Here is a 71,415-nt window from a genome sequence, read left to right as displayed (position 1 = left end):
CCGGTTTGTGAGTTGACATGGGGCTCTGAGTTGACAGTATGGAGCCTGCTTGGGATTCTCTGTCTCTCCCTCTCTCTCCCCCTCCCCTGCTTGCGCATGCACTCTCTCTCTCTCAAAATAAATAAATAAACTTAAAAAATAATAATAATAAAAATAAGAAATGGGATGGGATTAGACCCTTGCGTTTGTGACCTTGTAAATATAAATATACGCATAGGTGACCAACGCGTGTTTAGAAAATGCTAATCGTTCCGTACTTTTTTTTTTTTTTTTTTACCGTTTTGTAGCCGTGTTTTCTTTCATTTAACAGTATATCGTGAACCCCTCTGTACCAGTGTTTGTTTGGTGTTTTGTCACTCTGTGATGCATGGTCTTGAAACGCATTTCATTAATTTTCTATCGTGGGACATTTGTTCCAAATTGTCGCTATGGGCTGAACATCTGTCTTCTGCCACTGACCCGCGACGTGGTTGCGACCACATACTAACATTCCCATAGATACAAGGGTTTATTGTACATTCTGTTCTGTTGTCTCCATCTCTTAAGCTATCTGTACATCAATCCCGTATTGTTTTACTTATTATAACTTTGTTATCCATGATTCTTATTTTATTTTTTTAAGTTTATTTATTTATTTTGAGAGTGAGAGAGAGAGAATGAGCAGGGGAGGGGCAGAGAGAGAGAGAGAGAGAGAGAGAGAGAAGCCCAAGCAGGCTCCACGCTGTCAGCTCAGAGCCCGATGTGGGGCTCAGACTCACGAACGGGGAGATCGTGACCTGAGCCCATTATCAAGAGGTGGATGCTCAACTGACTGAGCCGCCTGGGTGCCACCCTTTGATTGTTATTGTAAAATTTCTGGGCTGATCTTGTGCAATTTCTATTCCAGATGGACTTTTTCCCCCTCAGTTTAAAAGATCCTGTGAGTTCATATTGAAACCACTCTGTATTTATAGATTAATTTGTGTCGAATCAACCTATTAACGGTATGAGATTTCCCACCAGGAACACAATGAGCCTTTACAATATGCCTCTGTATATACACGTCTTCCTTTTTGTCCTTCTAGACAACTATAGAACTTTTCTTCATATCGAAAGTCTGACATTTTCTAATCAGCCACTCCTAGTATATAACAGCACTTTTGAATTTTTGAATGCTGCTCTTTGGTCCTGTTTTTTGTTTGTTTGTTTTTTGGTTTTTTTACTGGAGGGTTTGTCCTTTTTTTATTGGTTCAATTATTAATTAAGCTTTCTCAGGTTTCAAAGAGATAGTCACCGTTGGCGATGAGGTAAGTAGGTTGGAAACACAGGAACAGCCAAAGAGTTAGATCGTAGGGGACGGAAAGAAATTGACCCAGAATTCTAACTTCAAGGTCACTCAAATGACTTTGCGTCATTTCAACACTCCAAGTGTCCTTCCCCCAGCCGTAGGTTCTGATCATTGCAGTCCCACACACCGCTATTGTGATCGAGTCTCTCTCTGATGTGACCAGCTTTTCTCTGCCTCGGGCATTTGCTAACGCAGAGCTAGCTCTGCCCTGTGTTTTTTTCTTCTGCCCTCACTATCAACCACTAAGTTTTTCTATGTGTTTTGGATCCATACTCTCAGAGAGAGAGAGAGAGAGAGAGGGAGAGCTAAGTGCTTTTGTTTAATCAGAAGTGTCCCTGTCGATGGGGTCCCTGGGTGGCTCAGTCAGTTAAGCATCTGACCCTTGATTCTGGCTCAGGTCATGATCTCACAGTTCGTTGGATGGAGCCTGGCTTCGGGCTCTGCACTGACAGAGAGGAACCTGCTTTGGATTTTCTCTCTCTCCCTCTCTCTCTCTGCCTCTCTCTCTCTCTCTCTCTCTCTCTCACACACACACACACACACACACACACTAAATAAATAAATAAACAGCAACAAAAAAGGGTATTTCCTTCCAAAGGCAAGAATAAAACCTTTATTTAATAAGGTTACTTTCTACCTACGGAACGATCAGCTATTTGGGAATGAGAAGTAGACCAGTGACCTCTAACAGGAAGAGACAAATTCTTGCTATTGTCTTTATTCAGATTCCTGAGAACTACATCCCCTGCGGTAGCCCGATTACACAACTATTTCAGGAAAATGTGATACATACTTTAAATCACACGATGTGATGGCCACCTGCTTCCCCGACACAGGTGAACATCTGGCCTGCTGTTTCATTGTCCATAAAATGGTATATTTCTCTATTCCTCTCTCAGAGGGGTTTCGAAGATCAAACAAGCAAATACTGCCTTAACCTCATTTGCCAGTGAGGTGGCCACGTGTGTCCAGTGGCTCTTTAAATACAAATTAATTAAAATTAAACAAAATTGAAAGAGTTAGTTCTTTGGTCCCGTTAGTCAAACGACTCATGACCACACGCTGCCGGTGGCCGTTGCACTGGCCAGCACATACAGAGGACATCTCGTCCTCACTGTCGAAAGTTTTATAACAGCTCCGTTCTCGGTGATAAAGCCTGGTGCGAATAATAACAAGTTATATTAAGATCACCATTACTGGATGGTGGAATTTTCATACTGGTGTGCATAATAACAAGTTATATTAAGATCACCATTACTGGATGGTGGAATTTTCATACACACATGAGGGAGGCACTCATTCCCCCAGCCACACGCCGCCAAGCATCTGGGGTATGGGACCGCCTCGGCGCTCGTATTCCGCCACCGCATCGAAGGCAGTCACGAGAGCGACAAACACAGAATTTGCAAAAATAGGACCAAGGGTCAAATAATCATAGGTGCCCTGCCTTCAGCAAACGTCACTGTCTGGACCACAGATAGGTAGCTTCCTGAACCTTCTAATTACAGTGGTCAAAAGAAAAACAAAAAAAAGAGAGAGAGAGTATTGTTTTCCCATAGAATTATGAGTCGAGATCAGCCATTTTATAAAAAAAAGGCGTGTTATCTTCTGGATTCTAATATCCTTTGCTCGTGTTCTGAGAGACTAGGACTCAAAAGTATGAGCAGCGGAGAGTGGGGATCTGCCACAGGACATCTGCTACGGCTGGAACCCCGCTCGGGGGTGCCTGGCAGACTCTGGTGCAATACAAGACAAGGTCGGTCATGAATAACACTCAGCCCCCAAGGACTTAAAGCAGCAGCTGAAAATAACAACACCAAGGCTCATACTAAATGCTTTATATACCTTCCTCTTGCCCAAAATACCAACGCAATGCATATTCGGCTCATTCCGATTTTACAGAGGTGAGACTAGGCTCAGAGAGGTTAAATCATTTGCCTGAGGTCACTTAATAAACAAGTATCAGAGTCAAAGGTAGAACTTAAGTATGCCTGACCCCAGAGCCCGTGCTCCTAAGTGCCCGTGTTCCCTGTCCCCGATCAGGATGGCCCCAGACGGAGGGAGGAATTTCTTTTGTTCCTTTGTGGAGAGAATGTTTGAGCTCTGGTCCGACCCCCCACCCCCATGTTTCCCACACTTGGCCCCGTCCTAAACTGCACGGGCCTCACCCGCTGTGTGGATACCCCCACCTCCAACTGCCTCTCCTATTCCCCATAAAAGACTCCACAGAAGCTCTAGAAGCCAGCTCAAGGCTGCTTGGATAGGGAATTGGGATGCCAAGTACCAAGAGTATGATCTAGGAGCAGGGGGCATGGACCCTTGACCCCACAGATGTCTTCCTCTTTGGGGAGGGGCATGACTGGAAGAGTCAGGGGAGGGTCCTCCAAAGAATCATTACTCAAAGTGGGGTCTCAGGATCAGCATCACCAACATCCCCGGGAAGCTGTTAGAAATGCAAATTCTGGGCCCCGCTACAGACCCGCATCAGAATCGACGAGGACAGGACCCAGTAATATAGCTTGACATCTTCTGTGCATTTCACAGATGCACACACATGCACATGTATGCACATGCAGATGTGTGCATGTATAAATACAAACATTATATGTGTGTATATATATCTGTGCATCTAAATATACATATAAAATGCCGTGCAGATTTATATAGCACTATATGAAGCATGTTACTTACCACCTCGTAGATTCCTAATTAGGGTGTGTGAATATATATTTGGTCTTTGTTCACTGTTTCTGGCACACAGCTCCTAAAGCTCTTAAAAAGTCTGGTGTGGTAAGAGTGACTTTTGTTTGCCAGTGGGGCGGACGATGCTTAAGAGCCCCCAGGAAGCTTCAGGATGGAAGAGGGCCTGGCGGGTGAGTTCAATCACTGATGCCTGATGATTTAACCAATCATACCCACGTAATGGAACCTCCTAGAATCCCTGACACAAAGAGGTTCAAAGAGCTTCTGGGTTGGTGAACGCACTGAGGTTTGGGGAGAGGAGTGCACCCGGAGAGGGCGTGGAAGTTCTGTGCGCCCCCGACCCACATGCCCACATCCCGTCCTGTGTATCTCTTCCATCCAGCTCTCCCTAAATTGCATCCTTTTTTATTTTTTTAGTGTTTATTTATTTTTGAGAGAGAGAGAGAGAGACAGACAGAGTGTGAGTAGGGGAGAGGCGGAGAGAGAGGGTGACACAGAAGCCGAAGCAGGCTCCAGGCTCTGAGCTGTCAGCACAGAGGCTGACGCGGGGCTCGAACCCATGAACTGCGAGATCATGACTTGAGCTGAGGTCAGACGCTTAACCGACTGAGCTTCCCAGGCACCCCAACTGCATCCTTTATAATAAACTGGTAAATGAAAGTAAAGTGTTTCTGTGAGCTCTGTGACCTGTTCTAACAAATTTTGAACCCAAGGAGGGTGCCATGAGAACCCACCATTTATAACTGGTTGGGCAGAGGTATGAGAGGCTCAGATGCCTACGACTGGCATCTAAAGTGGGGACCGTCTAGTGGGACCCAACTCTTAAATCTATGGAATCTGACACTAACTTCAGGTTAGTCCTCAGGGTCAGGATTGAAATGAATTGCTAGACACCCAGTTGGGTAGATTGGTTATTGGTGTTGGAAATCAGCTCAGGGGGTAGCTCAAAAGTTAAGTTTAATCTGCACGATCCCAGGGGTAATTTATACACTTGCCCTGAATCCCACGGTTAATTCAGAAGTATTTTGAGCTAAGTTACCAGGCGCTATAGTGATAGCTAAGGAACTTGCTAGCATGGGCTGAAGTTGTCGGCAGTGTTGTTATGTAATATCTTTCTTCTGCTTCTCTAAGGTTATTCTTTAGGTGGGGGAATTTGTGGAAACTGACGGGTGAGCTGAATTTCACAGCCGAGTTGGTACAGGGAGGATAAGACAAAGCACCTACAAGCCGATCACTAAGCTGCATTAATTCTGCTGAAGCATCTCCTGGAGCCTGGGGCAGGTGGGGCAGGGGAGGGGCGGGGAGGGGGGGAGCTTTGAGAGTTTGGACCACGAGATTATAAACCACACCTACAGCAGAAACACAGCTAATAGCAGAAATCGTAAGGAGGGCTTTGAATTTCCACAGCATTCTAGAATAAGCTTACCTGGATTTCAAGAAGCAAGGAGACCCAAGGACATGTTAGGACTTTGAAAGGCACTAGCCATCTTGATGTTTGGACACTTCTGATCTTACATCGTATTAAACTATGCCCATATGGAACATAATTCATATATAATGATGTGAGTGTCGAGTTGTGTTTTAGTACACTCAATGATTTAATGCTACCTTGGCAAAGACTTAATTAATCTTTTCTTTCTATGTTTGGGAGACGCTGTTTTAAACCCCAACAATTTCTGTGAACCTCGCGGGGTCCTGACACGGGGTCGGGGCGGGGGGTGGGGGGGAGGCCCCGGACATGCGTCTAAAATGCTGAATCCACCCGTCCACCTGGATGGGAAGAGACAGTGTGCAAAAAAGTTGACAGCTTGGTAAATGCAGGGGTCAGACGCCAAGGTTGCATCCTCTGTAATGTTAGGGTCGGGGAAAATAGCACATCATAGCTGTGTGATTTCATCCTTATTCTTAGGACAGGGGTCCGGGATGCTACAAACACTGGCTGAAACTGTGTCATCCGTTTTGAGAATCTCACCAGGGAGGACAGCTTGAGTCCAACAGGCCCACCGAGAAATTAGTGCAAAAGGACACCTGAATGTCAATGAAAGCCAGCAACTGGCTTTTGCAGGACAGGATGGGGGCTTTATGGACTAAACAGGAAACGTCCATCCTTTGGGGGCGTAATCCATTGCAACAGTCCCCTCAAAGACCTTGGTGAGAGGATTCTCAGCAAAACAAATGACCTCATTAATTAAATGGGTTAATACTCTCCCCATGCTTTCCTTAATTGCTATTCTGACTTTCAGGAGAAGCATTTTCAAGGCAAATTGAGCACCCACAGTCCCCTGGAGCCAATGTCATCACAATAAGCCCTGTATGCTTTGCAAGCCATTACCAAGGTAACTGTAGGATGCGCGTGCCCCCACCTCCTAAGGGTCCGTGTGGGAACCCAATTCCTAAGGGCCCCACCCAACTGGCTTTGTCTTCCAGCCCAGCCAGAAAGCCAAGAAATCCCTTCATCATCATCTTCTCCCTACAGAAGACATTTTCTTCTAACTTGAAGACATGCTCTGTTTCCATTTTATTCATGGAGCACATATTATTTCTATACCTTTGATTCTGTTGAAAGCACAAGAGATGAAGCAGTAAACAGAACAGTCCAAGATCATGGCCCCGCGGGGCTTATATTGCATTTGGTGAGTTTCTTCTACAATCTTGATTGAGTGTTGTTTGTTTGTATGAGAAAGGGGTCCCTTTTCTGTCATATGCTGCCCAGTGAGCCTGAGGACAGGGACCTTTTTCTCATTCAAATTTATTTTTCCGATGCCCAGGACAATAACTGGTGCATAGAAGTTGCATCAGTTAGGAAGTGAAGCGGAGTATAAGTAACAAGGACCTCTCCCCTCCACTCCCCAACACCCTGGTTTAGATCAGATGATGATTCCTTTTTTTCCCATGATTTAGTCCACAAGTAGGAAGTGCCAGGCTGTCGTAGAGATTCCACAATGACATCAATGTCTAAGCTCCTTTTGTACCTGTTCCAATCCCTTCGCTGCTCCAAGAGCTTTCTTGCCATCCTCAAGACTTCCTTGCTGCCCCCAGATGGCCACTGCAGCAATGACAGTCTCGCTCATGGTCCAGACAGTCAGAAAGAGGAAGGTGAAGGGCAGAGGAACCAAGCGTGCCCATCCTTGAAGAAGATCTCCTGGAAGGCCTGTGCTGTGTCTTTACCACATCTCATTACCCCGAACTATGTCTCAGGGAGACCCCTTGCTTTAAGCGTGTGGTAATTTTAAAATATGTCCATGACTTCTTGAATAAACCACCTTTTGAGAAGCGAAGCCTAGTTTCTCTCTCTTTGCACGTGTGCTATACTTAAGGACTTGTTTCTAATAAATAGAAAGTGGCAGAAATGATGGTGTGCGATTTGTGAGAGTAGGTCATAAGTGGTATCATGGCTTCTCTCTGGGATCACTCATTCTTGGGTGTTGTGTCGGGTCTTGCCATGTTGTGAGGACAGGCAGGGGGCCCTAAGGAGAGGCTCACGTGGAGAGGAACTGAGGCTCCCTGCCAACCACCAGCATTCACCCCCACTGGTCCTTTGGAACTAGGAGTGGAGCCACTTTGGAAGCATACCCTCTAGCCTCAGGCAAGCCTGCACATGACTTGTGGACACCTTGCCACAACTTAACTTTGCCCTGACCAACCTGTTGACCACAACTTCAGGAGTAGCCCTGAGCCAGAAATGCCCAGCGAAGCTATTCCCAAATTCTCGACTCACAGAAACCTCGGGTGATAATAACTTTTTATTGTGCTACTCTGCTAAGTTTGGGGATGCTTTGTTACACAGCAATAGATAACTAATACAGAGGGAGCCTATGAAACATAGACTTTGGTCAGCCCTGGCAGAGGCTATTTTTCCACCAAAGTCTACTTACCACCTCTTTGAACACATGGCTAGACTACGTGTCTCATTCTTTCTTGCACTTAAATGTGGCCACGTGATAAGTGCCATCCAATGGAATATAAAAGGAGGTGATATATACCACTTCTTGGGTTGGCCAACAAACCTACATTTGCTCTTCCTACATTTTCTTCTTCCAAACTAACTATTTTCCTTCTAACGGCTCATTGCAGACAATAATGACACAGCCCTGAGAGACAGCACAGCCACAAGATGGGAGGAGCCTGGGGCCCCGAGTACCCATGTAGAAAAAAACTGCCACGACAAGCTAAGTACCTGCCAATTATTATTTCCAGAGCATGAAATAAACTTCTATTATGCTTAGCCACTGAAATTTTAAAATCTTGTTTTTTTCCAAGTCGAGACTGTATTCTACCAAATACAGAAATATTTCTGCCCAAACGCAACTGCAATTGTTACAAAAGAAGAGGGGCTAGTGGGTAGACCCTAGAAGTCTTTGGCACAGGAATAGTCTATAAACAGCTCCCCTAATGGATGAATATATGCAATGTCCACTGGCCTGTGTGCTGAAGGAGGTCTGTCTCTGAGGCCGTTTAAGCTACACAGAGGTGGGGGAGGGGGGCGGCATGATTGCCTGATCCCAGAGTCCCTACACCCTCGCCCCCATTATTAGGAACTCCTTGATGGAAACAGAGGGCATCCTGTGTCCTTCAACAAGCCATCTGGAACCAGACATGTCAAAAATATTGTGGGGCAACTCTTGGCCTCACTGGACTTGGAGTCCCCTCTCACCAGTTTGAGAGTTTCCACTGGGTTGGAACCCTGGCTTTGAGGTCAATGTCCCAGAAAAGGAAAGAGGGGGGACTGGAGCTTTAGGGGACCACACTTACCTCATTACCACTCCCAGACGCACCAAACACTGTAGTTAACTCAGCCTATCTCTACCCCGGCGTGTCCCCGGCCTTCCAAGAATCCTACGATCTGCCTTTGCCTGAACTTACCTCTTCCTCAAGCGTACCTAGGAATATATCCTACCTTTCCCTCACTAGAACATTGCCACCACTGTATTGTTATCCTGAAACCCACACAGGGCTGCCTAAGGAAGGCCATCTTTTTGATAGTTCCTTCATTCATACATGGAAGCTAGCATTTGTTAAGACTCTGTTATGGCTTTATCCCAGCTTACAAGGTCCAGCCAGGTCTGACCCTGCTTGCAATTGCAGTCTCATCATGAGTCACTCTTGAGTCACACACCCCCCCACCCTCTGCTCTCCTACTACCTACCCCTCAAAGGAGTCAGGCTCCTCCAGGCTCTGGATTTTGGCATATGGTGTCCTCTCAGCCTGCAGGTCTGTACTGAAATGTTTCATTATTAGGAGAGCTTCCTTGATCCCCCCTAATATGTCAGCCTCCTCCATGGCATAGCCTCATGGCTCTTGTACTTCTCCTTTCTAGTCTTTATTACAATGAAGTAACCTACTCAATGCCATTCTTCTAAATGCTTGCAGGGAGCAGGGGCTACACATGTTTCTGGTCTACCATGGAACAGAGCATCTTGGAGCCTGGAGAAGAGCAGGTAGTGAGGAAGCACTCTTTGAATGAATTCATGTGCTACAGGTAGGGGAAGTGGGGGTGGAATCTTTCACCACCTGTGCCCTTGAGGAGTTAAACCGACTAGGGGAAAAAGACCACTTGTGGACAAATTAGTGCAATAAAGTGTGACATTGGATGAACTTTTCATCCCTAGACTGGGCTTAAAAAGAAAATTGTATTATAACTAAAGTAATTCAACAATGCCGTCTTCAGGAAGCCTTTCTCATATGCCACTAAAAGGGAAGAGAAATGCCCTTGTTCATTATAATTATACATTTCCCCCTTCCCCACCCCAAAATATACTTAGAGATAATCGCAGGGGTCTAATGAAGGTGCTTTATTAATTTCTAGTGATAGACCCTGCTTGTACAATTTACCAGCCCTGTTTGTTCCTGGTGGTGGAATCCGTAAGAAATCATGGTGCAGATCCTTATTTGGGGAATCAGCAAAGAGAGACCTCTACACGGTATTTAGAAAGAACATCATTTTCCTGAGGGAATGAGTTAATAGAATGTTTTGGTTGTGTCGTCTGGTGGCTTGGTGAAGCCTGTCCCTGCCACTGCACTGCAGGACTCCGGAACTCATTTCTTTCCACTGCAAATTACAGAAATGCCCTTTTCAGTGGATTAAACAAGGACATAGATAATCTCACACAAGAAGTCCAGAGGTAAGTTGGCTTCAGGCCAATTTCAGTGGAGGATCTGGCCTCCACTCCACTTCTCTGCAAGTCTCTGGGCTCTGCCCAACACCAGGTGTCACTTCTTCCTTGGCCAAACTCCTTCTGTGGTCCCTGCCAGAGCCTTACCCCCATGGCACTTCGGAGACTCACCAAGGTCTAAGATCTTTCCGTGGCTAAGGTCCCAGTCCACAGCTTTTTTTTGAAAGAGCTTAACACTGTTCCTTTTGCAAATATAATGCTGTGTTAATCTCAGAGTAGCAGGAATCGAGAGTCACTGTAATATTCCCCTCTATTGATGTGGCCCACTCTCCATGTGATGTGTTCGCTGTCGTTCTTGGCTAGAACCCATCTTGGCTGAGGTTCTTGGGCCCTGCCTATGGAAAAGCCAGGCCGGACTGGTGCACAGATGAGAAGAAAAGGGCATGCCACACGAATGACACAGTCAAGAAAACAAGCCTTAAGAAGAGAGAAGCTTCTCCCACCAACAACAGCATTATCCCACCGTCCCACACCCAACAGTGGAAGAGGATTTTTCTGAGTTGAGAGGAAGGAAGAGAAGCAGAAAGTGTATTCGTCTGCTCAGGCTACTGTAACAAAGTACCATGACTGGGGGGCTCGAACAACAGAAATTTACTTTCTCACAGTTCTGGAGCCTGGAAGTCTAAGGTTAAGGTGTCGGCAGGAATGGTTTCTTCTGGAAGCGTCTCTCCCTGCCTTGCATATGACTGCCTTCTGTCTGTGTCCTCACATGGTCTTTCGTCTGTGTGCACGTGTTCCTGGTGTCTCCTCCTCTTCTTCTACTGGGTTAGGGCCCCACGCTTATGACTGCATTTATCCCTATCTCCAATACAATCACATCGGAGGTTAGGGCTTCAACATAAGAACTTGGGGTTTGGCGGTGGGGTTGGGCGGGGGGGGGGGGGGGGAGAGACGCAATTTAGTCCGTAACATGGGACAAGGGAAGAAAACATAGACACGATTTCCAGAGACAGGGAGCCTGCACCCCACTGCCTGGCCTGAGAACCATACTGATGAAAACCTCAGCTATATTTGGGAGGAAATACAGCAGGCGAGACTGAAGTCCTTTCTCCACATGGAGCTCCAGAAAAGGGGTAGGAGGTGACCAGATGGTGACGAGAGGTGGCTGTTTGTATATCCAGAGAAATATCACCTTGTATGGCTGCTGGGCAATTTTTTTGCCCCCACCCCTGGGTAATGAGGAAGCAAGAGGGTTTCTGAGGATCCAAGAGTGACACAGAAGTAGAAGGCCATGAAGGTAAAACCAGTAGACGCTTAGCAGTGACCTGCTTAGAAGAAGCATCTGTGGATGGCTTGAAGATCAGATGCTCCTTCTCCAAGCTCCGGCATCCCCCAAACTCAGAACAACCCTCCCCCAAAAGTGGAGAGGAAAACCAGATCGACTGATATTAAGTTTCTGTCACTCAAGCACACTGGTGGCTCAAGAGAGAAGTCAAATTGTTATTAAAAAAAAATAAATGAAAGCATGATGACAGTTCTGGCTTCCGTGAGTGGACTGAGATCTAAGCCCACACCAGTGGGTCAGGTGCAGGGCACAGACAGCCCTCCATACCCTGCCAGGGAAGGTGCACGTTAGCCAGGGGGGCAGTGGAAAATCACGGGGGACCGTTGTCCATCACTTAAGAGCACACACTTCCTCAAAAGAAGGAGAAGACCCGCTACACACTGGAAGAAAAATCTTAGCAAGTCACATATCCAACCAAAGACTTGTATCCAGAACGTATAAAGAAATCTCCAAACTCGACAATGAGAAGCCACACTATCCAATGTAAAACTGGGCAAAGACAGCCACAGCCGACTTCACCCAAGAGGGCGTAAGGATGTCAAGTAAACCCGTGAAAAGACATTCAACATCGTGAGGTAGGAGGGGGTGTGAAACAGGGAAGAGATAAGACTACACCCCTGTTTGGCCAAAATAAAAGAAAAAAAAAACAACACCTGCTAATACCAAGGCCAATGAGCACGCAATGGAGCTCTCATACACTGGGAATCCAAATGGAAACAGCTTAACATTTATAATGTTAATTTTACATGTACCGTATGACCCAGAAGGCTGGCCCCTGGAGAAAGGAAAACGTATGTGAACCCCCAAATCCTAGAAGCTAACGTTTCTAGAAGCTCTACCAGAAACTGTCACACACTGGACACAACTCAAATGCCCTTCAACAGGTGAATGGGTGAAGACACTGATGTCTCTATCGAAAGTGACACTACTCAGCACTAAAAGGGACAAAGTACTGTTACCTACAACAACTCAGATGAATCCTGAGGTCATCGTGCTGGGTGAAAGACGCCGGTCTCAGAAGTTTCCCTACCGTGCGATGCCACTTATATGACACTCTTGAAAAGACAGAACTACAGAGACGAGAAACATTTCAGGGATGGCCAGAGGACAGAGAGGTGCTATAAAGGGATGGCTTGAGGGAACACCGTGGGGTGAAGGGATCGTTCTTTATCCTGATTACGTAGTGGTTACACAAATCTATACGTCCGTTAAAAGTCATAAAACTACATCAGAAGGAAAGAAATTCAGTTTCATCGTATAATCCGTCTTTAATGCAGGTATCCTGGGAAGGGTTTAACCTTCTACGTCAGCCCAGCTGTGTTCAGTAAAAGCGTTCGAAATCAGAAAAAAAAAACAATTAAGTGGTTCCTGCCTAGAAATCCTGTGCTCTCTCTCGAATGTGGGGTAGGTATCAGTAACACGCATGTGCCCTGTCGGGGTGGAGCTTTGGGGGCGGCTGGCAGCACCCGGAGGCCTGAGATGGACGGGGACAAAGGTAGGTGGAGCCAGACAGCAGCCAAGGGGGAAGGTACACAGAGGACTGGCCAGCTCAGGAGACCCTCTCTCCAAATATCCTAGAGCGGGGTGACTCCCAAAAGAGGAGGGCACGGAACAGATCCTTCTGTAGCCTCGGTAGAGTGACCTGTTGATGGTTGTTGGCACCTATTTACCTGTCTGTCTCCTCCCCTGAGGGCAGGGCTGGAATGTTATGTATCTTTGAATCACCAAAATGTCCAGTGTGAGGAAGGAAGGAAGGAAGGAAGGAAGGAAAGAAGGAAGGGGGAAGAAAAGAAGGAAGGAAGGGAGGGGAGGCAGGGAGGGGAGGGAGGAAGGGAGGAAGGAAGGAGGGAAGAGTGGGAGGAGGGAAGGAGGGAGGGAGAGACAAAAGGGAGGAAGGAAGAAAGGAAAAGAACAAACACATCCGATTCTTCCTGTGAGGAGGTCAGAAGAGGGTCCAGCTCAGGCAGGGAGAGCCTTGAGCAGCATGTACACGCACCCCTCACGGACTTGATCGCGGCCCCATCCCAATCACCCAAGGCACAGGAAGGTGCTGCTATTTTAGCGAGACACTGGGACGCAGTATAAATATTAACAGAAGAATTGCTTAAACATATTAAATAGAATTTCTTTGGGATCACTGCTAGCTCCCAAATTCCATAATACTAGTATTATTAATAGAAGACTTGGTTAAATAACATACTACAATATTTCTGTCGGATTCCTTATATTCACAACTGAGTGCTTCATAAAGGAGGAAGGGAAGGGTTTATGCTTTCCTACGTCTTTTCCTTCCGTCTCCTGATCAAGGCCACCATGGCAGACTTTGCCTCTTGAACCAGGATCCCCTCCAGCCTCCCCCACCGCCCCCACTCCCACCCCACCTCCCCCTCCAGCCCCTCCACCTCTTTGCCAAAACCTACCTCCCCTCCATCATTCTTTTTCCTGATTCCTACGTGTCCTTCAAGACTCATCCTGGCCATCGCCTCCTTCGAGAAGCCTCTCCCTCCCATCTCAGTTGCCAGTCTAGGCCAATCTGTGTTTAAGACGATTGTCCTTTGAATTCTCGAAGAGTTTTTCCTTCTGGATTGCTAGTGTTAGTTTACTTGCTTTTCTTTTGCCACAAAAATTGTACAGTTCGTTGAGGTCATCTCTTTATTTATAGTGCCTCGCCTAAAATATGCCCGGCGTGCAACAGGCACACAATAAATATTTGATGAAGCGATGAATGCATGAATCTTTTTAATCATTCAAAAACTAACAAGTCTTAATCCTTTGACATTTTGCAACTGTGGTGACTATTTTTTGTGACATTGCATTTATCAGCAAACCTCGTGAAGTCGACTTCTCCACCTGCAGATCCAGTGTAATTTACACACCACCCGAAGATTGCTGCCGGCCAAGGAGGGCCACGGAACAATGGAAGTGAACTTCAAATGGTAACACTACCTCACATGCGCCACGAGATGGCAGCCGCAGCCCAGGAGCAGGCGGCTTCTGGCCTCTGACCGTGCCCTCACCCAGGAGGTCGGGTCTTTGGCCGGTGGCGGCCGTGGTCCCCCTCCCAGCACCTGCACAGCTCCTCCCCAGGGACTCAGGCTTCCTGGAGGGTCCGATGTCCCTGAGTCACCCCCCAGAAGATGTCCCTTCCTCCTGGCTCCTGTAAACTCTACAAGCCCCTTCAGGGGGCTCTTCAGGCCCCCACCCCTCCAGCCCCCACCCCACATTATAAAATTCCCTTTGCAGCAGGCGCTCCTGAATCCCCCCCTCACAGGACCTGGCCTGGCTGCTCCATTAATTTGTAAGGGACCAAGAAAGGGGGTGTAATAGCTCCTTGGCTGCCCCCCCTCCGCCGCCACCCAAGGAAAGGAGGACATCTTGAGAAGTGTCACAGACAAGAAGAAAGACGGATAGGTATAGACAAGGAAAAAGAGGGCCGGAAGAGACAAGAAGAAAGAGAGGAGCTGAGATGACGGTGGCTGGAGGAGAAGGCCTTAGTCACAGCCCTAGGCTCTGTGCAGATGCCTGAGCCAGCCGGAGGGACCGGGAGGGAGACGCCTTCAAGAGGACCAAGGCGCCGGACCGGGAGAGATGTGGGGCCATGGAACCCCATCTCGTTGGCTATGGTGCCCCCATGGAGCACAGGGGGTTCCTCTCTCCCACACCCACGGAACTGCCTTCCCTTTTACGTCCTCTACGTCCGTATCTGTCTTCTTTGCTCTTCCCTCGGGTACAGTCTGGGTCAGAAGCAACACTGGGGTGCTAATATCCTACTAGCATATTCTCCAAAAGCGATGGTGTTTGGGTTTTTTTTCTTTCTTTTTTTTTTTTTTAAGATAGCGAGCTGCCATGATGGTTATGAAATCATAATAAAAAGACATGGAAGCGGGGCGCCTTGGTGGCTTAGTCGGTTAAGCATCCGACTTCGCTCAGGTCATGATCTCACGGTTCACGGGTTCGAGCCCCGCGTCGGGCTCTGTGTTGACCGCTCAGAGCCTGGATCCTGCTTCGGATTCTGTGACTCCCTCTCTCCCTGCCCCTCCCCCGCTCACACTCTGTCTCTCTCTCTCTCAAAAAATAAATAAACATTAAAAAATTAAAAAAAAAAAGACATGGAAGCAAATAGTGTAAAAGACAGGGTATCAACACAGACACCCCCTCATTAGTCTTGCAGCCCCGCAGCCAATGATACGCCCCTCCCTGCTTCCCTCCCCACATGAGGATCCAGCTCCCCATCTGGAGGGGCCCTGGCAGGAGCCACTCAGGGCCCCACGGCAGCTCCTAAGGGCTCAGAGGCCTGCGGCCCGCCTGAGAGTCCCTTTTAGGGAATCCCCGTGACACAATGGGGGACGCAGGGAGCGGAGGATGGAAATGATCGCTGCACCCGGGGTCGCCAGTCGCAGTGACCCATCCTATCGGCACGACCGAGGACTGAGAAGCACATACCCAACGCGGACCTGCCTGTGTCACGGGGCTGCCATGAGGACCCCGTGGCACGTAGGCAAAAGGCCTCCATACGTTGTCAGTGTTCCCTCAGCCATCTGTCCCACACTGACCGGGTGCCTCTTCCAGGCCAAGGCACCGTCCTGAGACCCCAGGCCACAGTGAACTGGAGATAAAGCCCTTGCAGAATGCAGGGAAATGTGTCGCGGCATCACGGAGGAGGCAGCCAGCCGAATCCAGAAGGCGGGGAGTTGGCTAAGTCAGACAGCCTGGCATCTTCGGGAACCGAACGGCGTGGGCAAGAACAGGGAGTGGCTGCCACAGAGGAAACGAAACTCGGGAGCATCGCCAGAAGGGCTGGCGCTGGCCAGGATCCCGCTTTCTGGACACCTGACCATCAAAAGGTGGTTTGGAGACAACCAGGGGCGTGTGAATGTGGATTGAGTGTTACCATTAAGTAGAGTGCTTACGTTTCACACGTGATTATGATGGCAGCTGTCAGCTGTAAAAAGAGCAAGGAAGGGAGGAAGGAAGTCCTCATCTGTTAAGAGATACACATCTCTCCTTGCAGGGATTAACTACAGGACAAAGGTCTGGATTTGCTTATAACACTAAAAAAAATGTAGGAGGGAGTTAAGCGGAACAGAAAAAGCATTGATAATGGAGGCTGGACAGTGCATATATGAGGGCTCGTTAGAGAACTGTTTTCTCCATTTTGGGGTATGCTAAACTTCCTTATTTTTAAAATCTTTATTTATTTATTTTGAGACAGAGAGAGAGAGAGCAGGGGAGGGACAGAGAGACAGGGAGACAGAGAATCTCAAGCAGGCTCCTCACCATCCGTCCAGAGCCCGACACAGGGCTTGAATGTACGAACCATGAGATCATGACCTGAGCTGAAGCCAAGAGTCAGACACTCAACCGACTGAGCCACCCGGGCGTCCCTCCACAGTTTTGTTTTGTTTTTTTTTTAACGTTTATTTATTTTTGAGACAGAGAGAGACAGAGCATGAACAGGGGAGGAGCAGAGAGAGAGGGAGACACAGAATCTGAAACAGGTTCCAGGCTCTGAGCCGTCAGCACAGAGCCCGATGCGGGGCTCGAACTCACGGACCGTGAGATCATGACCTGAGCCGAAGTCAGACGCTTAACCGACCAAGCCACCCAGGCGCCCCCCTCCACAGTTTTTTTATTTAAAAACGTGCGCCAACAAGTTTTGGAGGACTGTGGCAGGACAGATGATCATCAAGAACAGAAGAAAGGCTGTGGATGCCCAGAGGAGGAGATGTGGACCCAAGGAGGGGGGCTTGGGGAAGTTAGAGAAGAGGTGAGACCAGATCGGGTCCAAGTGGGCAGAAGGGACATTCCAGGCAAGGAGAGCCCATGTGTATGGGCACAGAGGCTCTGGATGCTTCTATTAAGGTAACTGGATGATCCTGCTTTGCTTGGAACTGGCCTGGTTTAGCACTGGAAGTCCCCGTGCTGTGTCCCAGAGACCTGGGTGGCTGGTTGCCCCACCAACCCCACCCTGGAGCATTGGGCTAGCCGGGCAAGAGAGAGCAGAGCTGAGCCGGAGTGGCTGGGAGCTTCGAGATGCAGGATAAGAGGGCTGAGGGCCATCACCCAGGCAACGCCAGGCCAGCTTTCTGCCCCTTGCGTAGCACAAAGTTACAGCATCCCTTTCTGCGGGGATGGCTGGAGTCCACTGCCCAGGGACCAAGCCGGCTTCTCACGCCTCCTCGTCTGTCCCTCCGGCGATGAGGCTGCAGACAGCACGACTTCAACCCTGGACACTGTCTCCTGGACCCCAACCCCCCTTAATCTGCATACGTACTTATATGTGCACATACATACACACGAGCGCACAGACCTACGTGTATGTTGTATACGTGCACAGACGACATTACATAGCTTTGTTCATTAAGCACTTGCTATGTGCATTTGCTTATTCAATCCTCACATAAACCCCCTGGGGTAGTCATGAGCACATCTACTCAATGAGTGAAGGAATCAAGGCTCAGAGAAGTTGAGTGACTCATCCAAAGTCAAATATAAGGACAGCAACATACCTCATATGCCTACGTCAGAGGGCTCTGTGGGGCAAGCGGTGAATTATTACACATACAAAGCATGTATCCTGGCATCTGACGTAGACAAAAGTGCTCAGTAAGGGCCGATCTCGCCCATGACCATGTGACACCACATTCCCACACCCTGTGGACAGTGGAGGAAGCATAGGAGTCTGGACTCGGGGGAAGAAAATGAATGATTATTTGCGTTGCGGAATAATTCACCCCCGTGTGTCTTCATAGGAGAAACGGATCTTACATAGATTTGAGCGTAGAGGCGAGAGGCAGCGACAGAAGGGCATCCCCCAAAGCCTTCCGGTCAAGTTCCCATGGACACTCACCCCCTGAGAAGACCCCACGCGGCTCTCACGGTCTCTTGCCGTGTATTACACGGCCCACCCGGCCATCTGTCTGGGGTCTTTCCAGTCTGGAAATTTCCTGTTCATGTCAGGTGTACAGAAATCAACATGGCAGTCATGGAAGATTCCCACGCCTGCCTCGGTCTTGCGTTTGCCAGCTCACTCCTGGGGGAGCCTCTACGGGGGAGCATGGGGGAAGCCCCCCAGTGTACTGGGGCCAGTGGCAAGGACCCTCCCCTACCCTGAGCCGCACAACCAGTGCGGAGCAATGGCTGCTCCCATCCTCCAGTTAGTGGAGAAGGGCAGGGCCAGTCTGGCACTCAGGGTCTCGGGCAATTTTGTCAACTTCTGGGTGCCCTTCAGCACCCTGAGGGTGGCCAAGCCAACCCTTCGTAAGCAGCTTCTATAAGCCCACCTGCAAAGGTAGGAACACCGCCCCACCATTGCAAAGGCTGCCATCATCTTCTTTCCATCACTAACACGAAAAGCCACAGGGGCATAACCAGTTCAGAGATGCCTGGGCCTGGGGTGGGTCCCATATGTCGTCAACATATGGCACCCACCCACAGGCACTGGGCGGGGGGGTGGGTTGGTTCCCAGAGGCGTCCCTGCCACCTTGGAACCGAGGACGTTAAATAAGCATACACCTGCCCTCTCTGACTTCCAGAACAAACAGAGCTCCCAGATCTCATTGTCACGGCCTGCCCCGTAGAACGCGTGCAGAGCCTCTGAGCCCACCCTCTGGTAGCCCCATTGCCATCTCCTCCACCACCATCACGCAGTCCACCGACCCAGAAACTCCAGCTCTCCCGATTCCCGAGAAGCAGCCCTGCCCAGAGACCAACCGAAGGCACATCTCCTCCAAAACTTGAAGACAGACCGCACAGAAGCTTCATTAATTTTGCACAAGATTCGTCTAATAGTGGCTGAGCAGAGAGGAGACAAAGCCACCGGACGTTGCCTCTGCCAGCAGCCCGCCAAGGGTTAACCCATTAGCCCATATCCTGGTGAGCTCATCCCCACTGGAGCCTGCTCAGTGGCTGGGATTCACTGCTCACCAGCTCCTGGAGGGGGCCGGGGAGGCTTTCTCCAGGGCTGGGATGAACAACTTGAACAGAAACTCATTGCCGGGTGCCTCCCCCACCGTGCAAGCTGCCTCTGATTCCCAGGTTCACCGTCCCCTCCTGGGACCCTGAGGACGGTAAGTAAGGAGGGGACTGGTCCCCTCTGCCCTTCCGTTTCCCCGGAGAAACGAGATGATTTTTCACTGTGCTTTAGAGCGTGTTCAGTCTTGGAACTGGAATTGGGAAGGCCGATGTGAATGAGGGGTAAAGGAGATGGGGGCCGTGCCTGGGGACGGGGGTGGGGGGGAAGCGGCCACCGGCAGGCTGGGGGGACCGCCCAGGGAGAGTGGTGGCAGGAGAGGAGGGGGCGCCCTGCTATGCACCTGGGAGAGCAGAAGCTGTGTGCAGACAGCTAGATGTACAGCATCCAGCCTTTACCCCTGGCAGCTGGGAGGGGCGGGGAGGGCCAGGCAGGGACCTCAGTCTCAAACCTGGGCAGAGGCGGGAACAAAATCGCCAGACGGCCAAGCGCCAGGCTGCCCTCAGCTCCCAGAGTGCACGGGCGGGACCTCACGCCCAGAATGTCCTCCTGTGCATCCCAGATATCAGACCTCGGCGTCTGCCCGTCCCTCCCAGCCGCAGGTGCGGCAGGCGCGGAGGGCGGGTGCCAGGGAGACAAGGTGCAGCAAGCTGGCCGGGGCGGGCTTCGTCTCAAAAGGCGAAACCCGGACAGGAACGTGCAGGGTGAACGTGTGCCACGGGGACCAATCCTCCCCGTGAAAGGAGACGTTATCACCTGAGCTATTTTTTTCCACCTCGTTACTGGGCAGGGTCTGGACGCTGGCCCGGCGACATGAAGAGGGAGGTGAATGGCACTGTCTGGGTGGAGTATGGCCTTTGGGGAACTTCCCTTCCCAGAAGTGCTGTGAGCAGGTGACAGATGGGTGGCCGAGCCGTGGGGACAGCGGCAGTGCGTTCAGAAACGTTTGCTGTAGCCTCTACGTTATCAGCCCAGGAGCCGGGCCCCACTCATCTCATCAGAAGGGGGTCACTGGTGGGGACTCCGGCGGAGAGAGAGAGCACGACCCTCCGTGTCTCAGGAATGTCACAGACAGACCCACGCTTGGGTCTTTCTCAGGAATAACCAATCGTGTTATTTCTGCCACTTGTATTTTGTGGCCTGCCCTCCCCCTCTTCTCCCACCGGGTGACCCTGCTCTCTGGCCCCAGCGTCCATCAAGGTGGGGGGGGGGGGCCCTCTCTCCGAGCTCTGCTTTCCGTCCTTACGCTTCCCAGAATAGCCCCAGCTCCTACCAGGGGAGGGACAGACAACTCCAGGCCCAAGCACAGCGGGGTCCCTTAGGAGGGTTCCGAGACCGCTTAGCAGGATGCCCAGCCCAGATCCAATTTCTCATAAACAACAAAAGAAACTTTTGGTGTCTGTCTCATGTGGGATAGCGCACATTCTTATACCCCCCCAAAAAAAAGCACTTGTTTTTTTTATCTGAAATTCAGATTTACTGGCACCCTGTCATTTTATTGGCGAAATCTAGCAACGTGATACTATGGACCGAGTTCTGGCACATTCAGAGAAGGGCGCGGCCAGCGAAGGGCCGAGGCGAGGATGTGCGGGAAGGCGCTGGTGGGAAGCCAGGAATGGGGGCAGCGAAGACGGGAGACGGGGAAAGACAGGGCTCCCATCTCTGAGAAAGCATGGTCCAGGGTGTGGGGCCAGGCGGTTCTGGACCTTAGTTTCCCTATCTGTAAAATGGGAGGGATTGGGATAGTGCTGCCCCCCCCAAGAGCCAGGAGGCAAAGGGACCAGGCGTTTTAGCTCCATCTGAGTGACAGTGGTGGGGACTCTGTGTCCTCTCCGGCCGCTCCGGCCCCTGCTCAGGGGCCCCGGCTCCAGCCCCTGGCCTCCTCGATGGCGCTACCCAGCACCGCCAGGCCTTACCCGGCACCCAGTGCAGCCACCACTGGACTTCAGTGTGCTGCCTGGGCCCCATTCCCAGTGTCCTCCCCACTCACCGTTCCCTCGGTTTGGAAAGAACATTGAAACTGTCCCCAGGCGGAGCAGGATAGGCTTGAACTCAGGCTCTGGAGCCACCCAGACTCCCAAACTCCCCTTCTGACCCTGGCTCGCTACTCACCACTGAGTAACTTCGGGCAAGCCACTTAACCTCTCTGATGCTTAGCTTCCTCACCATTGACAGATGCCAGTCCATTAGAGGCCGGGGGTGGGGGCGTGGGCAGGATGCCCGCCTGGCCCCTCACAGCTGCCTCAGCGCCCCCCGCCCAGCTTTGCCAATCCCACCCTACCAGCCCCGCTCAGGTCAGGGGGTGTTGTTGACAACAATCGGTGGAAGAAACAGGACTGGGCACTTGATGCTGGCCAGTTCTCACTTTCCCCGCCCCCACGGTCCCAACCGGAGACGGGAAAGCAAGCAAATTCGCAGGGTGAGCTCCACTTGCCCGCAAAACCCTCTCCTCCTTCCCTGCCAAAGCTCCCCTGCTTTTTGAATCATTTAACTTAACAAGCGTCTGCTGTGTCCCCAGACTCAGCAAAGCACCGAGCACTGAGCGAACCTGCTAGAGAGCGTAGGGAGTTGAGAAAGCCCCAGCCCCAGCCCCTCAAGGGATCTGGGAGGGGACAGAACGCTCTCAGTCCCAAAGAAGGTACAGACACTGTCTGCTCACCTCCAGGGCACTAATTCACTCACTTCCCTTCCAACCTCCATTCCCTACATTTCAGACGCTCAGGAAATCTGCTGGAGGACAAGTATTTGGTCCTTATTATCCGGGACACTCGCTGCCGCTCACCAGCTCGCATAATCCACACACACACACACACACACACACACACACACACACACGGCACCAGACCATTTGCACGTTGGCGGATGAATAGGTGACCTCGTGAGAAAAAGCCCAAATCTTCCAGCCAGTTCTCTCCCCTCTCGCTGGAGACATCTCTTCACCTCATTTGTCAGAGACACCACTGAGCGAGCAACTATGTGCAGAAGAGTGAAGGAATGCGCACGTCCTGAGCTCCTTTGCAGGGAGGGAGACTGGCTTCCTAGTATCTAGCAGAGGATAGCACATGGGAGTTGTCGCAAAGCATTGTGGTGTTGGTGAGCACTGTTTGCGGAGCACTGCATAGCAACCTGGGGGATACGAGGTCAACAGCCCCACTCGGAAATGACACACGTAGACGGGATCTCCGAATAAGTGCACCATCACGAGCACGTGGTAGATGAGTAGACCAGCTCTAACAAGATTAAGGGATGGTCCTGTGGGTCCCTCCCTCCTGGAGAAGATCACTGAGGCCACTGGACCCAGTCTTTGCTCCATCCAGGGCCCCCTGGCTCACTGCAAGTCTGTGTTTCCCCTCAAGGGATGGTGTCTCTCCAGAAACAAGGTGGACAAGCTCTTAGCTCTCTCTCTCTCTCATCTGCATTTTCTGTCCCAGTTCCTAATTTCTCCAAGAAGCACCTTCTCTACCTTTCTGGATTTCCTCTTCATCAATATCAATTATACAGTCTTTCCCGTAAGAGCCAAGTGACTCCCTCACCTTTCAGATCTCCCTATAACATCTCCACCCTATTCTGGGGTCATTTTGCCTCTGCCCACACCTCTCATTTTCCTGGGTAACATGTTTCACCCTATCTATCTATCTCTCTATCCATCCATCCATCCATCCATCCACCTTATCTATCTATCTATCTATCTATCTATCTATCCATCCATCCATCTATCTATCCATCCATCCATCCATCCATTTTATCTATCTATCTATCTATCTATCTATCTATCTATCTATCTATCCATCCATCCATCTTATCTATCTATCCATCCATCCATCCATCTATCCATCCATCCACCTTATCTATCCATCCATCCATCCATCCATCCTTCCATCCATCTTATCTATCTATCCATCCATCCATCCATCTATCCATCCATCCACCTTATCTATCCATCCATCTATCCATCCATCCATCCATTTTATCTATCTATCCATCCATCCATCCATCTATCCATCCATCCACCTTATCTATCCATCCATCCATCCATCCATCCATCCTTCCATCCATCTTATCTATCTATCCATCCATCCATCCATCTATCCATCCATCCACCTTATCTATCCATCCATCCATCCATCCATCCATCCATCCATTTTATCTATCTATCTATCCATCCATCCATCCATCCATCTTATCTATCTATCCATCCATCCACCTTATCTATCCATCCATCCATCCATCCATCCATCCATTTTATCTATCTATCTATCTATCTATCTATCTATCTATCCATCCATCCATCTTATCTATCTATCCATCCATCCATCCATCTATCTATCCATCCATCCACCTTATCTATCCATCCATCCATCCATCCATCCTTCCATCCATCTTATCTATCTATCCATCCATCCATCCATCTATCCATCCATCCACCTTATCTATCCATCCATCCATCCATCCATCCATCCATTTTATCTATCTATCCATCCATCCATCCATCTATCCATCCATCCACCTTATCTATCCATCCATCCATCCATCCATCCATCCTTCCATCCATCTTATCTATCTATCCATCCATCCATCCATCTATCCATCCATCCACCTTATCTATCCATCCATCCATCCATCCATCCATCCATCCATTTTATCTATCTATCTATCCATCCATCCATCCATCCATCCATCCATCCATCTTATCTATCTATCCATCCATCCATCCATCCATCTATCTATCCATCCATCCACCTTATCTATCCATCCATCCATCCATCCATCCATCCATCTTATCTATCTATCCATCCATCCATCCATCCATCTATCTATCCATCCATCCACCTTATCTATCCATCCATCCATCCATCCATTTTATCTATCTATCTATCCATCCATCCATCCATCTATCTTTCTATTTAGAGAGCACACGAGTGGGGGTGGGGTAGAGAGACAGAGAAAGAGAGACAGAGAGAGAATCCCAAGTAGGCTCCACATCCAGCCCAGCACAGAGCCAGACACGGGGCTGCAAGTCACAACTCCGAGATCATGACCTGAGCCGAAATCAAGAGTCGGCCGCTCAACCAACGGAGCCAACCAGGCACCCGCTTCTTTCTTGCTCACCCCCATTTGCTGGATTCCCACATTCCATCATTCGGCCTCAACCCTTATCGACATTCTGCCATTCTCGGTTCAGCTGTGTTTCCACCTACTCCCTACCATGACCCATCAATTATTTTTAGGGTTTTAATGGTCCTTTTATCTGTGGGGTGCAATTTACACACACGGAAACGCACAGGTCTTAGCGTGCTACATGGGCAAATGGGCTCCCCCACCACGAAACTCACACCAATGCACAGAACATTTCCGTTCGCTCCAGGGAAATCTATTAGTTCCTTCCTGCAATTAATTCCTTTCCCTACAATGACTGTTTTGAGTTTGTCACCTTCAATTCGTTCTTAGAAGCTTCCAGAATGTCCTATAAATGGAAATATACAACATATGTCCTCTTTCATAAATCTGATTTCTTTCACCCGGCATGTCTATGAGACTCATCCATGCCGCATGTGTCTCAAAAGTTTTGTTCCTTTTCCTTGTTCGTTCCTTTTTATTGCCTGGCATTCCTCTGTATGGATCTGCACTTTGCTGTTGGGTTGTCTCTGGTTGGGGTGCTGTGGGCGAAGGTCCTGTATGAACATTCTTACACAAGTCATTTGTAGGCATAGGCTTTCGTGTCTTTTGGACAAATAATTAGCTGGGGGTGGAACTTCTAGGAGGAATAAGGTAGGTGTGCGTTTAACTTCATAAGAAACTCCCAAGCCTGTTTTCCAAAGTGCACCTGCCATGTTATGTCCCCGCCATCAGCATACGAGAGAGCTCTCATTGCTTCCCGGTTCAGTTTTAAATACTAACCATTCTAGTGAGCGTGTGGCTGTATCTCCTGGTGGTTTTAATTTGCATGCCCCTGTTGAGTATCAGCATCGAGCACTTTTTCATGGGGTTCTTGTCCATCTGTTTACCTCCCTTTGTAATGGTATGTCTAAATATTTTGCCCATTTTATTTATTTTTCAAAAATATTTTTTAATGTTTATTCATTTTTGAGAGAGAGACAGAGCTTGAGCGGGGGAGGGGCAGAGCGAGAGGGAGACACAGAATCGGAAGCAGGCTCCAGGCTCTGAGCTGTCAGCACAGAGCCGGACACGGGGATCGAACTCGAACCATGAGGTCAAGACCAGAGCTGAACTCGGACGCTTAACCGACTGAGCCACCCAGGGGCCCCTCTTCTCAGTGGCTTTTAATGAACAGGAGTTTTCAGTCACGATGAGGTCTTACTTGGTTCAGATTTCGTTCTTGGTTATGGCCTGCTCTGCCCTGAGGACGCTCGCCTGCCTCCACATCACAACGGTACTCTCCTCTGTTTCCTCCTAGAATCTTTACAGTTTTAGCTTTTATGTTCAGGTTCTGCCCGTGATCTGTCTCAGATTAATTTTTTTTGTTGATGCGGTGGGGTGGGGTCGAGTTTCATTTTTTTCCCTTTGGAACATCAGTTGGTCCACACTGTTTGTCCAAAGGACTTTCTTTTCCCAGTCGAATTGCTCCTGTTGTCAAAAGGCATTTGTCCTTGGTTATCGTCTAGCTTGCTGGGTCAGTTGCTAGAGACCGTGGCCTGACTTCCTAAAAGTCAGACTTACAGATACCAGGTTGGCTTCCTGGGCTGATTTTCTGCAGACTGTGGGTCAGAGTTCTGACTTTATATGTGGTCTGGTCATTGTCTATATGTATATTCAGACTCCCATTATCATAAGCTTTTGCAAACATACACAAAAGTAGAGAGGTAGTGTTATAATGAACTTCTAGATAGCCACCACCCAGATTTAATAATATTAAGCATTTTGTCATATTGCATCCAGAGTTTAATGTTTTTGTGTGAATTACAGCATCATAGCATTTCTCCCCTGTATGATGTTTCAAGACGCATCTCCGTATCTTTAAGACATTTGCTTTTGGGGGCGCCCTGGGTGGCTCAGTGGGTTGAGTGTCCAACTTTGGTTCAGGTCATGTTCTTGCAGTTCACAAGTTCGAGCCCCGTGTCAGGCTCTGTGAGGACAACTCGGAGCCTAGATACTGCTTTGGATTCTGTCTCTCTCTCTCTCTCTCTCTCTCTCTGCCCCTCACCCACTCATGCTGTCTCTCTCTCTTTTTCTCAGAAATAAACATTAAAAAAAAATTTAAGACATTTGCTTTTGTGTCCACAATAGCGTTACCAAATACAAATTTTTATTTTTTAATTGTTTTCATTTTTATGTTTATTATTTTTGCGACAGAGAGAGTGCAAGTGGGGGAGGGGCAGAGAGAGGGGGACGGAAGATACGAAGCGGGTTCTGTACTGACAGCAGCAAGCCCGATGCGGGGCTCGAACTCACGAACTGCAAGATCATGACCTGAACAGAAGTCAGATACTCAAGCAACTGAGCCACCCAGGCGCCCTGCAAATACGAATTTTTAATTCTTAGTGTCATCTAACCCAATCCAAATTCAAACTTCCTTAAAATTATCCCCAAATGTCTTTATATAATGGGTCTGTTCTAGTCAGAATCCAAAAAGGGGAACATGTTGCCCTTAGTTACGCCTTTTAATTATCTCTGTTTAAACATTTTATTGCTATTTAATGTGCACACAGAAAACTAGTCACATCATGAATATACAGCACAGACACACCCATGTAACCCGCGGTAGCCAGGCCAAGAATCAGAACATTACAGCACCCCAGAAGTTTCCATTGTGTCCCCCACCCGCTACCCCCACCAAAGGGAACCACTATCCCTAACTGCAAATAGCACAGATTTTGAATTTTATGTAAATGAAATCTCATGTTATGTAAATGGGGTTTTATGTAAACGGAGGTGTGTCTGGCTTCTCTCGGTCAGTGTTGTGTTTGGAGATAAGTGCATGTTCGTTCGTGCTTGGGCTTGTCAGCTCGTGATTCTTTCCTTCTCGCGGCTGTGTGGTCCCAATCCAGGGAGCCATCTTGGGCCAGCCTGCAGCCTGCCCAACCCCAATTGTGTGACTAAGTCTGCCTCCTGATGCTCCAAACATGGTCTCCAGGTTAGAGGGACCCATCCTCCCTTCTCAGATGGCTGCTCTGAGGGCTGAGCCCCACATTCAAATCTCTGGTGAATCCAGAAGCCCCGGCATCTCCGGCCTTCCTTCCACTGTCTCCTCTGCCAGCCCAACTTTGGGGCCTCAGTCCTTGTCCACCTCTGAGATGTCAAGGACATTAAAGGTGGGTGTGTTCGTTTTGGGTGGGGGGTTGCTGTACTAAATTACCACAGACTCAGTCACTTAAAACAACGAAAGTTTATTCTCTCATGGTTCGGGAGGTCAGAGTACAAAATCAAGGTGACGTCGCAGCTGGTTCCTTCCAGAGGTTCTGAGGGAGAAGCCATGCCATGCCTCTCTCCTCGCTTCTGGCCACTGTTGCAATCCTTGGCTGTCCTTGGCCTGTGGAAGCATCACTTCGACCTCTCCCTCCGTCTTCAGGAAGGCTTCCCTCTGTATGTCAAATTTTCCTCTCCTTCCTCTTAGAAGGACGTGGTCATTGGACTGGTCTCTTTGAGAATGATCTCCTCTGCAGACCCTTGCCTTAATTACACCTGCAAAGACCTTTTATCCAAATAAGGTCACATTCTGAGGTTCTGGGTGGACAATTCAACCCACTGCAGGGAGGGAGGGACCCCCAGCATCCAAAGGCAGCACCCTTTGGGCTAGATCTTCACCGCCAAGTGGTGGAAATGACTACCCAGAGAGAAAAATCCTACTGGGGACGTCAATACATCCACATAAGAAACCAGGCTGCACTAACCGGCACAAAGTCCCCTCGCTAGGACCTCATAACATGCTCTGTGATGCCCCTCCTTACCCCCAGCCCGTAGGGGAAAAGATCACTTTACAAACAGCTGCGTGGCTTATGCAAAGAGACCACAGGACCCAAGGGGAAGGGAACACCTGGGCGCCTTTACTTACAAAAGCACATCCGCCATATTCTTCAAAGTCGTTGGACACAGAGATCCAAATAGCCTCTCTCTAGATGAGCGTACATGAACGTGAATATCTATATTCTGAAGGCAAGGCAATTTTACAGCTCTTATTTCCTCCGTGGCAAAGGGGAGGGGTCTATGACCGCTTGTGGTAGGAAGGGGGAGCATTATGGTTCGGGGACGGGGACGTGGGGGACAACACCAGGTCCAGTGGTTCAGGCCCGAGCTGCTGCAGGGGGTGAGGGAGGATGGGAGGTGAGGGATTGAGTTTGAGATGAGCCCCGGGAGGGAAGCGTTGGAGGAGAAACCATTCACTCAGTGACGCTGCTGTTCGTGGAAGAGCCTTGATAAAGAGGAAGCAGAAGTTCCAGAGTGTTCCAAGCTCTGGACACCATCTCCTTTATCCCAAGTTGCCTTTTCTTTCTCTCTCTCTTTTTTTTTAAAGTTTATATTTATTTATTTTGAGAAAGAGATGGAGAGCAATCGGGGGGAAGGACAGAGAGACAGAGAGAGAGAGAGAGAGAGAGGGAGGGAGAATCCCAAGCAGGCTCTGCACTGCCAGCACAGAGTCCGATGCAGGACTTGAACCCATGAACCGTGAGATCGTGACCCGAACCAAAATCAAGAGTCGGATGCTTAACCAACCGACTGAGCCAACCAGGGGCCCCTATCCCAAGCTACCTTTCACCCAGGGGCCAATACCGTGATTTCCAGACACGCACCCCTCTCCGTATTTGGGTCTGACTCACCCTATTTGGTGGGGGGAGCCCACCGTGACTGGGATGAACTGCCCACCTTCCCCAACACACCTTTTGCTGTTGGAAATTGCTCTCTGGTGCCCCACTCACACAGAGTAAACCTGATTTGAGTGCGGCCTGATCCAACAGGACACAGAAGAAGAGGTCGGAGGAAGAGTCTCGGGCCACCTGGAGGAGGGAAAGGGCGGGAGCTGAGGACCAAAGACAGTGGATCCAAGGAGGGAGGAGAGCAGGGGCTGGAGAGAGCGCTGCTTGGAGAAAGTCACCCCAGGCGGGCAGGGGCCCTGCAGAGAACAGACGGAGAGTCTGTGGCTCTGGGGACCCGGGAGGACAGAGTGGCCAGCACGGTCCTAGAGCTCAGCTCTGCCTGGACTTCATGCGGGGAGGCTCCGGGCTCTGCCAGGAAGAACGGAGACGAGCAGTGTCGTAAAGAAACGCGGATTTAGGGGCGCCTGGGTGGCTCAGTCGGTTAAGCATCTGACTCTTGGTTTTGGCTCAGGTCATGATCTCACGGGTCATGAGATCCAGCCCCACCCCTGCACTGACAGGGCAGAGCCTGCTTGGGATTCTCTCTCTCTCTCCCTCTCTCTCTCTCTCAAAATAAATAAACATTACAAAAAAGTGGTGGGTTTATGCTCAGGATCATCGGGAGGGAGGGAGGAAGCAGAAAGGAAGTTGTCCTCTGACTTGCTCGCTCCCCGATGGGGATGTCGCATCTCTAGGGCACGAACCCTGCACCAGACCCTCTGGAGGCAAGTCAAGGACAGGAATCCGGGCGGTGACGGTGACTCGGTGAAGACCTCCCCTCCCCGCCCCCCGGTTCTCCCAGCCTCCCCTTCCTCCCACACACAAAAAGTACCTAAAATACCAGGAAAAGCATCTAAATCCAGCCATTCATATCTTAGTGCCTTATTGCAAATACATAGGCATTGGCACTCGAACTTGATAAAGGCTTTTTTTTTTTTTTTTTTTTTTTTGAACGAAAGGTTTTAATGCTGCGTTCAAGGCCCCTGAGCTAGCACACCTCTGGCTTTCCTCCAGCTTTAGCTTTAGCCAGCTTTGGCTTTCCAGGTAAGTGGTGCCTCTCGGAAGCTCCAGAACTGCTCTGCACAGGTGACCAGCCAGGGGAGGAGAGGGCTCTGGTGACCGAGAGGTACACACACGGGTTCTGGATGCGAAATCCAAACAGGTGGTGGGATCGACTCCACTCCTTTACCCGCTAAAGAATGGGAAGGTAGGAATCTGATTTGATGTCACTCATGAGGAGGGTGGGGAAAGGGGGCATTTAGATATCAAAAAGGTCACACTCTGAGCCCGGGGCATGACTGTCCAGTGCTGAAAAAGCACATAAAATCCTGGGCTGTGCTGTTCTCCAGTCCATACACAGTCTGGTGTTTTAAGAGCAAGAGAGGGGTGCCTGCGAGGCTCAGTCGGTTAAGCGTCCGACTTCGGCTCAGGTCACGATCTCGCAGTTCGTGGGTTCGAGCCCCGCGTCAGGCTCTGTGCTGACAGCTAAGAGCCTGGAGCCTGCTTCGGATTCTGTGTCTCCCTCTCTCTGCCCCACCCACCATTTGTGCTTTGTCTCTCTCTCTCTCTCAAAAACCGATAAACATTAAAAAATTCTTTAAAAAAAAAAAAGGGAAAAAAAAGAGTAAGACAAAAAGCACGCCAGGGAGTGGTTTCTTATTTATGTGGATCTCGTCTGACTTTCTTTTTGGCTTTAGCACAAAGCCAGGCATCGCCCTCCGCTGAGAGCCAGGCTGCAGACGGATGCTGAGAACAGGAAGGGCGTGTGAGGACCGCTTTGGCTTCACCCCTGCTTCTAACTGTTGCGGGTACCGGGTGCCCAGTCCCGAGGAGCCGTGACAATGGAGGCTCTCCCCAGGGCCCTGGAGGTCGAGGAGAAGTCTCCGGAATCCAAGGACCTGCTGCCCAGCCAGACCGCCAGCTCCCTGTGCATCAGCTCCAGAAGTGAGTCTGTCTGGACCGCCACCCCCAGGAGTAACTGGGAAATCTACCGTAAACCCATCGTCATCATGTCGGTGGGGGGCGCCATCCTGCTCTTCGGCGTGGTCATCACCTGCCTGGCCTACACCCTGCACCTGGGCAACAACAGCCTTAAGGTCCTTAAGATGATAGGGCCCGCCTTCCTGTCGCTGGGACTCATGATGCTGGTGTGCGGGCTGGTGTGGGTGCCCATCATCAAAAAGAAACAGAAGCAGAGGCAGAAGTCCGTTTTCTTCCAGAGCCTCAAGTCCTTCTTCCTGAATCGCTGATGGCGGCCAACAGCTCTGTTCTCCCTGTCGCCCCGCCCCCTCCACCGGGAGGAGATCTGACAAGGACATCAACATCCCCATCTTCTTGGGGGTGGGGCTAGCCATAAAGCAGACCAGCGAAGCCTCTTCCTGGCCCTGCGGGGAAGAGCTCAGGGCTCCGGGTGCAGCTGGAGGGGGCTGCTGGCTATTCTCATTTAGGCTCTCTGTTTAGGCTCTCTGTAACTGCCCTGCCTCCCTTAGACGCTGGCCGCAGGCATCCCCTTTCAAGGCTCACTCCCTGCTCCTGCATCCAGGTACCAGCCATCTAACTCTCTCCGCAGAGCGCTATGCATGTTGGGAAATTCCTCCGGCCAGGCCGTGCCCCAAAGAGAGCCTCCTGTTTCTGCATCTGAGTGCCTGAGCTGGATTCGCCCATTTGCACCCTTCTGGGACCCAAACTGACCGGTGGAGGTCCCTCTGAGTGCCTGAGCTGGATTCGCCCATTTGCACCCGAACTGACTGGTAGAGGTCCCTCACAGAAGAGCCAGAAGACTGGTCTGGCTCCCTGTGTTCACCGGCCCCAGCTCTCTCTGTGGGCAAGATACTGATTGGCATTTCAAGAGACGAGACGAGTCACATGTATAAAACACGGCAGAGTGAACAGTAAGGGTGGCCAGGGAGAAACACTTTGGAAGAAGGCGCGTCCCCCCTCCCCCGACCCCAGAAAAGGCGCTGGGAGTCAGCCAGCTGAGGAAATTTAACTCCGGGTTATAGAGTTTTTACATCAGAGGCCGTGTGGGCTGGACTGGGGGTGCCACAGTTTGACCTTCTAGCTCCCCTGTGAACTTGACAATTGGCCAAGCACAAGTGCATGTTGCCCTGACTCCCCCTTTCCCCCTGTCTGTCTACCCGGCCCCACCCCCAATTCTAGAACAGCAAGACAGAGACCGCAGAGGGATTCTGTAAGATTGTTCTGTCCTTCAGCTCCATCAAGGACCAAAGACCATGCACCGCACCTGAAGGGTCTGTGGGTTTCCAGAGAGAGAGGATTTGCTTTAGAAAAATCCCAATGTCTGGTCTCCCTGCCTATAGCCACCGAAGGAGCTAACATTTACTGGGCGCCCTTCTCCGGGGCCAGGCCCTGGGATGGGAACCGGCCAGACAACTTCGTTCCAAAGCGAGACATATGGCCAGGCCGAGGTGCGGCCGCAACACCCGTGCTGGGCGCGCTATGGGGGAAACTTGGCAGGTGCAGGAACACAGAGGGGGCATCTCACCCAGACAGGGGAGAGGACGGAGGGATTGCGGGACTGTGCCATTGGAATGGAGGACAACAGGAAAGATAAGAGCTAGCAAAGGGGGCAGGGGGTGGAGGGGAGGCAATTTGGGGGGCAAAAGTCCAGGTGGGGGAAGGGGGAGGGGAGGGAGATTAACGAAATTAGGCAACTGCACGGCAACTTCCTGCCTCTTGGCCTGCTTCCCACCTGCTTCCCATCTGCCTTAGTGCAGCCTCTCCAGGGGCCACGATGAGGCCACAGACTGGAAGGGGGTTTCCAGGGGGCCCGCCAAGCAGAGAGCACCGTGAGGTAAGCGCTCCCTAAATCTGGGGCTTAGGGCGAGCAGAGGCTCTTAGGTGACAGACCAGGAGGCTGCCCTGGGCCGGGCCAGAGGTCCAGTGGAGAGCACAGATAACGAGGTGTGAAGGGAGGGCAGCCTCTCTGGGGTTTCTGGGCCCTGCTCCCCTGTCACCGTGGCAACCCCCCCCCCCCCCCCGCAACAAGCCTCCAGTATTTCCATCCTCTGTGGTAGTTCCAGATGCAGAGTCAGAACCTCACCTAGTTCCTTCTGCATCATGGGAAACTCCATGGAGGCAGGTACCCGTCCCAGGGGGCCACCCCTGCCTCACCCACCTGAGAAGCCAGAACTTGGGGGGGCCTGTGGCCTTTGGGGCTTCACCCAAAACGACCATGTGTCTCATTCGGACAGCGTAGCCAGGTCCTCTAGCTGAACTGTCCCCTGCATAAGGCGGTCAAGTCCCGTCTGGGGTGCATTGCAAGTGCTTTGTCCTTAACTGTCGTTCTAGTGCCTCGAGTGACAGGGCTTACAGACCATCTCCCCGCCTTTCTCTGGCATGAATGCAGATTCTGCAGCGGCCCTATACTATCACTCTCGCCTCCCCTGATGCTTTCTTACGTGAGAGTAAACAGGACGGGCTCTCAGCTCGCTCACTGGGAATCCACACTCCCTGTGTCTCCCTACGTCCGCCCCAAAGCTCGTGGTCTGGGCGCAGCTGTGGCAGAGAGGCCCATGCGGAGGCTACTGTTGTGTACGTCTTGCTGGGAGTCTGGGGGCAGCCATGACTCCAGGAAGTATCCAAGGTCTGGACTCACCTGGAAGTTTCCAGCAATGCTTGCCCACGCGCCCTGCCCCTTAAGCTAGCATCTCAGCAAGAATAATGAGGAAACATCCCCGGAGCATCACTCATCACCACTGGGATCCCCGCACATGGGCGTGGACCAGGGAACATGCCAGCATCACGCTGAGGGGCTTTTGCCAAAGGCCATCGCCGCATGGGATGCTGGGGCGTCTGTGCACCTGGTCTGGAATGTGGCCCAGGCCAGGCGCCGCATTTCTGGGGGAAAGCATCTCCACCGAGACTCTTCCGGTGCCCGTGGATCGGAGGACGAGACCGGCAGCCACGTGTCTCTGCTCTGCGGACTGTACCCTTCCACCCACAGCTGTTCTGTTCGGGAGATTTTGTTTTAATCTGAGTCCTTAAAGGAACTGACGTAATGTTGAATCGTGCGCTCTTTCTCGGTGTCCCCTGCGTTTTCATTCTGTCCCACCCGGAGTCCCAAGACTGTCCCCACGGGTCCTCGCCGCCCCCCCCCCCCCCCGCCAGGAGCTGATAGCCCCTCTCTGAGATGCTGAGGTCACAGACAGAGCGAACGCCCCTGACTCTTTCTTTCCCCACAAGCCCAGCACTGAGACCAAAAAGAGATATGGGAAAAGAACCTTCCGGGATGAATCAGAGGGGCCAGGGTGAGGCAGGCGGCGACCTGGGGGTCAGCCTGTCGACGTCGCCGTGAACTCAGGACAGCGAGCACAGGAAGGGGGCACGTGGCCTCCCTCTGCCTCCTAAGTCCTTCTTCCTCCCTCCTGGCCCAGCCTCTTCTGCTTCTCTGGGTCTTACAACCTGGCCCTCTGCTACTTGGCCCCCGCACCAGATTCACCGTGTCCTTGATGTCCTGCCTGCCTTGTCCTTAATGGGAGAAGAAAGGCCGGCTCTGGGTCTGGATGAACACGCAGTGATGGATTCCTCTCTCGGTTCCTGCAGCATCGCCAGACTCACGACACCTCGTCCCCGCCTGTCCCTGCTCCCCCCCCACGCCCATCACTTTGTCACTATCTCCAGAGGTGACTGGAAAACTACACCCCACAACCCCTGAACGTGTCTGATATGAGGTGTGCATGAGGGGACTGGCCAGACACATGCCTGGTGAAGTTTCCAGGCTGTGGGGTGCGTCAGGGGAGGGCTCTGAGAAGGGGCAGGGGGAGCGGGTAAGTGTAGTGGGCAAGGACACTCTGGAGCGGGGTCTCTGAAGAGCAGAGGAAGGACCCAGGCGGAAAATAAAGGACATTTCTTGGGTGCTAACTGCATGCCGGAAACTGACCCAATCCTTCCCAAGACCCTGTTCTCAGCTGCTACTCTTATCATCAACCCCATCTTACAGATGAGATAAGTGAGGCACAGGGACACCAAGCTAGGAGCAGCAAGCCAGGATTCAAATCCAGAAGGCCTGGTTCCTGAGGCCACACCCATTACACCCCTTGCCCCCCATTCAGCTCTCCAGAGACCCCAGGGTCTCTGTGGTGGGCTCTGGGCTGCGAGGCAGGGAAAGCAGGAGTGCAGCTGGGGTTGGGAGACAGGAGGGGAGGACACACCCAGCAGGGGCCCAGAACGCCAAGCAGGGAAGTGGCCAGGCACCAGGAGGACAGACAGACGGAGCCACCAGCCAGGAAAGCAGCCAGCGTTCTGAGCATCTACTACCAGCCAGGCACAAATGCAGGGGGTGGGGATGGGGGTCTCCGGCTGCTGGCACGAGGTGATGCTATAACAACAGGGTGGCCTTGGTACCTCCCAGGCCAGGCTCTTCTGCTGAGTGCTGAGAAGGATCTAACAAGGATCTAAGTCAAGAGCCAGTATCACTTTTCCAGGAAGAACAGTGGCTGAGCTCCGCAGCTTTCTGCAGGGAGAGAAGCTGGGGGCTTGTCCGCCCTTTCTCCAAAGAAAGACCCTCCTTGCTTCCTTTAAGACTAGAGTGGACTTCATGGGGCCCCTGAGTGGCTCAGTCGGTTGAGCGTCCGACTTCGGCTCAGGTCATGATCTCGCAGTTTGTGAGTTCGAGCCCCGCATCGGGCTCTGTGCTGATGGCTCAGAGCCTGGAGCCTGCTTTGGATTCTGTGTCTCCCTCTCTCTGCCCCTCCCCTGCTCACCCTCTGTCTCTCTCTCTCAAAAGAAAATAAAGACATAAAAAAAAAAAAAAAAAAGACTAGAGAGGACTCCCTGGTGAGCCTTGGGACTGGTCCCTCCTTGTCCCTGCTAAACCGGTGGCCACCCATCCAGGTCCCGCTTCCTGCTCCACCCCGGATCCCTGAGCCCGTGCCCTTAGCACCCACAGGATATGGCCAGTTCTTTCCCATCCCATAGGAGGCTTCTGTCTATGCAGACTGCTATGCATGGCTCTGGGGGCTATGGAAGCTGAGCCAGGCCCTGGCCCTGTGCTGTCTGCTCCCTCAGATCGCCAGTGGGGGGGTTGCTGTACCCGAGGGACTGTGCTGTAGGTGCGGGAAGGAGGGGCGCTCCCAATCAGGTCTCCTACCAAGGAGAAAGCTGAGCAAGGGCCACCCCCCACTGCCCAGCAGGGCTCTCCAGCATGAGCGTCAAAAGTGACAGCCAACAGTCTCTCTGGTAATCACGTTGGTCTCACCCTCCATCCATAAAGAAGCGTGGGTGCAAATAATGGCCATTTTCCTGCAGGGCCGCACAGGAAGGAGGCCTGGAAGGGGAGGGACATAGGATTCTAACCATGCTGACAGTCGTCTGACTCGCCGCCTGGCCCTTAGTCCCTTGCTTTCTCCGACCCCCTTCTCAGACACAACCTCTGGACCTGTGCCTTGGGAGTGGCCGTTAGCCCAGTATTTCAATCTGTGCTAAGTGTGGAGCCTGCTTGGGATTCTCTCTCTCTCCCTCTTCCTCTGCCCCTCTCCCACTAGTGCTCTCTCATGGTTCATGGGTTCAAGCACGGTGTCAGGCTCTGTGCCGACAGCTCAGAGCCTGGAGCCTGCTTCAGATTCTGTGTCTCCCTCTCTCTCTGACCCTCCCCTGCTCATGCTCTGTCTCCCTCTCTGTTTCAAAAGTAAACATGAAAAAAAATTAAAAAAAAAAAAAAAAAAAGAATCCAGGGCAGAGCCTCATAAAACTCAGGGAAGGAACCCCAAGCAAATAATTCTGAGCACATCCGCCGAACACTCCGCTGATGCCCATTCACTGGGAGAGGGAAGAAAGGCTCCGTGAAAGGAGCCGGCAGTGATTGATGGGCCTGGGGAGAGGGTGTGTTCACTTTCGGGCTGGCGCAGGGCGACCCGACTAATGAGCGGCGCCCAGCGTGGGTGTGAGAGAGCCACAGTCAAGGCCAGGACAACCCTGTTCAGGTTCATCCCAACAACAGGATGGGGGAGGGAGGCGGGAAGGCTGGGGGCGGGGGAGAGGGGCGTGGCCGCCGCAGAAGGAGCTTGCCTGATGGCGTGGACGCCGGCCTGGGAAGGGCCTGGGATGGCTCACCAGGCCCTTTCACACGTGGTCCCTGAAAGACGACATTGTTCCCTTCATCCTTTCGACACGACGCTATTGAGCACCTTGGGAACGCTGCACTGGGAGTCGAGGGTGGGGGGTGGACCAAACAGAGCTTCCCCCCCACCCCCACTCCCTCCCAGAGGCACACAGGCCGTGAACAAGGCCATTGTCAAACGGACAAGCCGGTGTCAGAGACTGATGCGGGCCACGGAGGCAGGGAGGGGAGCTTTGTGTTGAGGCCTGACGAGAAGGAGGCCACCGAGGCAAGGCTGGGGGCAGAACATTCCAGAAGAGGACGTGGGAAAGGGGGGCCGAGGAAGGAAGCCGTGTGGGTGTTGGAGAAACCATCTCTCCTCCTCCTCCCCTCCCCGCTCTCCTCCCCACCCTCACCCGGGTGTAACTCCCACACCAACCCCCACAGGAAGGGGAACTTGTGGGGAGGGGGCCCCATGCTGTCGGCCTGCAGCCTTGTTGGGTGGTGCCTGTCCTGCTGGTCCTTCTGCTGCTCTGGCGGCTCCCTGGCCACACACGCCCGTCCGGGACCCTCCTCCTCCTCCTCCTCGTACCCACTCAGCCCTCCATCCCTCTGTGCTGGTCTCCCTCCCTCTGCCGTCACCCCCAGCCTCCCTTCTGCCTGTACCCCCCCCCCCCCCCAGCTTCAGTCAATGTCACCCGAGTCGGCCGCTGCTGTGGACACCTGTGCTGAGCTCCAGACAGCACTCCCAACCCGGACAGCCCTCAACGCACACTGACCGGTGTTGGAAGAAGTCACTGTGCGTCCCCACATCGCTTCGTCCAGATCCACTTGTGTGTCAGGGGAGGGCAACCTCACCCGCCAATCCCGAATCTGGGCTGGCCTCCCTCTCCCACACGCCCCACACGCAGTCTGTCTCCCAAGTACCTAGAGGTCCTTCCCTTCCCCTTCTCTCAAGTCCCAGTGCCCCTGGGTTAGGTCACCGGTGTCCCCATCAGCCTCTCCGCCCTCAGGCTCGTCCTGCTCCAATCCACTCCCCACATTCCAACCAGCTGTCTTTCTAGAAGGTGCTTCTCATCACGTCACCACTCGTGCTCCTGAACCTGCTCTCGTCCTATAACAAGATGGGACTCACACTCCCTCACTTAGCTGAGTCCTTCCCGCGGAGTCACGCTCCTCCCCCAGCCTACCTACTTCCCGGCCACTCGCCCTGTACCCCAGACCCACAGCTGAGTATCTCCCACGACGTCACGCCACTGCATGTTTCCATGTGCTCCTTCCTTGGCCTACAGCATTCTGATCCCCTTTTCCATCTAGCTGACTCCTAGCTCAAACGCTGCCTTTTCCAGGAAGTCCTCCTTAAAGTATCCTGGGGTCACAGGCCTTGCCGATTCTCCGTGCTTTATGTGTAAGTGAGTCCTCTCCGTAGTGAGAACTCTGTGCTTGTTAAGTGTAAGGGTAGTGACAGTCCTTACAACGGCTCTGCGTAGGAGTAACGCAGGTAAATATTACTGCTCCCATTTTACAGGTGAAGAAGCTGAAATTCAGACGCGCCCCAGGTTACAAGACATCATGCACAGAGGGACAAGGGACCCACGGAGAAGTGTGTTTCAGCCCCCACTCCCATCCTACCCCCGTTCCTTCTCCAGCAAGTAAAAGCAGCCGTTGGCTTGGTGAGGACAATGCTCTTAGGGCCTGGGAAGAGATATTCCACAATTCTTCGTGGGTTCAAGAGAGCAGGTCCCAAAGAACCCAGTGCAAGGCCACGGAGGCCAAGTGTCCTGAGCCCTGGGCCTCCTGCCCAGGACCTGGCATGGATGCCCAGGGAAGCTGAGGACCAACCCCTGGCTGTGTGGGGAGCAGCCTGCTCTGTAGACACCACCACAGATGGGTCTGAGCAGAGACGCCGGTCTCCTTCTGTTCCCCGCCCTTCCCTCCTTCTGTGTTGTGCGTGTAAACATTTGTTCAGAGGGCAGGCCTCGTGTTAAGTGTTCTTACCACTCACTCATTAATTTTTATTAATTAACCCAACTCACTCATTAATTTTTATTAATTACTTAATAATTTATTGTTTTTATTAATTAATATACTACTGAGCTTTTCTAAATCCTTAAAGAAACATTCTTTGGCCACTATAGCTGAAATTCTGAAATCTCAGTGGCATTTTCAATATCCCACTGTAGAGGAATGCTCTTTGTTTTGTTTTCAAATCGTCCGAGTTAGCGCATTAGCCCGCCTGCTGGATTTCCCCCAGCTCTCCAGAGACCCTCCCCTCCAGGCTGGCACCTCAGGTCCCTGAAAGCTAGGCTCTTCAGGGTCCTGGGCATTTTGCTTCTTCCTGTAGACTCTCCATTATCTGTCTCCCAGCTCGCATTCATCCTACAGGTAAAAAAAAAAAAAAAAAAAAAAAAATTCGCGTGCCGATTTCCTCTGGCTGGGCTCAGAAGGGTCAAAGCACTTGCTCAACCCCCCCCCCCCCCCCAGCCCACCTGCCTGCAGCCCCAGCTGCCGACTGCTCAGGAGGACAACCAGCAGGTGTGTGGCACAAGGGAGGGGAAGATGAGGCCATCTGGAGGGGGAGGGATGAGGATCCCCCCTGCTGATTGAGCCCTGGGAAGGTATGTGAGCCGACTTGATCTTTCAAAGGCATTCAACACAACTGGCCACTCTGTTCTCTTTGAAACGTCTTCTTCCTTTGGATTCAAGTTAGAACCAGCCCGTGGTTTCTTCCCATCTCTCTAGGCATTCTTTTCCTGTCTCCTTAGCTGGCTCGTTCTACTCCACCCAGCCGTTAAATGGGGGAGATCGTTGAGACCCGGCCCGCGTCTTCTCGAACTGTGCGAGACCTCAAGGAGACGAGCAATCTCCTCCCCACCACCAATTTGCTGCGGACCCACAAGCCCATGTGCGTAGCCCAGAGCTCGAGCCCCCAGCCAGCGTATCATGGCTTCTCAGCCACCCCAGCCCCTCTTCCGGTGTAGCTCATCTCCGGAGGCACCTCTGGCATCCAGCCGTACAACACAGAAACCTGGTTGGTATTCAGCAGTGGCCCCCTCGCTTTCCTGCATCCCCGCATTGAATCTGTCGTCACGTCCTGTTGATTTCACCTCCCGGTTATCTCTCATATCCACTTCTTTTCATTCCTCCTGTCACCAACCCCACCTCTTCCCTGCTCGCTGCTTGCCAGGTGCCCATTCTTGGCCCCCTCCGTACTGCTCTCCCCACGGTAGCGGGAACCCTCTTTTAAAAATATGGATCCCTTCACCTTCTCCTCAGGACGCTCCAACGGGTCCCCGATGCTCTTGGGAGGAAGACGTTAACATGGCCCTTTATTTCCTCTTGCTCACTTAGCGCTGATTTTGCACCTAAAGATGCATCGGCAGCTCAAGAGAGCTGAGCCCGATTCCCAGCGGAGGCCATGAGTGGATGGGCAGGCCTGAGGCTCTGGCCCTGGGGCTCACCCAAGCAGAGTCCCTGGAGCTTGGTTCGGGACCTGGCTGGGAGAGGAAGGGGGTCACAGACAACCGAGCCCCGTACGGCTTAACCCTGGAGCCCTGCAAACAGGCTTTGCAGCTCATTGTTCCCAGGGCAGACAAGTCACGGCAAGAAAAACGCTAAACAGAAAAATGGATTCTGGCACCAAACCCAGCAGATACCCTGGTGGCGATGTCTGAGGATCCACAGCTCTGACATCTCTGACTACGTGCCCAGCAGTTAACTCAGAGCTGAGTGCCGGCAGAAATAGACAACAAAACTAAACGGGTGTGGGCAGCAACCAAGTAGGAGTGCAGTAGACCATTTTCCCTGCCTGATAAGGCTTCAAGGTATTCCCGTGGAGACGCTTTACTCTGGGAGGGGGGCTGCAGGAGCACTGCCTGCTTAGAAATGGGGAGGTGGGGGACGAAAGATACACAGGATCCAGGAGGAGCTGTAGCAACTCTGGTGAGACACTCAGCTTTCCCAAGAGCAGAGAGTCCTGGGAGTTATGAAAGGGACCATTCAATAAACACTGGGTGTTAGTTACAAGGAGGCGAGCTGCTCCCTGGCCAGGAAAGGTGTCCAGCCTGTGAATGAGGACCATGGAGAACTAGACAAACGACCTCCGCAAGTGTACCAGGTACTATTATAAAAGCAACTATCAAGTCAAATAGGAATCGACTTCTCACCCATTAGGATGGCTATTATCAAAACAACAATGACAAACATAAGCAAAACAGAAGACAACAAGTGTTGGAGAGAATGTGGAGACCGGAGCCCTTCCGCACCGCTGGCGAGAATGGAAAATGGTGCAGCCATGGCGGAGAACGGTATGGCGGGTCCTTAAAAAAACTCAACATAGAGCTATCGAATTAATCCAGCAATTTCACTTTTAGGTAGGCACGCACCCCAAAGAACTGAAATCAGGGATTCATTGTACGGGTATCTGTGCACTCATGTTCACGGCAGGATTATTCACAATAGGCACAAAGTGGAAGCATCTCAGGCATCCAGTGACAGGTGGATGGATCCACAAAATGAGGTGTATGTACACCTATTACTCAGTCTTTAAAAGGAAGGAAGTTCTGACACACGCTCTGATGGGGATGAAACCTGAGGACCTCATGCTGAGCCAAATAAGCCAGTTACAAGCGGACAAATACTGCGTGATTCCACTCCTAACAGAGGAATCAAATTTTTAGAGTCAGAAAGTAGAAGGGTGGGGGCCGGGGGGGGGGGTGCTGGTGGAAAAGAGGGATGGGAAGTCCGTGTTCCCTGGGGACACAGTTTCATTTGGAGAGATGAAAACGTTCTGGAGACGCACAGCAGCGCAAACGTACCTAAAGCCGCTGAGCCGCACAGTTAAAAAACAGTTGAAATGCTAAATTGGGGTTGTGCATATTTTGCTATAATTAAACGCTTGAGAATAAACTATAAAGATTAAATGGGAATGAGAAAGAAACAAACTTGATTCTCCAGGGTGTTGGGGAGAGAGCCGGCCTGGGGACTGGGGGCAGAAAGAGAGGGAGGGGGGATATTTGCATTTAGAGGTCTGGATGGGAATGATGAGGGCTTAGATCAGGACGGTGGGGAAGAAGACAGGAAGACCAGGGCAGAGAGCTGGAATGTTTGCTGAGCCTGTGGGTAGCAGCCAGATGGATTCTGGAAGGCCAGGATGTTCACTCCGGGGAAGTCTCTCAAGCATCCTTAACAGAGGAAGAATGAAGAGCTGTGAAAATTGTCAGACACTCCTCAGGTAAGCACGAACGTATTTCTGAAAATGCTGACCCTGAGAAAAAGCAAGAGCCTGTAAAGACTGATTGGTGACTGACTGATCAGTGTCAATGCTTTTCCAAATTCTAGCCCCATACCCCCAGGGGCACATGAAACACATTTAGCTGGCACACAGGTTCACTTCAAAAGGCATAGCCATTTTAATTCTCATCCGGTCCTTTATAGGATTTCCAAGGACAAAACCTCTCAGTGACACGGCGCAAATATCCCCTCTGAAATATGTGAACTTCAGGCCTTTATTTGACAAAGAAAGTATAGGCCTTGGGTTCAGCACCTTCAGCTTGCAACAGTGGCTAGTTCAGGAGTTGATGAGTCTGGCCCACCGCCTGGTTTTATAAATAAAGTTTTATCGGAACACAGCCACACCATTCATTCGTATATTGTCCATGGCTCTTCTGCTACTATGGCAGAACTGAGTGGCTCTAACAGAGAGACCTTACGGCCCACAAAGTCTAAAATGTTTAATAATCTGGCCCATTACAGAAAAAGTTTGAGGACCTCTGGTCTAGTTTAATTACAGTGTTTTGTTTTCAGTGTGTATATTCTAAAATACTTGCTGTCTATTCCAAGTAAGTTTTCCACTGATGGTGACAATAATTCATTGAAGTTAAAAAAAAAAAAGAACCATTTTAAGAAAATCATTAACAAGATACAGTAAAATTAACAAATCCTTGTAATGACACATTAACACATTAATATGATTTTCTATAACAAATGACAGAAGCAGACCGCAGCTGTGGCCAAATCCTGGGCGTAGCACGTGGATGCCAAGGGCTTGAGAAATGCCGGATTAGGCCAGTGGGCAATGTGGACAGATGTGAGAATGGGGCAGATAAAGAGACTGGGGACCAGAAGAGCATTTCATGAGAATAAGGGGTCCCCATCAAGGTCGCATCTGTGGCCGTAAGGATGGAGAGAGGGCTCAGGGTGTCCTAACTGGACCCACTGGGTATCAGGAGAGTCAGGAGAACAGGGGAAGCCAAGCTCGATCGAGGGGAGAAATGCTAGGGCAGGACAGTCAGTGTGGGTCAATTCCAACCTGGGGTTTTCCCTACAGAAGCGCCATCGTGGCAGAAGGAAGGCAAAGATGTCCTGACAACCACAATGGTAACACTTGTCAACGTCACCATGTGCAGGTTCTAAGCACACTTTACACCTGTGAACTCACGTAATCTTTCCAGTAACCCTGTGGGACAAGGGATCATTTTACAATGAGGAGATTGAGGCACAGAGAGGGCACGTGACTTGCCCAGGTCACACAGCTCGTGAGTGGCACAGGCTGGCGTGGCTATGCCCGCCCAACATCTGAGCCCTGACACTCGGGTGGTGACTGCGCCTCGGTCATTCAGATTGTCATGCCCCGGGAACTGACTCTGTGTCAGCTGAGCCTGCCAGGCTGGCCTGTCCCTGGTCCCTCGGTTCTCAGCCTGCCCTTGAGCATCCAGGTCACGCAAGCGCTGTCATCCTGGTGACATCACAGGGAGAGGACAGATCGTGATGACTTTCCACGGGAGTGACAAGGTGTCAGTTGCCAAGAGGAGGCAGATCTGTCCTCGGAGAGGACGAACCTCTCTGAGCCACAGAGGCAGCGACAGACCCTGCAGCCCGAGAAGTCTCAGAAGAGAGGGGGCCGAGGGGGCATCAGGGACCAAATCTAGAAGCCGCAGGCCAGGAGCGGGGCCCGTGGATGTGCCCCACACACTGTGCTCGTGCTTCGGAAGGCACACAGATGTCCGTTTGTCTCCTTGCGTTGTCTCCTAACTCTTCACGCTGTGTGTATCAGTCTCAGAGGCGCCTGGGGGGGCTCCGTCGGTTACGCGTCCGACTTTGGCTCGGGTCATGATCTCACGGTTCGCGGGATCGAGCCCCGCGTCAGACTTCGCGCTGACAGTGCGGAGCCTGCTGGGGATTCTCTCTCCATGTCTCTCTGCCTCTCTCTCAAAATAAATAAACTTAAAAAGAAAAAAAAGATGGGGTCAAACGACAGTAGAGTAGACCCCTCATCCAACATAACTGGTATCCTTATAAAAAGGGGAAATTTGGACACAGAGACAGGCACACAAAGAGAATGATGCTCGCATAGGACGGTGATGCACCTGTAAGTCAAGGAAAGCCCAACGCTGCCAGGAAACCCCCAGAAGCAAGGAGAGGGGCAGGGAACAGGTTCTCCCTCACAGCCCTTAGAGGGAACCCACCCTGCTGACGCCCAGAGCTCAGACTTCCCTCCTCTAGAAGTTTCTGTGGTTGAAGCCCCCACGTTGGCGTTCTGGGCCACCCAGGGACCTCACACAGCTATTTCCTACAGTGGCCACTACACCTGATGAGGGAACAGGGCCGGGAAGCTCTGTTAAAAGCGAGCACCGCAGACAGGGCTATGTCAATCAAGTCAAGTGAACGTTCCTGCTGGTGACCCGCCCCTGCTCTGGGCTGTGCCTGGCACTCTCAGTGTCCCCAGGGCCAGCCACGCCCTCCTTCCCCCTGCTAGTCCCATCTCCTCTTTGAGCGGCCCCACTCAGAGGGCTCCCTTGTCACCTGGCTTTCCACCAGCCATCCCTGTCTGTCCCAGCTGTGTAAACATCTAGAGGGCCTGGCACATGGGCGGAGCAGAGACGCGGAGGTGGGCGGTGCCCAGGGCTCTCACCACCTGGGTGGTCCCTCGGGCCCCCCGCCCCCCGTTTAGTCCCGTGGAAGAACGGCCATGTGTTGGCCGCAGGACAGGGTGCACAACGCGGCCCCTTTCCCTAAGACGGAAGAGGGGTGTTTACGGTTCTGGAGGATAAATGCTAAGTGACGTGTGCTGGTTAGCTCTGGACACGAAATTGCGAGTGGTTTTGATTCGATTTTGTTCCTTTTGCTGGGGAATGTGTCAGAATCTGTTCCACTGGAAGTGTGTGTGTGTGTGTGCGGGCGTGTGTGTGTGTGTGTGCAGGCGTGCGAAAACAGTAGAAATAAACATGGTGAGAAGACCTGGGGTGCTGAGCTGGGGCTGAGTGGCAGAGTGGTCACCCGCTTCTCTCTGACCTGTCACCCGAAGTCAGACAGGATTACAGTGACCAACCACCTGATGGCCCGGGACTCAAGAGACTCTCTTTTACACATAAAAGTCTTCATGGTAAAATCGTTCGCAGGCTCACGGGACTCCTCTGCAAAGGCACCCGGGAGCCTGCGGACAGCCAGACCTGCACACATGCACCCGGGGTTCTACGGCACAGACTCTTGGCCTGCCCCCCACAGGGCATTGCCATCCGCCCACCGTTCTTCCCGAGACACTCTCCCGGTTGGAGCTGGAGGCAGCAGATGGGAGGGCTGTCAGCCTCTCCAGCACTGGAGGTGCTCCTGTGTGGATACCTAACTGCCTCTGAGCATATATCCAGAAAAGGAGACAGACACCGGGGGGGGGAGTAGCCTCAGCTACTTCTCACTTGGAGATGCTCCAGATCAGCTACTTGGCCTGAGTCAAGTCTCCTGGAGCTTTGGATCCTAAAATCTGTAACACGTTAATTCTCCTCCCCCTGCCCAGGACCTTTTTTCTGGAAGTTTCTCACTCCTCCTGGCCTATTTCACACTAGGGAACAAAGTCAGAGCTGTCTATTCATTCTCCTCGACCAGAGAAGGCAGGAGAAAGAGTGGAAATTATTTCTTCCAGTATGCCTGGGGGAAACCGAGTCCCAGAGATGTCTGGTGTGTAGGCCAAGGCCCCGCAGTGAACCAGGGACAGAGGGGAGGCTGCACACCCTGTGAGCAGCCAGTGACATGGCAACATAACCCCTCGGGGATGTGAGCGAGCAGTGTCTGTGGGACATAAGGCAAACGTCGAGTCAGTCAGTCTGGAAAAGACGCAGAGAACCAGACAGATATTTCTCGACTTCTGTCGCCTTTTGGTTCACGCCCGATGGACCACAGCCAGAGGCCAGAGGTCCCCCTGCCCCGCCCACTCTGCCCCATCCGTCTGTCCTCCCAGGTCCCCAGGTCTTCAGAATGGAGACCATCCACGAGGCACATCCACCTTCTCTGGGTCCCTATTTGGTCCCTAGAACTGACGGATTCTTACCGCACCATTTCAAACTCTATGTATGTCAACAGAGTCTCTTCCACGTCTTTTACTTAAAACCTCCCTCTGCACCAGGAAGAGGAGGGCGGACGGGTGAGGGGAACGAAACCCCACCACCAGCACAGGGCTCAGAAGCCTGCCAGGACTTGCCAAGAACTCGAGAGGCACGGGACGAGGCACGGGACAGCCCCCCTCTCGGACACCGACAATCCCTCCCGGGGCACCTGACCCCTCCCCGGCCACGTAACCCAGCGCTGACCAGTCCCATTAGCACTGATGTCAGTGTGTTTTGGTCCAGACCGCTCCTGAGTCACGAAGCAGTTAAGGAATAGCCTGCCCCACTGGCTGCCGTGCTCATAAAGCTGGCTCCGCGTGTACTTCCTTGTGGCTCCAGACAGCCTGACGTCTCCCTCGTTCGCTCACACCCAGCGGCCGGCCGGTGCGGGCGGCAGGAGGCAGAACCGCCACCCTCCCATGCAAATCAGCCCCAGGGGTGCAGCCGGGTTTCTCCCGCTGCTGCAGGGCAATGCTCCTGGGGAGGCGCTGGGGAAAATGCAACCTGGGGCGCTGTGTGCTCTTCCTGGCGCTGGCCCTGCTGCTCGACGCCGTGGGCCTGGTCCTTCTGCTGCTGGGCGTCTTCGCCTCCCTCGATTACTGGGACTTCTTGGTCTACACGGGGGCCCTGATCCTGGTGTTCAGCCTGCTCTTCTGGATCACCTGGTATTCCCTCAACATCGAGGTACCTCTTGAGAAGCTGGACTTGTAGTTTGGCCGTGGGCACAGGAGGAGGGACGCAGGCTCCACAGGCAGCTGGCCGTGAACCTGGGGCTGCTGCGCGGCCGGAGGGGTAGGGGCGTGTTTCCACTCCCACCCAGAACGCCCCACGGGGGAGCAGGTGAGTGCACACGAGACCCGCCTGGCGGGGTGGCTGGAGAGGCTGAGAAGGAACTGGAAGCCTGCACCCCGGCTGGGGGCTCTGCCCACCTGGGTGGGCACCTATGGTGGTCAGAGGCTGTCCTCTCCCCCTCCGGGGCCCGTTGTCCTTATGGAGACCACAAAGAGGGTCTCCACGGCCCCCTCCATTTCTGAGACGCCAAGAGTGGTCCCGCCATGCAGAACAGGAAGTTATTCTGTCAGCTCAGAACTTTGGAGAGGAGAGCCCATCTTGATTCTCTGTTGGAAGACCAGCCGGCTGCAGGGTGGGGAGGGGGATTAGCACTGGGAGAGAATGGAAAGCTCTCCAGTGGCCGTGTGTGTCCTAGCACGGATGGAGCGGTGGCGGAGAACCACCCAGAATGGCCCTTCTCCCTCCCTTCCTGCCTGTACCTGCAGGTGGGACACACACCACAGTGGGGAGGACCTGCCTCCACATCCTCCCTCGGGGCACCTGCCTCCTCTCTCAGCAGCACCCCCCCCCGACACACTCCCATGCGGCCACCCCCACCCTTCACTCCCACCCCCACCCGGCCACGGCTGGCCTGGGAGCCTCAGTGCTCAGGAGACCATGGCGGACCATTTCACCCACCGAGCTGCACTTTCCAGCTGGGCCAGCTGCTTGGTTGACCGCATGTGACCAAGGAGGCAGATCATCGTTAAAGATGTTTCACAGGGACGTGAAGCACCAAGGATAGAGCCGGTCTGGCCCCCGTGACCCTGAATTACGGGCAGCTCTCCCCCAGGGGACTGGAAGGGGAGCCCTGGTTGGGATAACAATCATCATCTCCCCGCCCCCGGTGGCCAGGAAACTGGCACAGCCGGGCACTCCCTTTTAGCACTGGGTGTAAGGATAAAGGTCATTGCTGGGTTGGAAGGAGGAAATGATAATCCTGCCTCTTCTGGGGGATTCCATCTGACCTTTGGAACCAAGAGACCAGAGCAGCCGTTTGAAGAGGTTTTGGGGAGGGTAGCCTAAACCTGGTCCTGGCAGATGAAAGGAAGGAAAAGAGATGGGAAGTCCGAGTGCCTGGGTCCTGCTCTGAGTGCCACCGCTCAATCACTGGGTGACAGTGGACAGGCTGCAATGGGTAGTAGCCTCATCTGTAAAATGAGGACACCATGACCTGCCCTTGTGGTTGCAATGGCCAAAAAGAGGTAAGGCAGAAGAAGGCTTTTTGCACGCAATGTGGTTTTTACAAATGTCCTATGCCCTTACTAAACGCATAGGAGAGGGTAAGCAAACTGATCCAGGCTCCCAACTGAGAGCTGGGGGTACTGAGAGGAGCTGGGGTACCTCAAACTGGCAGTGAAGGGGTTAGTTTACACTTTGCATCATGGAACTTCGAAGCAAGAAGGAACCCCTAATGTGTTTGCTCATTCCCAAAGACACGCCGGGCCCCGTGCAAGGCACTGGGGATGCCCTGAAGGGTAAGATACACAAGGTCTCTACCCTCGAGGAGTTTCCCATCAAGGGAGACGTAGATAGTAAGCAAATAGTCCCACTAATGCAGGTACGATAACAGAGTCAGGTGAAGACTGGGAAGAGAAGGAGTATCACTTCACGGGAATGGTCAACAGAGACGCTGACCCAGAAAGCGGAGTCTCTCAGGAAGAGGTAATGGCTTGAGCAAAGGTCCTGGGGTACCAGGAAATAAAAAGACAGCAGGGAGACTGAAGGGCAGAGGAGGCAAGTGCAGGAGGAGGTTAGGGTCCTGCCTGCAGTAGGCAGAGGCCGGGTCAGGCAAAGCCTTGAAGGCCATCCTAAGGACTTTGATCATTATCTTAATAATAAGAAGTTATTAAGGAGATGTGAGCAGGGGTGGGAGCTTGACATAATTGGATCTATGTTTCCAAAAGACTACCCTGGCCATGGCATGGATGATGATGTTGTGATGGTGACGGTGAGGATGATGGTCACCAGTTCAAGCTCATCTGGGGAGCGAAATCACTTACCCAAACCACAAGGGGTCCCTAGTGTGAGGCTCCTTGCCCTTTACATCCTTTCCGCATTGAATAGAAAGAAGTCCAACGGACCAATGATGAAGAGCATGGGCCAAGACCCAGGCCGTGTGGTTTGAATCCAGTTCCATTCCTTACCAGCTTTGTTTGTGACCCGGTGCGAGCCACATCACGCCCCCATGCCCTACTTTCCAAATCTGTAAAATGTAGATGATGTTAAGGACAGCAGCCCCAGCTTCAGAGAGGATGGTAAGATTAGCCCTGCCTCATGACGATGTCGCATAGGTTAAGCGGACTAATGTGTGGACGGCACTCCAGGAGTGACGATTAAAGGCAGCAACGGACATTCCGTCACGACACTGGCGGCCGATGCATGGCAGAGGGGTAAGACCTTCCTCCGAGATAGACATACTTGAGGTGTTATGATCAATTCTTTTTTTTTTTTTTTAATTTTTTTAGTGTTTATTTTTGAAAGAGAGAAAGAGAGCATAAGCAGGGGAAGGGCAGAGAGAGAGAGGGAAACAGAGAATCCGAAGCAGGCTCCAGGTTCTGAGCTGTCAGCACAGAGCCCTACGTGGGGCTCGAACTCACGAACCGTGAGCTCATGACCTGAGCCAAAGTCGGACACTTACCCAACTGAGCCACCCGAGCACCTGTGTTATGATCAATTCTTAAGACGGTGTATGGCATTAAAGTTTTTTCAGTAGTTACGTGAGAAAGCTGTCCCAGAACACGAGACTTTCGTCCAGGCTCAAAGGGACTTAAATGCTTGAGAACCACTGTACTTTCCACTAAACAGTCATGCAAATGTCTTCTTTTCAGTTCCCAAACTGCCATGTTCTGTGGGACCCTCAAAGCCAGTGTCCCTTGGTCCCTCCATCCCCTGCAATGCCTAGGGCTGGCCCAGAGTGACCAGTCAGTGTGGGCTAGGGCTGCTCAGGGAGGCTGCTCGCTTATGGAGCTACCCCCCGCCCCATGACTTTGGGCACATCCCATTACTTCCCTTTAGAGTAGGAGATTTGGGACCCATGGCAGGTTTGAACGGGGGTCCGAGTAGCCCCCTCAGGGGCTGGAGTGGGTGGACAGCAAGCAGGCAGGACTCATGCAGCCCTACCTGCCACACACATACCTCTAGAATAGTGGGGTTTCCACAGTTTTGTCTACTGAACTTTCACGGAAGGCTTCCTGTGAACACGGGTTCTGATGCTAAAACGTACTTCTTCTTTTTAAAAAAAATTTTAATTTACTTTTGAGAGAGAGAGAGAGAGAGAGAGAGAGAGAGCATGAGTAGGAGAGGGACAGAGAGAGAGGGAGACAGAGAATCCAGGCAGGCTCCAGGCTCTGAGCTGTCAGCACAAAGCCCAATGCGGAGCTCGAACCCAAGAACCATGAGATCATGACCTGAGCTGAAGCAGGACGCCCAATCAAGTGAGCCACCTGGATGCCCCAAGTAAAACGTATTTCAGAAAATGACTCATCCCAATCCCCTTACATTCTGTGACCTTTGGCCCGGGCACAATCTCCAACCATATTCATGATTGATGGGCAGTTCTCCAATTCTCAGAATGGAGTGAAAGGAAAGAGCACGGACCCCTTTAATTCAGAACCCGAATGTGCCATTCCAAGCTTGTCCTTGGACACTCCCCCCACCCGCCGCCTCCCGAGATAAGCGGGTCCCACCCCTGGCGTGAGGTCTGGTATGGAACTCAGGGCAGGACAGGACAGGCTTGGCTGTCCCTCGAGCCCTGAGCCTGTGGCTTCCGTGGTTCTCCGGAGACCAGAGGGCAACCTGGGCCACTAAACCTCAAAGGTCAACCCTCCCCTCCACCCCCACAGGAGTTTCAGAACGAGTGTCTTGTTTTTATAGCCCAACTGTGTGTCAAGGGAGACAACCTGCCATTTGATTTTATCACTCAGTCGCCATATTCTCCTGAGATTTGCCTGCTCCGCATTTCACTTGCTGGGCATTTCTTGTAGATAGAGATAAGCCCCCAGGCAAAGTCAGGTGAGGATTCTTGTCCTTTTCCAGGAGGGTGCATGACTACACCACCCCCAAACACACACACACACACACACACACACACACACACACTCACACACACACACTCCCTCACACCTGCTACACACACCCCAGAAACAAACACACACTGGCAACAATCAAAGCCCAAGAGCATGCAAGGCTCACAGCTCCGAGCCCAGGAAAGTGAAACCTGTCCTTCACCGTCAACTTTTTCTAACTTTCCACCCACAGAGAGGCGGGTGGACTTGCCAAGTCAGCTGGGAGTACGGCCAGGTGGAGAGGTGGGCAAGCCGGCCCGGCACACCGGTGCCATTTGCACACGCAGGGCTGGGGCTGCGTGGAGGGCCAAACATCTCTCTGATCCCTGGAGGAATGTTTAATCTAGAGGGAGAGATAAAGTAAGTACACAGGGCGTCACAAAAGCACACGGAAAATGCACGCCGCGAGATAAGCTCGGTCGGGTGCGTGGGCCCTGCGCGCCCAGGTGAGGAGATCCTTTGGTTGTGGTGGGGCAGGGGTCTGTGTGTGACTTTGGACATCTGGCCTGGGTCCCGAGGAGCAGGAGAGAATGTGACAGGCAGAGAAGGCTCTTGGGGAGAGCCACAGGGAAGGACTGCAGAAAGGAAAAAAGAAAATGAAAGAATATTCCGGAAAGAGCGAGCAAGCACATGTGAGTGGGTCAGGGGTGTTCGTTGGAGGACGTCAGGGGCAAGATGAGGATTCCAACACCTGGAAAGCAAGGAGGAGGCTTCGCTGACTTCAGGGACTGGAGAGGGACGTGGCCGGGCTCTGTTCAGTGATAGCAGGTGCAGGCAGGTGGGAGAGAGGTGCGGGGGCAGGGAGACCGCTCAGGAAGCTCGGCGGGCAGGTAGCAAGACGCGGGCAGGAGGTTAGGGCCACGGAAAGCAAAGGAGACACAGACAGCATGAGTGGGACCAGACAGACCCAGCGGACGGCCTGTCCTAGTGTCCTGCGACATCAAAGCTTTCAGAGAGCCCTGCCATGCCTGTGAGGACGGAGGTCAGGGGAGGGCACAGGTTTGCTTCCGAGGATGCGTCTTCCTTCGCACGGGCGGAGCCTGAGATGCAAATGGTACACGGGATGAGAACGGCCCAGTTGGCGTGGAACGTGCAGATTTTAGAGTCAGAAGGAAGATCGGGGCAGGAGGACGGAGTGAGGGGTTGGAGACCTGAGTGTGGATGAGATTGTACAGGGTGAGGAGGTAGACAGAGAGGGGAAGAAAACGGTGTGGGGGAGCAGGGAATAGAAGGAAGGGAGGAGGAGGGGGAACCCTGTTTCTCTGCACAAGATCCCATTCGGAAGTTACCGTGTCTGACATAATGGAACTAACGAGGGGTGGTGCCAGGCTGTGAAACCAAGCGAACCCGCCCGTAAGGTCCACAACCTCTGCACCAGGCCCGGGGATGGCCACGTCTGGCCCGGGGGGCCAAATCTGGCCCTTCTCCCGTTTTGTACGTCGCGTTTTACTGTGACGCAGCCACTCACTCACGTGTGCACTGTCTAAGGTGCTTTATGCGGTAACGCCAGAGCTCCGTGATCGCAGCAAAGACCGTATGGCCCCGTGATGCCTCCGATATCTTCTATCTGGCCTCTTACCGCGTAGTCTGCTGGCCTCTGGCCTGGCCGTCGTTACTTCCCACGGGAGCCAAAGCCAGAACCTTGAGCCAGGCTTGCTTTTGGGGAGTGGGGGGAGGGCAGGCAGGTTGGGAAGCCCACGGAGAGGTCCCCGGCGGTAATAAGGGAGCGACACCCTGCAGGTGACAAAGAGGATGACGGAGGGCATGGTGTCAAGATGGGGGACTGACCGTCGAAGGCCTCAGAGCCGTCAACAAGGCTGTAGTGGCCTGAGGAAAGTTGACTGCACTGGGCCGTGAGCCTTTGTCCTTAGATGGTGGGGACAGAATGGGACCAGCGCTGTGCACAGAGTGGCCGCTGGGATGCACAAAGGGACCAGCACAGATTCATCCCAATCCTCAGTCGTATCTAGAGATGATGAAATGACAGGAATCAGGCTCTGCTGGCCACGCTGATCTTGCAGTAGGATTTTTTTTTTTTTTTCAGAGGAGGGGGTTGAGAACATTGAACAGGAGGGTCAGGAGAGAGGAGGAGCCAGGAGAGAGGGGGAGAGGACACTGGAGTCACAGCCGAAGATAGACAGATGTCTGGCCACGTCCAAGGTGGACGTGGGGTGGAATCCAGAGCCCGGGGAACGACTCCGTTAGCTTCGGGTGCAGGGAAGGGGGTGGGGAGAGGGAGCTCAGACTCGATGAGTGCCTCGGTGTTTACTGACCGATTTCTTATTTCCAGGACCTCAGCCGATGCTCACAGCTCAGTTAGGGGCTCAAACACCCATTTTACGGGTTGGGGAGACGGAGCCCCACAGTGGTTCACAACTAGCCCGCGGAAGGGGCGCTATGCAGGGGCAGCGCTAGAATCCAAACCTGAGTCCTGCTGACTCTCAGAACCACACACGGGTTTGAAATGACATAGTCAAGTCTCTGGCTGACAGCTTCCTTCATTTATTCAACACAGGTGCTGTCTGACAGAGTAGCATCAGAGCCCCGGGAAGATGTCTTCTCTTGGCCGCATGCCCTCTACTAAGTATCTGGGAGGAACCAGAGGCTTGCAAAGCACCCACCAGGACGCCCGCGAGTGGCATGGATGTCAGGCTTCCGGAAGGTTCCAGTCTCCACCAAGAGTCCGGCACCCCTGCGCCACGGCTGGCCCCCCAGCCGTTCGGGGATGGCCCCAGAAGCCTTCAAGTTCTCAAACTGGGGCTCTGATGGGAGCGACCTTGCTGTGGGGTTCAGAGGCCAACTCTCGTCAAGGTCCCGTTAAGGACTAACAGCCAGAAGTGAGCACAGGAGTCCAAACGGGGCCTCCCGCAAGCACACATCAGGCCGTGTGGCTGCTGCTTCCCCTCCCCGGCTGTCTGGACGGGCCGTGTGAGCCCGTGAAGGGCTCCGCCTCACCCATCTCAGGACGGTGCAGGGTGGCCCAAGGGGCATATTCTAACACGCTGGCTGCAAAAGCAAAGCGTAGCTGATGCTGTGCGATGTGTGAGGGACGCCGCTGTATTCCGTGCCTCACACGGTTTGCTATGAAGGCAGCCCCGTCCATTTGCACAGCCAGGCTGCCCGGGGGGCTCACATTGAGCTTTCAGTCAACGGAAGGCCTCCTCCAGGCGATACCCTGACAAAGGTAGCGAGGCCCGTGCTGTCCTCGTGTTCTCCGTTTCTCGATCCTAGCTAAGAGCAGGACTCTGTTTTTATCTTAAGTCAGTTGCGTCCAGTCAAACGCAGCCCGGCTCGGAGGCTCATCCGATGTGCGCTTGTCTCCAGGGCTCGGCCTGCCTATGTAATTTATGTTTCTCCTGGTCTAATTTTGTACTTTTTATTTATTTTTCACCCCGAAAAGTGTAAGTGTTCCCTAGAAGCTGCCTCAGATGTTCTGTGCTATGAGGCGGGAACCTAGCTATAGAAGTAGGTTTGACCTTTGACCTTCTGCTTTAACAGGATGCGCCGTATTTCGGGGCGTGCATGCTCCCGCAAGAATCCTCCTCAACCGCCACAGCTTTACAGCATCCCCTGCTCAGAAGTTTAACCTGCTTCTGTGCAAGTCCTGGAATTCAACGTTGGGCACAGCACTGTGGATGGAGACAGTGCCTGGGTTGTCCTGACACCATGGAATCTTCTGGAACTTCTGTGCTTGAACACCAACCCAGCCTCTCAGAACGAGGCTGGGCTCGGAAGCCATCACGAAAGGAACATTCCAGATAAGCCATTAAGAAAAAAGATTCCCCTCCTACTCCAGAAGATTCCTTGACCATCTGCACATGTAATCCTACCGATTCTCCCGAGTGGACATTTCTTTGTGTTTCCAACCTGACTCCCCACGAGCGAGGAAGCACGTCCTCTTACCGGAGGTTCTAACGTCAGCACGGAAGGAAAAGTCACCCGTGATCCACATCACCCTGAACAGCTCCTTAGGAAGATGCTGTGTTGGAGGCCCCGTTCACTTCCTTTCCTTGGTTTTTTATCCTAGAAACGGAACGGGTTTCCCTTCCTTCCCTTGGAGCCAAATGCAACAGCTGGCTTTCATCTGCGTTGTTCGAGACAGGCAAATCTTGAAAGAGGGGGAGCACACGTTCTCAGAATCTGAGGGGCCGAAGGAACTGAGATGGGCAGAACAGCGGCGGGTTCCGGCCTCCCACATCACGCCCACTCCAGGGACCTGCACGCCGTACTGGGACCTTCCCCCACCGCCCTCGTTTTTGTGCACCTGCTATTGGGCAATTTAAATGCGTGCATGACGGTTCTCCATTTAAGTGCGCCTGTTGGTTCAACTCCTGGACCGTCTCCCAAATTAGAGGGCGTGTTTCTGCGGGACGGGAGGTGTCTGACCGCCGCTTTTGGAGTAAATCTGTGATAACAGCTGTCGTGGGTGCAGCTGGCTACTTGCTGGCCCTGGAATTAGCCCCCCAGAAGAAAAGGGAGGTCCACGCGGGAGGGCATCAACCGTCCGGGATCCCTAACGAAGAGCCAGAATGGAGAGGGGCACAGTTAGACAACGCACGTGGAAACTGGGGGCAATCCCTCTGGGGCAAGTCTTGGTCCGCCACTGATTGTGTGCCAGGATGATACTCGGGGACCCGTTAGGGTGCAGAATGAGAGAACACGAGAACAGAGCCCAATCTCAGAGAGCACGAGACCGGCACTTAAAATGTTGGCGGATCTCCGGGGGCTCTTGGTAAATGCAGATTCTGATTCAGGAGGTCTGGGGAGAGGCCAAAGGCTCTGCATTTCTAACAAGCTCCCGGGTGACGCCATGGCTGCTGGTCCACGTGACACACAGAAGCACAAAGATCAGGGCACCCGGGGGGGGGGGGGGGGGTGCTTAGTCGGTTAAGCGTCTGACTTTTGGTTTCGGCTCAGGTCATGATCCCACGGTTCGTGAGCTCAAGCCCCGCATCAGGCTCTGTGCCAACCTCACGGAGTCTGCTTGGGATTCTCTCTGTCGCCTCTCTCTGCCCCTCCCCCGCTCGTGCACGCGTGCACTTTTTCTCTCGCTCTCACCCAAAATAAATCAATAAATCAATAAATAAATAAATAATCTTTAAAAAGAGAAAAAGAAGAGCAAAGATCTTGAGCAGCCCCGTTATTTTGGAGATGGGCAGAGACTGAAGCCGGCGGGTGAAATGACTTTCCCAAGTTCAGGCAGCTGCAAAGCAGCAGATGCAGAACCGAAGCCCGGAGCCCAGAAGCCCAGATGCCCAGGTTACCCAGGCTGCCCCTTTCCCCTCCGTCAACTGCTGACTGGCTTCTCCAGGGCCCTGCTGAGCCTCGGGCACAACAAGCAATCAGGGCCGCCCCAGAGGAGGTGAGGCACCCTCGTGCTCAGGAGCCACTGTGCCTCGGGCCTCGACGTGGCTGTGCTGCGTGCCCAGGAACACTCTCCTGACCGACCGGGCGTCCACACTGCTTCGTGTCACTGCACATGCCAGAGCCGTGAGCGCATGAGTGCCTGTCACGCGAGGCGAGGCAGGGCGGGCCAGAGAGGGAGGAGGGAAACAGGAGGGGCCGAGTCTCTACGGGCGGGAACGCATGGAGCTGGGTTCGTCCTCCCAGAAAGTTCTCCCAAAGGGCTCTCCAGAACCATCCCTGCAGTCCCTCCTCCTTGGATGGCGGCTGGGCTTTTCCAGTGACCCAGACTCTCAGTGGAGTCTGCCACTGACAGGCTGAGTGACCTTCTAGGTGATCCTTGCCTATTAGAGGGTAAAAATAATGGCATCACACACTCAAGGATCAAAGGTGACTGGGCATTCTTGGCCTTCTGGGAATCCCACAACCTCTTGAAGGGGCAGACACCACGGAGAGCATCTCTGCTCCTTGGTAGGAATCAACTGTAGAGCTGGAAATTTCAGACCCCTGATGATTCCAGGAACTTCGCACCTGTCATTTATAAAGCTATTTGAAGTCAAGTCTGGGGCCCCAGCGTGGCTCCGTTGGTTGAGCGTCCGACTCTTGATTCCAGCTCAGGTCATGATCCCAGGGTCGGGGGATCGAGCCTCACGTTGGGGTTGGGCTCCGCACTGAGCGTGGAGCCTGTTTAAGATTCTCTCCCTGTGCCCCTCTCTCCCCGCTCATATTCTCTCTCTCTAAATAAAACAATAAAAAATAAATAAAGTCAAATCTGCCACCAATAGGCAAGTCAGCAGTTCACACAGCCTTGGTGCTACAGTTTACTGTAGGGACCCGCAAACTCAGGGGAGCACGGGCATCCTTGGGGAAGGGTGGCTCCAGCCAGGCTCGGCAGCCCACCCACGGTCAGTAGCCTTGAGGCTCCCGGGAGTCAGCTCATTTCTCGGTGACGTTACGGTGCGGTGGCGAAAGGGGGAAAGTGATCCTGAGTCGGCCGCTGCTGAGGCCAGCCTGGAAAAACCTTTGCATGAGGGACCAAAGAGCCTTCTAGGTAAAAACCAACCCTAAGGGGAAAGGGAGGCTGACAGACAAGCTCAGGGTGGTAACAGAGACTGAATGTAGGTGTCCTCACCTTTGTTCATCCTTCAACAATCTCTCTTTGTTTGTGAGAGAAGGATTGTGAGACAGATTAGGCACTTTGGGGGCAGGTGGTAGGGGGAGGGCTGTGTGTGATACGGGGATTCACATCACAGCACCTAGAAGCATGTGGCATAGACTTGGGCTGTGTTAGTTCCCGGTAGACACGTGTTAGCGAGACAGTAGATGTTAATAGCTGTTTGCACTCATTTATGCTGGAAACCGAACAGTGCCGGGAATGCCGAGGTTTCACCGTATGACCAAGTGCTCTGTCTGTGTGTAAGGACCGGGCACCCAAGGCCCTCTGGCAACCTGCAGACGGCTCCTACTGGGAGATCCTTTAGCATCTGAAGTTGGTGACTTGCCGGGAAGAGAGGGGGAGATGAGGGACAGAGTGCCACGGCCTCCCCCCACTTCTCTGCAATGCCCCCACACTGCCGGGCTTGGTGCCCCCAAACTCCCCGAGTCGGCCTGTGAAGAAAGAACGTGCATACAGATGATACTTCACAGGCTGACCGCTTGGATGTGCATTTGGCCCACCTCTGCTTCCGGTTGACAAGCGTCTTCCGGCCTTTGCTTCTTTGCTTCTCCTCCTTCTCCAAGCTCACTGCTCCTGTGTCAGCCCCCGCCACCAAATAGCCATTTTTCACCAGCTTCCCTTCCAGCCCAGGCCGCAGGCTTCTCCCCAGTGACGTAGGCAGTGGGCCTCTGGAGTCTGTTCCCAGGGGCACTCCCCCCTCCACCCCGGCACACACAGCCTCGGCCCAATATCCTTTCGTTACGACTCCACCTTTCAGATCAGCCCTCCTGGGCCCCAGACCAATCCCTGACTTGTGGTCCAAGTTCCCACAACCACATCTACCTCCCCGACTAGAGCCCTCCGGAGTCTGAATTCTGGCCCCTGCTCAGGGCCTCTCCTTGTCTAGGCCGCCCGAACTGTGTCTCTGCAGCTGCCTGGGACCAGCAGCGTCAGCCTCGCCCGGGAACTCCTTGGAAGGGCAGTGTCTCCGGCCCTGGTTGTGTTACCAGCTCATCCGGGTTCACCTGCCCCCATCCAGGGGGTTCCTGTTCCAGACCTACAAAGTGAGAGGCTGTGGGGTGGGCCCAGCAACCACATTGCCCAAGCTCTCCGGCGCATTCTGACGCACGCGTGCTCAAGCCTGAGATCTTCTACGGGGACAGATCTTTGAAGCTGAACTGGGAGCCTGGAGGCTGTCCTCCAGGTGACCCCGTCTCCTACATCTCCCCAGGCACCAGAGAGCAAACCTTACCCACCGTCACATGGCGTCCTGCCGGGCTGCACCAGCCCTAGGCGGCTCTATCAATCAGCTGTGGGGAACTCTGCGTGCTGGCCAGCCCATACTGTCCCCAGTGGCCTGTGACTAGTGTCCTTTCCTGGCCAGGGAGTTGGACTGGTTTTTCTTCCAGTCTTGTCTGCATTTCAGTCTTCAAGAAACTCAGGTTTCCCATTGCTTAGGAAGAGAGGCGGGGGTCGGGGTCGGGGGGGCGCCTGGGTGGCTCAGTAGGGTTGAGCATCTGACTCTGGGTTTCGGCTCAGGTCATGATCTCATGGTTCAGGAGTTTGAGCCCCGCGTTGGGCTCTGTGCTGACAGTGTAGAGCCTGCTTGGGATCTCTCCCTCTTTCTCTTTCCCTCCCCCACCTGGACTCTCTCTCTCTCTCTCTCTCTCTCTCTCTCTCTCTCTCTCAGATAAATAAATAAACTTAAAAAAAAAAAAAAAAAGGAAGAGAGTTGGGTGTGGGAGGCTGTGGGGGTGAGGAGGCTGGTGCAGGAAAAAGGAGGCAGGAGGGAGGAGAAGAGTCCGGGGAGCAAAAGGGAGAGGCCCTGAGGGAGTGAGATGATGGGGGAAAGGATGGGGTGGGGAAGGGTGACCGAAGAGCCATGGAAGAGAGAAATCGAGTTGGAAGCAATTGGGGAAGAGAGCATCTCTCAAAGTGTGGTCCTGGGACCCTGTTTGACAGGTAGGTTCTCAGTCTCACCCTAGACCTTCTGAACCAGGGACTCTGGGAACTGGGCCCATTTGTCTGCAGTGAAAAAAAAAAAAAAAAAGAAGAAGTCCCCCTGGGGATTCTGACACAAACCTCATTTTGAGAACCGCTGGGATGAACGGCTGGCTGTATTATTTGAAGCAGCCGTGCTTCCCCACGATCCTGGGTCTTTCCAGTGTTTTTGAATGTCTGCCTTGGGCACAGTGGCTTGGAAGAGAGGCCAGGATGGCCTTGATGTGACTCTCACACATACTGACCGCCTCGTGCTCTTGACCTAACGACTCCCTGCACCTGCAGAGACTGTGCCCCCCCCTTGCCCTCCGTCACCCCCAATGCCCCACCATTGGTGCCACCAGCCTCCCGCAGCTCTAACACTGAGCAGCCTTTCCCCGGAAGGTCCGTGGGCCTGGAAAGAACCCTCGGGAGCCTCTGATCCTGCGTTCCTCCTCAACTGATTCAACATCAAGGCCCTCCCTCCTTTATTATTTCTTCCCTGCATCTCCCTCGCCTTGAAATATGTTGTCTGCCAAGGAGACTAATCATTAAGGAATAATTAATTCATTTCCCCATGATTTATTAATCAAACAGCCATAGATGGGTATGCAAAGAGCAGAAAACAGGTGTATTATGATTTCCATTAGAGTTCTGAAACCTTCAAAACAATCCATTCCAACTGCCACGAGCCCCGAGGGATCCGGGGAGGAACAAATGAAACCATAGACTGCAGATCTCAACCGCCTGCAAAGAGCAACCAGGAGAACGAACTCACAGGCTGTTGGGCGGCTGCTGTTCTGCCCCTTCCTGCCCCCCGCTTTCCCAGCAGGAGCCCCCTCGCTTTGCTAGCGTCCCTCCCTGGTTGCCTGGGAGGCTCGTCAACCAAGGCATCAGGACGCAGAGGCGACAAGGGGCAAGACCGGGGTGCAGCTGGGAGAGGCCTGCCTCCAACAAGGAATTTCTCGAAAAACTTCTGCTCTTGAAAAGTCGCACAAATGTTGCCTTTTGCTCCATGACACATTTGTCTTGCTCACTACTTTTTAATTAATGTTTATTCATTTTTGAAAGAGAGAGAGCACAGGCAGGGGTGGAGCGAAGGGGGGGGGGGTACACAGAATCCGAAGCAGGATCCAGGCTCTGGGCTGTCAGCGCAGAGCCCGACACAGGGCTCGAACTCATGAACCATGAGATCGTGAGCTGAAGTCAGATGCTTAACCGACTGAGCCACCCAGGCGTCCCACTACCTTTATTTTTTTTTAATGTTTATTTATTTATTTTGGGAGAGAGACAGAGGGTAAGCGGGGAAGGGGCAGAGAGAGGGGTGGGGGGGAAGAGAGAGAGAATCCCAAGCAGGCTCCATGCCGTCAGCACAGAGCCTGATGCGGGGGCTTGATCCCATGAACCGTGAGCGGAAATCAAGGGTCGGACGCTCAACCCACTGAGCCACCCAGGTACCCCTTGTTCACCACCTTTAAAATATCCCCAAGTCTTCAACTGGTTTCATTTCACCTGTGGGTTTACCTTCCCCACACTCCTGACACAGACCCCAAGGGGGTCACACAGCACAGGTGAGAAGTGGTCCTCATGGTAGGTAGCAATCCGCCCCCACCCCCTGGAGGCTCCTCAAGCCCACGGCATGCAGATGCGCCCCAGGCCCTCCAGGCAGGAGGCCGGGCGGGTCCAGCCGCACCTAGAACCCCCACTCACGATCAGGGAGCACCTCTCTTGCCCGAGCACCTATGTTTCCACGTGAGAAGGCTGAGGCCCCAGCACGTGAAACAACTCACCCAAGGCCACACAGCCTGCTACTCACAGAGCCTGGATGGGAACTTAGGTTTTCCCTCCTCGTCTGCTGCCCCATTTCTCCTCTCTGGGTGGACACACGGGGCTGCCAGTGACACAGGACTCTCTCAAGGCCCGAGAGGGCTGCTTGGTGGGTCAGGCTGTGTTCAGCGAAACTTCCGGAGCCCCTTCTATAGGATGGGAGGATCAAGGCCAGCACGACGTACTTCAGACGGCTGTTTGAGAAGAATGCTGGGCGACACACGTCAGGGGCTTTGGAAAGGTACAAACAAGCCAGCGAAGGCCTGCGCGTAGCTTCGCTCATTCAGTCCCGTCCTTTCTCTCGCCCCGTGTGCGACTCTGGGAGGCTGACTCTGACAGTGACGGCCAAGGCGGCCCACGAACCACGTGCCCCGACACGTGGTCTCTAAAGCCAACGGAAGGCATCGATCAAGGGTCGCGTCACAGTGCTGTGGGCACGTCACGGCCTTCACCCAGGACTTCAGGGGCCTGAACTGCCTCCGGTAGAGAAACCCACTTACTGCCCTCGTCATTTAGTTGATATAAGCTGACTGTCAGGGGTCAATTACCCACCCACAGCAATGGGCAGACGCCTATAAATCGCCCCGCCCTCCCCCCAGCCATGCCCCATGCCACCAGTGGTTCAAACCGGAAAGAACCCTGGTTAATTACAAACGTACCAATCAATATAGGTCTACTTAAGTTCTAGACATTTGTACTTCCATTATCCTTCATTCCCAAACCCTGCTTGGTCTGCCTGACTTGGCGAAAGAGAGTCTTCATGCTTTTCATGTACCAACTTTTCAAATGGGTTTGATAGGCGTGGTGCACAGAACAGAAAACAAAAAACAAAACACCCTGCTTCCCCACAAACCAAGGAGGCTTACAAAGAGAGCTCAGAGAAGGTCTGGGATGGAATCAGAGTATAAAAGCAAGAAAGGGAAATCGAAGAGGAGGATGGCTTGGAACAGGCAGTTAAGTGCTTCGAACCCAAACCCGACAAGCTAGCCGAGTGGCCTGAGCTTGTGGGCTCATTACTTACCTTGTCCATAAATAGACCCTATTCTGTATTATAAATAGCTTTGCACTTGAAGAGTTTCTGAATGTGCTAGAGCGGCCGGGAGGGGGCGGGATGGAGGGAGGGGGCAAAGCTCATAAATCCAGAGCCTGCCCTTCCCCCAGCACACACATGCTTCCAACTCCCTGAATCCTGGAGGCCGAGTAAGAGCCACACAAGAGACATCCACACACATCATTTCCAGCAGCGGGGGCTTTAGTTGGGAGTGCAGTCTAGGACTTAGCATAACATAAAGCACCACCATTTGGTGGCAACCCCCACGAAGCAGAAAGCTGATAGGTGATTTGGCTGTCTTGCAAAGTGTAATGGGGAGTTTCCCCTCATTATTGCAAACACACACACACACACACACACACACACACACACACACACACATCCTGTGGTCCCTCTCCCCCTGCTGGTGGCCCTCCACCTGTCTTTCAGACTCAACGGAGGTAGAAAGAGCCTTGGACTGGCTGTGAGACCTGGGTTCTAGTTTTTTGTTCTTTGTTTTTTAAGTTTATTCATTTTGAGAGAGAGAGAGAGAGAGAACAAGCAGGTGAGGGACAGAGAGAAGGAGAGAAAGAATCCCAAGCAGGCTCTGCACCATCAGCACAGAGCCCGATGTGGGGCTTGAACTCACAAACTGCAAGATCATGACCCGAACCGAAGTCAGATGCTTAACCAACTGAGCCACCCAGGTGCCCCCTGGGTTTTAGTTTTAACCGTGCGTCTCACTGGCCAAATAACGGTTTCGCTAAACTCCCTGGGAGGCTCCAATGTCACCTGCAAAGTGGGATCTTATACCCATCGAGTGAGATAATGCATAGGACAATAACTAGCTTTCGTTGTTTACCACGTGCTAGCACTTTGCATGGCTTATCCTCTTTAATAGTTATTATAACCCTGCAAGGGTGTTATAATAGATGATCCAGAGGTTCAGCTAGTGACAGGCAGGTGTGGGATGGGAACCACGCAGGCTGACTCCCCAGCACTGTGAGATCTCCAGAGCCCACTCGGCCTGCAGGTCCAAGGTGGACATAGGTCTACATTCAGTGCGTCGGGGTTCCGCACTATGACGCAGATTCTTTTCCCTCCCCAGGCCCCAGCATTACTGGTAGGAGCATCTGCATTTTCATAAGCCCCACCAAGTGATTCTTATATATGCCAAAATTTGAGACCCTCTGGATTAGGAGTAAATCATGAAGTTTCACTTCTGGCCAAGATGGAGGGACAGAGATGGGATTTACCCTCCTGTCTGGAATGACCAAAAACAAACAAACAAAACATGTGAAATGACAACTTACTTATAAGACGTTGGGCCTCAGGTAATGAAACGTGGAGATACATGAGAGACGGGAAACGAATAGGGTTATCCCAACAACTGCCCTGTCTTGGTGCCCGGAGGGAGTTCCCAGGCCACGGTGCAGGCGGCGGAATCCAAGTGAAGGCCGGCAAATGCCCAAGGTGACAAGGAAGGGAGGGTTCAAAGGTAACAAGGCGGCAGAGTTTAAGAACGAAGTACCACAGAGAAGAGCTGTACAGAAAGAGATCCGCAGAGGCTCCCAACTGACTTCCCGGCAGGCACAGATTGGCAAGGGTGGGTGGAAGGAAATTACCTAAGGCTGCGGAAAGAATCATCTGAGAAGATTTTTTTTTTTAAGTTTATTTATTTATTTTTGAGAGAGACAGAGACAACGTGAGTTGGGGGAGGGGCAAAGAGAGGAGGAGAGAGGGAATCCCAGCCAGCTTCCGTGCTGTCAGCACAGCGCCCGACACAGGGCTTGAACCCACAAAACCATTTAGATCGTGATCTGAGCCGAAACCAAGGGTTGGATGCTTAAACGACTGAGCCACCCAGGCGCCCCCCATCTGAGAAGGCTGTAGATGGCACAATAAAAGGTGTTCGATGGGGCCAGGAAGAGTATCTGTTCCAACAAACCGCTCTGAAAACTCACACATTAAGGGGAATACTCGGAAGGGTCTTGCTTCCCTAGTGGCCAGAACTGGTTCTAGGCTGAATGCTACTGAAAAATTTAAAGGCAAACCCCCAAAGGATCAAATAGTTTCCAAGCAATTTAACTGTGTCACAGAACAAAGTGTTCTAGTTTTTAACTGTGCAACTCGCTGGCCAAATGACATCGTCACTAAACTACCCTTGGAGGCTCCAATGTCATCTGTAAGGTGATTTAACCATGTTACCGAACGAAGCTCAAAAATATTTAGAGGAGTACAGGAACACCCAGCACCAAACAAGTTAAAGTTCACAATGCCTGGCACCCAATAAAAGATTACGGGAGATGCAAAGAAGCAGGATAATATGACCCAGAATTCGGAGAAAATGCAATCGTAAGAAAGTAGAAGAAAACTGTACTAAGGCACGTCATACAGAAATTGCTCAAAACCCAGTGAGAAACTGAAAAGCTTAAAAGTACCAGAGAAAAGACAAGTTACCTACAGAGAAACAAACATAACAATGACAACAGATTTCTCATCAGCAACAATGAAAGTGTGAAGACTTTAAATTTATTTTTTAATGTTTATTTTTTAGAGAGACAGAGCACGAGCAGGGCAGGGGCAGAGAGAGAGGGAGACACAGAATCTGAAGCAGGCTCCAGGCTCCAAGCTGTCAGCACAGAGCCCAATGCGGGGATTGAACCCATGAACTGCGAGATCATGACCTGAGCCAAAGTCGGACGCTTAACCAACTGAGCCACCCAGGCGCCCTGGAAGTGTTAACACTTTAAAGTGTAGCAACGTCTTTAAAGTACTAAAGAAAAAAAACCTGACAGCTAAGATTTCTATATCCAGCAAAAATATCTTTTAAAAACCAAAGGCAAAATAGAGATGTTTTCAGAAATTCAAAACCTGAAACAATTCATCACTAGCAACACTACAGGAAATTATAAAAGAAGTCCCTCAGGCAAAGGAAAATTACATGAGATGGAAATACGGATCTACTCAAGGAATAAACGTAAAAAGAGTAATAACTATATGGGTAAATATATAAGATTTTTAACGTATTACTTAAATCTCTTTAAAATATAATTAACTGAGCCTGGGTGGCTCAGTGGGTTAAGTGTCTGACTTCGGCTCAGTCATGATCTCACGGTTCATGGGTTCGAGCCCCGCATCGGGCTCTGTGCTGTCAGCTCAGAGCCTGGAGCCTGCTTCGGGTTCTGTGTCTCCCTCTCTGTCTGCCCCTCCACACTCACGCTCTGGCTGGCTCTCTCTCAAAAATAAATAAACATTAAAAACATTAAAAAAATTATTTTAGAGAGAGAGCAAGAGTCAGTGAGAGGGACAGAAGGAGAGAGAGAGAGGGGATCTTAAATTGAGGGACTGAGGGACTGACTTATAAGCCCCCAACATGAGGCTTGATCCCATGACCCTGGGATCATGACCGAGCCAAAATCAGGAGTCAGACACTCAACCGACTGAGTCACCCTGACAGACACCTCTGACAAAGTAGATTTTAAAGCAAAGAAAATGACCAGAGATAAAGAAGTTCATTTCATAGTGATCAAGGGGAATAATGCATTAAGAAGACCTAAAAATGCACCTGATTAACAAAGCTTCAACATACATTAGCCAAAAACTAATGGTACAGCAATGAGAAATAGACAAATCCACAATAATAGTCCTAGATCTCAACATCTTGTCACAATAACTGATAAAACAAGTAGATAGAAGAACCAGCAAGGAGATTCAGCACTTGAACAATATCAACAAACTTGACCTCATTGGCATTTATAGAACATTCCACCCAACAGCAACAGAATATATTCATTCTTCTAAAGTGAACATAGCACATTTACCAAGACAAACCATATTCTGGGCCATAAAACAAGTGTCGATAAACTTTAAATCATTCAAATCCTACCAAGCACATTCTCTCACCACAATAGAATTCGGTTAGAAACTAATTACAGAAAGATATCTAGAAAATCTCCCAAATATTTGGAAAGTAATTATTACATGTTTAAATGGTTCATGATTCAAAGGAGAAATTAGAAATTAGAAAGTATTTTGAGTTGAATAAAAATGATACCCCACAGGGCGCCTGGGTGGCTCAGTCAGTTGGGCGTCCGACTTCAGCTCAGGTCATGATCTCACAGTTTGTGGGTTCGAGCCCCATGTTGGGCTCTGTGCTGACAGCTCAGAGCCTGGAGTCTGCTTTGGACTCTGCGTCTCCCTCTCTCTCTCTCTCTCTCTCTCTCTCTGTCTCTCTGTCTTTCTCTCTCTCTCTCTCAAAAATAAATAAACATTTAAAAAAATGATATACAACATATCCAAATGTGTGAGATTCAGCTAAAGAAGTGCTTAGGAGGAATGTACAGTTTTGAATTCTTATATTAGGAGTTAAATAAACAACCAAAACTTCCATCTTTAAAAAAAAAAAAAAAACAGCAAAATAAACCCAAATGAAGCAGAAGGGCAGAAAAAAAGAAAGATCAGACTAGAAATCAATGGAATAGTAAATTAAAAAAAAAGAAGAAGAAATCAATGAAACCAAAAGCTGGTTCTTTAATAAATAAAATTCATCAACCTCTAGCCGGATGGATTAGGCAAAACAGAGACACAATTTATCAACATCATAAGTGAGAAGAGTGATATGCATAGATTTTATAGAGATTTTAAAAATATTAAAGGACTAACACAAACAACTTTATGCCAGTAAGTTGGACAAATTAGGTGAAATGGACAAATTCCCTGAAAGACACAAACTATGAATGCTTACTCAGGAAAAAAACAAAATCGATAGCCTGTATCTATTAAAGAAATTGAATATTTAATTTTAAAAAAACATCAGAGAAAGGACATTTCTTTACACTGAAAACTATAAAATACTGCTGAGAGAAATGAGGGCTCAAATAAATGGAAAGATACATCTTATCCATGGGTCAAAGGATTTAACATTCTTAAGAGGTCAGTTTTCTCCAAATTGATCTACAGAGTTAAATGACCCTAATAAAAATCCCAAAAGACTATTGTTTTAATTGGCAAATTCATTCCAGTATTCATATGGAAATGGAAAAGACGTAGCATCACCTGATTTCATGACTTGTTATAAAGCTGGAATAATCAATATCATGTGGTGAAGGCACCAAGAAGAAAATTCAATCAACATAACAGAGTCCAAAAATAGATCCAGAGATATATGAAGGACTTTTTTTTTTTTATTTACAAAGGTACAAAGGCAATTTAGTCAAGAAAGGGTTAGGGGCACCTGGGTGGCTCAGTCGAGCATCCAACTCTTAATTTCATCTCAGGTCTTGATCCCAGGATCATGGGATTGAGCCCTGTGTTGGACTCTGCACTGAGCATCAAGACTGCTTAAGATTCTCATTCTCTCTCTCTCTCCTTTTCTCTCCCCCGCCCCCTGGTCTTCTGCCCCACTTATAAGTTCTCTCTCTCTCTCTCTCTCTCTCTCTCCAAAATAAAAAAATAAAAGGGTAGTCATTTCAATAAATAGTATTGGAATAACCAGATATCCACATTCAAAAAATGATCCATGTCTAACACCTTGTACAAAAATAACTCAAAATGGATCATAGATCTAAACAGGATCCTAAAAACTAGAAAATTTCTAAAAAACAAAACAAAAATATTTGTGAACTTGGGGTAGGCAAAAGTTGTTGGACATATCAAAAGTACAATCCAAAAAGAAAAAATTAATGTATTAGACTTCTTAAAAATTAAAAACATTTGTTCTGGTGCACCTGGGTGGCTCAGTTGGTTAAGCATCTGATTTTGGCTCAGGTCATGATCTTGACGTTTGTAAGTTTGAGCCCCACATCGGGGTCTGCAATGACAGCACGGAGCCTTCTTGGGATTCTCTCTCTGTCCCTCTCTCTCTCTGCCCCTTCTCCACTTGGGCGCACGCTCTCTCTCTCAAAAGAAATAAACTTAAAAAGAAAAAGTTTGTTCTGCAAAAGACACTGGTAAGGGAATTGGAAAACTTTGCAAATTACGTTATCACATAAAGGACTTGTACCTAAAACATATAAAATACTCGCAAATTTTAACAACGAACAAGCAAACAAAGCAAAATGGGCAAAAGACACTTCACCAGACAGGAAGGCAAGTAAGAACATGAAAAGATGTCCAACGTCATTATCCATTAATAGGCACATTAAACCCACAGTGAAGTATCCTTACATACGTCTTAGGATAATGAAAATGCGAGAGACTGACGTCCCCAAGAGTTGGCAAGGATGTGGACTAGCTGTGATTCTCACACATTGCTGATGGGAATGTAAAATGGTACAACCCCATTGGACAAGTGTTGGACAGTTTCGCACCTTAAACAAACACCTACCAGATGACCGAGCCACTCCAGTCCCAGCGATTTACCCAAGAGAAAACCAAATACACATCCGTACAAAGACTTGGAGGCAGATATTTGTAGCAGCTTTAGTTGGAATGGCCAAAACTTGGAAACAACTCAAATATCCATCAACACATCAACAAGTGAGTACATACACAAACTGCTGTGTGATCCATACAGTGGAATACTCCTCAGAAATAACAGAATGAATTACCGATGAAGGCCATGATGGGGATTCATCTCCAAATGCTAATGCTAGGTGAAAGAAGGCAGGTGTAAAAGAGTATGTATTGTGTCATTCCCTCTACATAAAACCCGAGAAAGTGGAGACTAAGCTATAGTAATGGAAAACAGATCCCCGGGAGGGGGGCAGGTGGGAGGGAGGGGGTTGGACAGGGAGAGAGGGATTTCAAAATTTAGTGTAGGGATTAAGGGGACAAAGTGCCTACTTTACCCCATTCCAGATTCCATAGCAGATATTGCCAATGTTTGGGCATCGTGATGTTTTCCTATGTACCTGGGCACGTAGGACACCCATTTATGTTTGTCCCAAGCCCTTCTCCTTGGGTCTTCCATCATGCAACTGAGAACCTGGCACTCACTTCCTCATCTTCTCTGCAGAAAGGTCACATTTATCCACTACAAAGGCTCAGACTCCCGCCCAAGGCCAGTTTGGGTGGTTTGAGAGGTGTCTGGGAAATTCACCACTTTCCCCCTCTTGCCCACCTCCCTTTGCTGTAGTCCCTTTCTGTAGTCCTGGTCTCCCAAAACAAAGGGCTGGCAGAGAGAACATGAGGGCAACAATTGACCACAGGGATGACAAAATTGACTTGTGGGCAAACAGATGGGCGGTGGGGGGGGGGGGGGGGGCGGGGTGCTGTTCATTGGGGGAGGTAAGCATGATGGCGGAGATCTTTGTCTATTTGGTTCTTTGAAATGTTCGAAATACCTAGAACACTATTTGGCACATAACAGATGTTCAATAAATACCCACGGAAGGAATGAACACTAAACATCTTAAGTTCTTCTTCTTTCTCTTTTTCCCATCAAAGGACCGTTTATTTTTTTCATTGTTTTGTAGCTCTGCTTCTCCACTGAGAGCAAAGACCAATCTAAGATCATCTGTTCACAGCCTATCATTGCACTGCAAATGATTTCAAATCAGGGCCTGGCAGATTGGGGGCCATCGGAGGTATCTTACCTGAGACATTCGGTACTGGCAGTATGGAGCCTAGGATGGGGACGGGAGGGGGCCTGACAGAAAGTGCCAGACTTCTGAGTCCTGGGAATGCTGAATGCTGGCTTTTGGGGAGTTGGACCCATAGGTCTCTGGATTCTGTTGAAGGGTACTAGCGGTGTCTTTCTGTGATTGTGGGTATGTCATGAAAATTAAACTACTTCAGCATTGTTTATCAGCTGCATGATGCTAACTACTTATTTACATGAGCTACTTACCATTAATGCTGGATTAGCATACACACAATGAAATTGCACGTACATCAATCGCATCTACGTCAGATGGATTCCAAGGCTTCATTCGAGTAGGAAACACTATGAAGGATTTTGTCTCCTAAATGGCTCAAGCATTTGCCCACAACTTTAAGAGGCTTCGTTTAGCGAATTTCAAATCCCAGCCAACATTAGCCACTGTGAAATAACATGATATCTGGGATTTGCTTTAAAAATGATCCGGGACAAAAAAGGGGCTGGAGGGGGAAGGGTACATGAAACAAGATCAATGAAATCGATTTGGTAACTGTTGGGAGCTGAGTGATGGATGTTCATTAAATAATTACCTCTATTTCATGTATGTTTGAAAATTAGCTCAATAAAAAGATGTGGGGGGGGGGAGGCTACTTTGGCATAGCTTAGGAGAGTATAGACCACACTCAAGGAGACCTGGAGATAGAGATGTCTCAGTTACTAGACACCTGCATTTGCACATTTGCACCTCCTATAACCAAAAAGTTCTCACTTGAACAATGAATTCTCAGTGATCCATTCTATCTATCTATCTATCTATCTATCTATCTATCTATCTACCTACCTATCTATCCATCCATCCACCACCTATCTACC

General features: G+C 51.4%; 2 protein-coding genes across 2 annotated transcripts; both read left to right on the top strand.

Annotated features, from left to right (window-relative positions):
• The first annotated feature begins 31,110 nt into the window (after positions 1 to 31,110).
• Positions 31,111 to 31,518, top strand: PIRT (phosphoinositide interacting regulator of transient receptor potential channels). Its single transcript, XM_042914850.1, has one exon. It carries the CDS (start codon positions 31,111 to 31,113, stop codon positions 31,516 to 31,518), a length of 408 nt encoding a protein of 135 aa, XP_042770784.1.
• Positions 31,519 to 47,176: 15,658 nt separating this feature from the next.
• Positions 47,177 to 47,416, top strand: TMEM238L (transmembrane protein 238 like). The gene has a single exon (XM_042914852.1). It carries the CDS (start codon positions 47,177 to 47,179, stop codon positions 47,414 to 47,416), a length of 240 nt encoding a protein of 79 aa, XP_042770786.1.
• Positions 47,417 to 71,415: the final 23,999 nt, after the last annotated feature.

Source organism: Panthera leo, chromosome E1 (assembly GCF_018350215.1).
Source record: "Panthera leo isolate Ple1 chromosome E1, P.leo_Ple1_pat1.1, whole genome shotgun sequence".
In the NCBI taxonomy this organism is placed as follows: Eukaryota; Metazoa; Chordata; class Mammalia; order Carnivora; family Felidae; genus Panthera; species Panthera leo.
The sequence above is the reverse complement of the archived record's forward strand: the minus strand, read 5'-3'. Positions and strand labels throughout refer to the sequence as shown.

Coding starts and splice junctions, on each gene's coding strand:
- PIRT (XM_042914850.1), top strand. CDS start 31,111: ATGGAGGCTCTCCCCAGGGCCCTGGAGGTCGAGGAGAAGTCTCCGGAA.
- TMEM238L (XM_042914852.1), top strand. CDS start 47,177: ATGCTCCTGGGGAGGCGCTGGGGAAAATGCAACCTGGGGCGCTGTGTG.